We start from the raw sequence: 72,089 nt of genomic DNA, 5'->3' as shown, positions 1-72,089 counted from the left end.
TTGTTTACCTTGTCGCCACTGTAATAATTCACAGGAGGCAGGAGTCCCGTCACCACACCAATATTTATTGCCAATAACTAGATACAAGAGCAGCTCCAAACAGTGCTGCTAGCATTTCAGTCAACTTAAGACTGCTCACAAAGCCTACATAGGTGCTTATATAGGCCCCCTCAATGAGCTATCATTGAGGGAGCTCATACTCCAATTGGCCAACCAATAATGCTAATTGGAGGTCATTACACGCAGTGTCCAAAAGCAGCAGCTGCTGATGCGCAGTGTCCTGGCACATATCCCCTCTGACATCATTTTGGGATGCTCTTTGGCAGTACACCTTTAGGGGTGGGTGATTGATTCGCTGCAATACCTGTCGGAGAGATAGCTTACATTAGCCTATAGTAGGCTTGCATATATCAACTAAGGCATTAAACTTCGTTAAAGCATTTGAAGCAATCAATGAGGCTCCTAAGGATGAACATGAGTCAGCGAGACTCGTAAACAACTCAGCTTAAAATACATAGAACATAGAACATAGAACATAGAACAGTACAGCACAGAACAGGCCCTTCGGCCCTCGATGTTGTGCCGAGCCATGATCACCCCACTCAATCCCACGTATCCACCCTATACCTGTAACCCAACAACCCCCCCCCCTTTAACCTTACATTTCTAGGACACTACGGGCAATTTAGCATGGCCAATCCACCTAACACGCACATCTTTGGACTGTGGGAGGAAACCGGAGCACCCGGAGGAAACCCACGCACACACGGGGAGGACGTGCAGACTCCACACAGACAGTGACCCAGCCGGGAATCGAACCTGGGACCCTGGAGCTGTGAAGCATTTATGCTAACCACCATGCTACCGTGCTGCCCCTAATAGCACCAGTGTTGAGGTATTGATCTGCCCACATGCAAAATCCAAATGTATTTAGCTATGAATCAGCTGGGATAGCAGGCATGCTAACATTAGTGCCCTTGAATGAGTCAATAGCACCAGTATTTGTTATTTTAAAAAATAAATTTAGCGTACCCAATTCATTTTTTTCAATTAAGGGACAATATAGCGTGGCCAATCCACCTACCCTGTATATCTTTGGGTTGTGGGAGCGAAACCCACGCAAACACGGGGTGAATGTGCAAACTCCAGATGGGCAGTGACCCAGAGCCGGGATCAAACATGGGACCCTCGGTGCCGTGAGGCAGCAGCGCTAACCACTGCGCCACCGTGCTGCCCCTAATAGCACCAGTGTTGAGGTATTGATCTGCCCACATGCTTAGGAAGTCAGAGTCCCAATTGCCAAAGTAAATCTTCTTCACCCACCTCAAGGAAGGATCTCGAACAAGAGGAGTAAAAAGGAAACACTTCAAAGACACCTTTTTGGCTTATCTCAAGAAATGGAACATAGACATCAATGCCGAGGAGACCTTTGCTCAGAAAACACCTACTTGGAGGAACCTCTTGATTGAAGGGACACAATTGTTCGAGAACACCTGACGGCAAGAGGAGGCCCCAAAAGGAGCCCGAGAAAGGAATACCCATGACTTAGCGTCCAAGGATTGATCCCACCTTTTGGAAACTCCTGCCAAGTGAGTGATTGAAGATGCGGCACTAGGATTGGGCTCATCAGAACGCACGGACCCACAGAACCTATGGCCAATAACACGAGTATCTTAGGTGGACAATCATACTCGTTAGCAAGTGATCACCCCATTCTATCCATTATAGTTATTTTAATGGAATTAACATCCTCATGGCAAACCAATGTTTTAAAAAAATTATTTCATCTTCTGTGACTTCAAAATCATTCATACAGTAAAGTATCCTTTTAATGGAATTAAGTCTCATGACAAACCACAGTTTAAAAATATATATCTTCCTTTCATTTTATTTGCATTTTAAGCATATTTATAAACACTAAACAATAATATGAAACATTAACCTATCTAGAAAATGTCTCCCGATGTATCCTGCCTCTGCTAGAATGTAAATAAAAGGTGTAAAATCTCACCTAAAATCCGGGTAAGTGGTCCAAGTTAGCTCTGTAGCTGGATTTTTCATTCAACAGCTCCAGCGCAGAGCAGGGCTTCAAGTTGTCAAAGAGAAAACAGCCGGGAGTTTGAACGCCATGCACTTCCAGCGTGCATGCCTGTACGCCCATACTTCTGGGTCGTCACGGTGCGCATGTGCGGCGTACCAGTGGAAGATACAATTCTTCATCACTTTTGTAATTTACTCGTCTGCTGTCTTCCACCTAATATAATCTTTTTTTTTTCTAAATTTAAATTACCCAATTATTTTTTCCAATAAAGGGGCAATTTAGAGTGGCCAATCCACCTACTCTGCACATTTTTGGGTTGTGGGGGCGAAACCCACGCAGACACGGGGAGAATGTGCAAACTCCACACGGACAGTGACCCAGAGCCAGGATCGAACCTGAGACCTCAGTGCCGTGAGGCGGTTGTGCTAACCACTAGGCCACCGTGCTGCCCCCACCTAATATAATCTGATGTTAATGACATAAACCTTGGTGTAAAGGAAACAATTTCAAAATTTGTGGATGATACGAAACTTGGTCGCACTGTAAACAGTGAAGAGGAGAGAGTAGAACTTTAAAAAGGACTTAGATAAGTTGGTGGGATGGATGGATAGGGAGCGGATAAAGTTCAATGTGAATAAAAGTGAGTTGATACATTTTGGCAGGTAGAATATGGAAAGACAACATAAAATAAAGGGTACAATTCAAAAGGGGGTTCAGGAGCCGAGGGACCTGGCTATCTCTGTGCAATAAGTAATTAGAGGTGGCAGGACAGGTTGAGAGAGTGGTTCAGAAAGTACCCTTGGCTTTATTCTGAATTCTCCCTCTGTGTACCTGAACAGGCGTCAGAGTGTGTCGACTAGGGGCTTTTCACAGTAACTGAATTGCAGTGTTAATATAAGCCTACTTGTGACAATAAAGATTACTATTTTTTTTTTAAATTTGGAGTACCCAATTCATTTTTTCCAATTAAGGGGCAATTTAGCGTGGCCAATCCACCTAGCCTGCACATTTTTGGGTTGTGGGGGCGAAACCCACGCAAACACGGGGAGAATGTGCAAACTCCACACAGACAGTGACCCAGAGCCGGGATCGAACCTGGGACTTCAGCGCCGTGAGGCAGCAGGGCTAACCCACTGCGCCATCATGCTGCCCCCAAAGATTATAATTATTAATAGAGGCAGAGAGGAGAAGGGCAAGGTTACTTTGAACTTGCAAACACAAGTTAAACCTCAACTGAGAGAAAGCATACAGCTCTGGACACGGGATTTTAAAAAGAATGGGAATGTGTTGGAAAGAGTGCAGATGAGGTTTATGAGAATGGTTCTAGGGATGAGAAAGTTCAGTTATGAAGCCTCATTTTGGGGGCCTCACGGTAGCATGGTGGTTAGCATCAATGCTTCACAGCTCCAGTGGTCCCATGTTCGATTCCCGGCTGGGTCACTGTCTGTGTGGAGTCTGCACGTCCTCCCCGTGTGTGCGTGGGTTTCCTCCGGGTGCTCCGGTTTCCTCCCACAGTCCAAAGATGTGCGGGTTAGGTGGATTGGCCATGCTAAATTGCCCATAGTGTAAGGTTAATGGGGGGATTGTTGGGTTACGGGTATACGGGTTACGTGGGTTTAAGTAGGGTGATCATTGCTCGGCACAACATCGAGGGCCGAAGGGCCTGTTCTGTGCTGTACTGTTCTATGTTCTATGTTCTAAGGTAGATTGGAGAAGTTGGGACTCTTTTCCTTGGAGAAAGAAGGCTGAAGAAGATTTGATAACGGTATCCAACATCTTGAGAAGCCTGGACAGAGTAGACAGGGGGAAACTGTTCGAGATGCTGCCTGACCCATTGAGTGTTTCCAATGTTTCGCTTTTAGCTCAGATTTCCAGCATCTGCAGTATATAACTATATTTAATATCCATTAATTTGTTGGTAAACATTTGTTGGAGCTGGAAGAATATAATTGTGCAATTTGCTACTATGTTTGGATTGGCAAGTTCTGACATCCTCCATCTATGAAAGGTAATGAACACACACCATTTCAGATGGTCTTTATGTAACACATCTTGGCTGATGGTTGAAGAGGTCAATCCTTCGGAGACAGGTTCTGCTGCAAGTGCCATATATGAAGCTATCAAATTTTATTGTGGTTGCCATTATTGGTGTTGGTATCTGTTGCCCAAGCCACTGTAACCACTGGTCATCACGGTGTTGCACGCCGACCCATAGGAGGTTGTCATTTTCCACTGTTATCAGCTAATGACTGCCAGGTGTGATAATTGATGGTTAGAGCCTTCATGTCTCACCTGCTAGCTTGCTTGAAGTGGAGCTTTGGGGCTCCTGTTGGTCCTCTAGAATTGGCTACCTCACCATTCAGAAAGTCTGTGGATATGTGACTAAAATCCATCTTGCAGTCGTGCCTGAGCCAATGAAACCACCTCTGGTTGATGAGTTTTAACAAATCTGGGAGTTTACAATGAATCTTTTAAAAGCTGTTGTATATAATGAAAAGACTATTGTTAACATTTAAAAGAAAGATTGTGTTACAGACAACTGATCTTAGCTTTATTGTTTAATGTGCCTGCTACACTTCTGGGTGTTGCTGTTTAAATTTCACATCATTGTCAACATCAGAGTGCTTCCAGAAAAAAGGCATTGTACTGTACTGAAGCTCGTTTCTTCTCTAAATGTCACATTGCCTGAAGGAGTCCTGCATGGCTTGAAGCGTGTGTGACTCACTAGGTACATTTTAGCTAGCCTACTAAACAGTTTTTGTTACTGATACAGATACAAAACCATTCTGAAAGAGCAATTTTAAAAATAACATGGATATACTAATAAAAGTGTACAATGGGGATCTCTGAATAGATTCCAGACAGATACTAGTGTGAATATTTTTGTTTGAACAGAACATCAAACATTGGATGGAATGTCTGTTTAATCATATACTGAAGTAAACCTTTGGAAAAAAATAGAGCTGACTAGACTTGTCTTCCACATATCTTATATTAGCTCAGAATTGATCATATTTTAATTATATAGGCTTGATTGCTCTAATTAATCTCCATATATAAATTCTACCTTTCAATTTCCTTGCTGATATATCTATTCCAAATTTCTTGCACAAACTGATGTGATTCCCAAACATTTGGGAACAAGAAGGATTTATGTGAGACAGCAAATATTCTTTGAAAGACTGTTTCTGATACAATGGATACAATCCATACAGTGCAGAAGGAGGCCATTCAGCCTATCCAGTCCACACCAACCTTCTGAAAGAGCACCCTACTAGGGCCCACTACCCCGCCCTATTCCCATAAACCGACCTAATCTGCACATCTTTGGACACCCAGGGGCAATACAGCATGGCCAATCCACCTAACCTTCACATCTTTGGACCGTGGGAGGAAAACAGAGCACCTGGATGAAATCCTTGCAAACACAGGGAGAACATGCAAACTCCACAATGACAAGTCACCCACGGTTGTAATTGAACATGGGTGTCTGGCACTTTGAGGCAGCAGAGTTTTTTCAAAATAAATTTAGAGTAGCCAATTATTGTTTTCCAATTAAGGGGCAATTTAACATGGCCAATGTACAAACCCTGCGCATCTTTGGGTTGTGGGGGGCAGCACGATGGCACAGTGGTTAGCATTGCTGCCTACGGCGCTGAGGACCCGGGTTCGAATCCCGGCTCTGGGTCACTGTCCGTGAGGAGTTTGCACATTCTCCCCGTGTCTGCGTGGGTTTCACCCCCCCACAACCCAAAAGATGTGCAGGATGGGTGATTGACTACGCTAAATTGCCCCTTAATTGGAAAAAATAATTGGGTACTCTAAATTTAAAAAAAAAGAAAAAAAATCTTTGGGTTGTGGGGGTGAGACCCATGCAGACACAGAGAGAATGTGCAAAATCCACACGGGCAGTGATCCGGGGCCGGGATCGAACCCGCATCCTTGGCGTCGTGAAGCAGCGGAGTTAATCACAGTGCCACCGTGCCAGTTTTCTTTTTTTTTAAGCTTTTCTTTCGCCCTCATTTTTGTAATGTTAAAAATGAAAGAACTTGCATTTTCTTTGTGCCCTGCAAATCCTCCAGATATTCCAACATGTTTGGAATGGAATTTTGGCCTTTATAACTAAAGGCATGGAGTATAAAAACAGGGAAGTGTTGCTGCAACTATGTAAGGCATTAGTGAGACCGTACCTGCACTATATACAGTTTTGGTCCCCTTATTTGAGGAGGGAAGAAGTTAAATTAGAAGCAGTTCAGAGGAGGTTCACACGGTTGATCCCAGGATGAGGGGTTTGTCTTATAAAGAAAGATTGAGCAGGTTAACCCTATGCTCTCTCGAATTTAGAAGAATGAGAGGAGATAATTGAGGTGTGTAAGATGTTTAAAAAATTTTTTTAAATAAGCTTAGAGTACCCAATTCTTTCTTTTCCAATTGAGGGGAAATTTAGCATCTCCAATCCACCTACCCAGCACATCTTTTTGGGTTGTGGAGGTGAGACCCACGCAGACATGGGGACAATTTGCAAACTCCACACGGTCAGTGACCCAGGGCCAGAATCGAACCCGGGTACTCGGCGCCATGAGGCAGCAATGCTAACCACTGCATCACCATGCAGTCCTCAGTCTGTAAGATGATAAAAGTTATCGACAAAGTAAATGCAGAGCGGATGATTTCTCTTGTAGGGCAATCTGGAACAAGATGTCATCATTTTAGGATAAGAGGTAGCAGATTTGAAACAGAGATGAGAACAAATTACTTCTTTCAAAGGGATGTGAATCTGTGGAATTCACTACTCCAGTGTGCCATGAATGCCAGACCTTGTGTAAATTTAAGGAGGAGATGGACCAATTTCTGATTAATAATGGGTTGAAGGGTTATGGAGAACGGGCAGGAAAGTGAAGTTGAGGCCAAGATGAGAGAAGCGATGATATCATTAAATGGCAGAGCGGGATTGAGGAACTGAATTGCTTACTCCTGCTCCTAGTTCTTATGTTCACAGGTAACAGACTGTGGGCTGGATTCTCCGATTTTGCGGCTATGTCCGGAGGAAGCGTCTGGTCTTACATAAGAACTAGGAGCAGGAGTAGGCCATCTGGCCCCTCGAGCCTGCTCCGCCATTCAATGAGATCATGGCTGATCTTTTGTGGACTCAGCTCCACTTTCCGGCCCGAACACCATAACCCTTAATCCCTTTATTCTTCAAAAAACTATCTATCTTTACCTTAAAAACATGTAATGAAGGAGCCTCAACTGCTTCACTGGGCAAGGAATTCCATAGATTCACAATCCTTTGGGTGAAGAAGTTCCTCCTAAACTCAGTCCTAAATCTACTTCCCCTTATTTTGAGGCTATGTCCCCTAGTTCTGCTTTCACCCGCCAGTGGAAACAACCTGCTCGCATCTATCCTATTTATTCCCTTCATAATTTTAAATGTTTCTATAAGATCCCCCCTCATCCTTCTAAATTCCAACGAGTACAGTCCCAGTCTACTCAACCTCTCCTCATAATCCAACCCCTTCAGCTCTGGGATTAACCTAGTGAATCTCCTCTGCACACCCTCCAGTGCCAGTATGTCTTTTCTCAAGTAAGGAGACCAAAACTGAACACAATACTCCAGGTGTGGCCTCACTAACACCTTATACAATTGCAGCATAACCTCCCTAGTCTTAAACTCCATCCCTCTAGCAATGAAGGACAAAATTCCATTTGTCTTCTTAATCACCTGTTGCACCTGTAAACCAACCTTCTGTGACTCATGCACTAGCACACTGGCGCTGGAGGGTGTGCAGAGGAGATGCACAGCGGCGACCTGCGGCGGCCGCGCCACACAACATGGTGCCAGCCGCACACCGTCCTGGCCTGCCAGATAGTGTCCCCCTGTAACTCCCCTCCCCACCCCGAACCACCCCTTACCAATCCCGCAGCCCCCGCCAAAGCCCCCCCCAGACTGTGGTGGCGCTGGACACAGTCAGCAGCCGCCAGCGAGGTCCCCCGAAAACTGAGATGACACGCAACCAACGCCGAGGACACGCGACCAATGCCATCGGGAAGTCGGCCAATCAGGAGCGGAGCATCGGGGGAGGGCCTCAGATGACACCCAAACGATTATGCCATTTTTGAGGGGTGGAGCCTCCAGATTTCGGCATAAAAACGGATTCTCCAGCCAATCGCTGAATGCGATTTCGGCGTTGCCGATCGGAGAATCCCGCCTATTGTTTTTTAAAAATTCCAATTAAGGGGCAACTTAGCGTGGCCAATCCACCTACTCTGCACATCTTTGGGTTGTGGGGGTGAGACCCACGCAGACATGAAGAGAGTGTGCAAATTCCACACGGACAGTGACGCCGGGCCAGGGGTCCTCGTCACCATGAGGTGGCAGTGCTAACCAATGCGCCACCCCCAACAGACTATGTTTTAAAGTGTTGGTCAGCGTTGTCATATGAGCAAACACGGCAGCCTATTTGTACTCGGCAAGGCTCCACAAATACTCAAGTGATAAACAACCAGATAATCTGCCCTTCTTTGCTGGTATTAGTTGAGCCTAGGACAGCAGAGGAACCTTGCTGACATCAGAGGGTTATTAACATCGATCTGAAAAGGTAGGCAGGGCATCTTTTGAAAAACAAATACTTTCAACAGGGCAGCACCTCCTCAGCCCTGCTCCAAAATGTCAGCCTAGTACAAGTGTCTGATGTGTGTCTATCTTACCAGCATTGAGCCCAGGCGGACACTTATCATTTACATGTTATACATCTGCTTTCTCACCACAATGCAAAATCAATAAAACTCTGAACGAAATTGTCACTTTTGCTGAGATCAAATAGTATTTCAGCATTTTTTACATCTGCCAAAAGCTGATTATTTGTTAAGCCGTTTTCTTCAGTATTAACCTAGAAGAATTCCATTTGCCAAAAATTATGGGAAATCTCTGAAGGTGATCACGATAAGCATATTATTATGCATTGTATTGTATAATTTCCAGAGACTTAGAGGACAACATTGAAGCTCTCAAGCTGCAAAGACATTTAATCTCCTGTGCTTTAATGATGTCATCAGAATACTGAGATTGAGTGGCAGCTTTGAAACTCACTCCCAGATAACTATTATTATACAAAAGAATTATCACCGTGACCAGTGAGATACCAAGTCTCAAGGGGCCTTGTGAAATGTAATACTCTCCCTTAGCAATGGTGTGCATCAGACCACTGCAGTGAACTGTGCTAGGTAAAACTTTTCATTGGTGCAATCAAGCACCAATAATACATTTATCAAAAAGAATAGCAATAAAAAACCTCAAGAGCAGCACAATATTAAATAATGCATTTCATTCTATGAATGTGATTAAAATAATGCTTCCATGATTACTGATCCTACTGTTGCAACAGACTTCTAACAGTCATGTCAGGTGGTCTGTTGTGAAAAAACATCATATCGCTTGAGTAGCCATGAGAAGCTTTTACATTGCAGTGACTGGAGAGAAACATCAGCAGTTTCTTTGCATTTAATGTTTTTTTTCCAACTTTTTTTTTGAATAAGTGCTACAGTCTCTTGCTATCTTCTCGAAATGCTCTGTGTGGAATTGTCATTTAAATCCCACTGCAGAATGTTACACATGAACAGAAGCCGCTAACTGATGATTCACTTGAGTGGATTATTTTACATTTGAATTTGAATTAATTATTGCTTTCATTCTCTGAGAAGTGACAAGTTATGCTTCCTTCCATAAAGAGAAAAATCCCAAACCAACTTGAGGAGAGTGATTTCGATGAAACAGACGCTGCAAACAAAAGCGATAAAAAGATAGTAAGGTGGCAGTGGCAAGCTTCAGGCTCATTGCTAACGAGAGGCTGTGCTGAATCTGGAGCCAGCCACTGTGAGGTTAGATCGAGTATCAGGCTCCACTACTCCCAGCAGCAGTGTCTCATTTGAAATTCATGAAGATCGAGTAATGCTTTTGTTTCCTATCAGTGGGATGAGCTCTAACACACTCTTACTGAAGACTAGCTAACATCGCGTAATTGTTTTCGCCCTGAATAATACATACTGAGCTGCCTGTTCTTGTTGATATTACAGATCTTGGTGTACAGCAGCTGAATGATAAAAAGAGATCTGGCACAGATGGGCTGATTAGAAATTTTGTCATCCAAATTTCAGCAAATGTATTTAGCTTTGACCAACAACCAGAATGTGCATATTACTGAACCACCTCACCCTCTCATTACAGCCCTGCTTGACATACATACTCAGGCAGATGTGTACAAAGGCAGCAAATCATTTGGGTTTTCTCAGAATGGAAACTTTAAAAATACAATTCCAATTTATTTTAAATTGTGAATGATGGGCTTCACATGTGATTTGAGCAATGCTTTAATGTTCAGCTTTATTGTAAGATCACAGAAAGATGAAAATATTTAACAAGCAATTAATTTCTGATGCACAGATAATGTGTTGCCAATATTGATCCAATTGATTTTGCTCTTTAAGTGCCCCTGTGCACTTAATAAGATACAGGCTAATACTAACGTGCTTTCCTCGTAGGTAAATCAATATTTTTGGCTTCTCTAGCTCAGCTGGAAATGTAATATTAATAGAAAACAATCAGCCAGATATTCGATGTACTGGTGTCTTATATTTTTACATGATGTAGTTACATGGCTATGACGGGGTCAAATATAAATGGTTAGATGAGCATGAATCAGACATTGGCAGGTCTCTTGTGGGTGCTATACTTGAATTATTCAAATCTGTCAATGGATATAAAAAGAAGTAGAGACATTTTCTGTGTCAAGATGAAATCAAAGGAAAGAATGTCAAAGGAGGAATTCAATGATTCTGACACCTAGGCGTCAGGTTTATTAGTTTATGCTTTTGTGATGGCAAGAAGGACAGGAAAGGAATGAAAGGATAATAAAAAAAGATAGGTTAGATGGGAAAAAATATTAAATCCATGAAATACTGGTCACATTTATTGCACTGGCTGTGCAAATTCCTATTCATTTTAACATTATACCGTATAAAGATGGAAGCAGGAAAAAGAATAAACATCAATATATAAAGAAACAAGCAAAAGGAAAAGTGGCAATAGAAACTGAGAGATGAAGACTGTTCAGCAATAGGTTATCATCATCAGAATCCGCATTGTATTTGAATCATTTCCAATTATAATGCGCTAATAAGTTGCAGTCATGTTCCTGGACAAATATTGATACGTGTTACTTGCAATGGGGATATGAAAGATATTCTGATATGTCTGAGTTCATGCCAAGTTTTGCATTTACAGATTACGCAAAGTGCATAAACCGTTCGTGTATGGGTGGATTATTATAGTTAAGCAACTACTTTCTTTCGTGGAAATCCTTTTCAATCACCAAGGGATTTTTACATTAAAGATTTCAGCAGACGAAAAGCATTTTAGTTAAACATGATGTCTCGCTCTGACTTGTTAGTGTTTCTGTGTAGCCTCCCAAAGAATTGCCATGTTCAAAATGTGTACCAGACTGAAAAGCAATTATATGTAGCTTGTATCTTACTATACATGAGAAGCAGTGCCATATCACACTATGAGACCACAGCCTTTAAGTTGCTCAGTGCAAAAATGATGCAAATGCACTTACAGTAAATGTTATTTATGAAGGAGAACACAATGGATAATTTCTCTATCATGCTTATTTTAACTACCGGTTATGAAACTTCCATTGATATAGACAGCCATCCACTTTTCCTCTGACCTCCCAATCACCTATACTGCAACTCACAGTCAAATTATATCAAAAAATCTGAATCCTTATTATCCTTTCCTCAATTCTGCTCAATCTTTTCCTTTTGAATTCCATTATAATTGTGATCCGTGGCTACTCCACTCCTTCTCCATCTTCTTGTCAGCATTAACCTTGCCAATTCCGGTCTCTACAATCTCTTTGGTGCCACTCTGATCTTTCTGCTTTCTGCCTGTTCCAACTGTCATTATCTCCTCAGGTGACTGTTCCCAACCTTTGTCAATTGGGTCATTTTCCCAGTCTCATACCCCCTTTCGTACCTTGCTTGACAGCGATATTCTTCCATATATTTTGTCTTTCTGCCAACCAGCTTCTACAAGTGGTGAATTAAAACAAATGCCAGCAGGAGTCCCTTATGTCAGCTTTATCCATTAACTGTCTCCGAACACGCTGTTTTACAATGCAAGTAATGGTGTAATAGGCAATTCACAATGTATTTACAAAAATAAGAACAATATTGCAGAAAAATATATTTTAGATGTGGCATGTTTCTAAGCAGGCTATCAACAACAACAATGCATTCTCAGTACCACAAAATGAAACATATTATTGTGTCAGCTTTGTTCATCTGAGATAACAAGAGCCATTTCTGCCAAGTAAGTACTGCAGCTGAAATCTGACAGACCTACCATGTGCCTCTGTTTCCTTTGAGGTTAAGGCAGCCCAAATCTCTTAACCTTTTGCCATGAAGATGTAAAGCTCACACCTTAAACACAGCACTCGATCTACGCAGTTCCAAATGTATTTTCTGCTATGGGCATTGCTGCAATTTTCTCAGTCATTGATCATGATATTTCACAGCAGCAAAAATAAAAATAACATTACAGAATGTGAAATTGCATGTAATGAATGCTACTGTGTGCAGTGTTGCAGAACAATTGTACAGTTCAGCCCAACAGTACCCACGGAATGAATAAAAATATCTCCCTGAGTGGTAGTGTGCTGTTCTTTCTCTTGTGAGAAAGATGATCATAACTCATTACCACCTACTGCTCTCATAAAAGAATAGCAGCATGTGATATTCTAATAAACTGGAGATGTATTTTCCTGTAGCCATAGTGTGCGTGGTATCTACCTTACGAGCAGTGCTAGCTGACAGCACCTAGCCACACGGCCAGCTCTCTACAGTTTTTAAATCAGGTGGACCAACATGAACGTCCTCTCCCAGGCCAATATCCCCAGTATAGAGGCACTGGTCATGCTCAACCAGCTGCGATGTGTTGGCTACATTGCCCTCATGTCTAGCACAAGACTCCCAAAACAAGTGCTCTACTCTGAGCTCCACAATGGCAAGCAATCACTGGCAGGGCGGAGGAAATGCTACAGGGAAACTCTGAAAACCTCCCTAAATAAATGAAACATCCCCATCAACTGGTGGGAATTGCTTGCCTCAGAACCCACAAACTGGGAAAAAAGCATCCGCAAAGTCAGCAATCACCTCGCGCATCATAGGGTGGAGCACAGAGGCCAAATAAAATAGCAGAAGGAGAGAGCAGAATCCTGAGGGTCCCACCAACCCACCTCATCAAACAGTATCTGCCAAACCTGTGGCAGAGTCTGCAGATCCAGGATTGGACTTTTCAGCCGCCACAGAACCCACCTGCCTAGAGTGGAAGCAAGTCACCCTCAACGCTGAGGGACTATCCAAGAAGAAGAAGGAGAAGATACAGCCAGCTCTCTACTGTTTTCAGTCAGATAGAGTAAAGCTGTGTACATGTATACATGTGCAACATGATGTGGAGATGCCGGCGTTGGACTGGGGTGAGCACAGTAAGAAGCCTTACAACACCAGGTTAAAGTCCAACAGGTTTGATTCAAACACGAGCTTTCGGAGCACTGCTCCTTCAGGAGCAGTGCTCCGAAAGCTCGTGTTTGAATCAAACCTGTTGGACTTTAACCTGGTGTTGTAAGGCTTCTTACTGTGCAACATGTGTGAGAACTCTTTTAACAATTATTGGAATAGCAGTAAATATTGTAGTATTACTGTAAGGGTTAATGTTACTGGGGAAACAATACCACCCGTATTATGATGTAGAGAGTCACATGGGGTAGTAGACTGAGTCTGGTGGAAGCCAGCATGGAGATAGCACCTCATCAGTATTGTATCCTGTATATGTGTACAGTTATGTGTTAATAATAAACAGTTATTGTTCAACCAGACAAACCTCTAGGCCACTTAATGAGAAAACAGACAACATTACAACATGTTGGCAACAGGTTAGGGACCCCAAAATCCTAAGAATGAAGAATTATATAAACTGCAGTCTGACCTGAAAGAAATGCATCTACCTTGTAGATGTTGATTACACAGCTTAAGAAGTTTTGAGGCTGAAGAGCAGAACAAATATGTACTCTGAAGCCTAAACGGACTCCACCAGAGCGTGTGGACCAAAAGTGGAGTAAAAGGACCGAGCCAGATTACAAAAGGGTGAGTAAACTCCAAAAAAGACTGAAATGAGTGTGGTGCTCTTTGTGTTGCTTATTTCAGGATGGTTGGCGTAGTGTTCACAAAGACCATAGAATAGCTTTTACTTAAACAAAGCTATGATTTTATTTACACTACTAAATTGGGATTTGACACTTAGTCCCTAAGAATACACAACTGATCAATAACATCTAACTACATTTATCAGATGCTAATCTCACTACTGGTATAAACTACAATTTAACCTACTCACACTATCTGCTCTTATGACCTTCACTAGCTGCCTCCTGCATACACTCCTACCCCAAGGTCTAGCATCACTGCCTTATATAGTTTTATCTGCAGCTCCCTCTAGTGGCTACTCTCGATACTACATTAATCCTTGCAATGCTAATAGTTATAATAATACAACAATAAACATAGAACATAGAACAGTACAGCACAGAACAGGCCCTTCGGCCCTCAATGTTGTGCCGAGCCATGATCACCCTACTCAAACCCACGTATCCACCCTATACCCGTAACCCAACAACCCCTCCTTAACCTTACTTTTATTAGGACACTACGGGCAATTTATCATGGCCAATCCACCTAACCCGCACATCTTTGGACTGTGGGAGGAAACCGGAGCACCCGGAGGAAACCCACGCACACAGGGGGAGGACGTGCAGACTCCACACAGACAGTGACCCAGCCGGGAATCGAACCTGGGACCCTGGAGCTGTGAAGCATTTATGCTAACCACCATGCTACCCTGCTGCCCCCTAGCTTTACCCAATAAGCTTTTAACTTTGGCGCTTTACTCAGGTAGCAGTGGGAGATTATTGTTTTAACAAGTGCAGCTTGAAGAATGCTACAGCCTAGACCCAAAGTCGGCGCCATAACACTTGGCATATGCCCTTGCACAAAAACACTTTTCAAAGGGAAGGAAAATCACTAAACTTTAAGATGGCTCTGTAACTGTGATGGGAGCATGCCAAATCCTGACAAGTGTGGAAAGAGAAAAAAAGTGCCACGTAAAAAATTGACCATGGATAATAAATCAAAACTGCGAGACCAATGAATGCAAATGGAAGAGCCTGACCAGGCACAAAATTGGGCTTTTTGGAGACGAAGACTTTAAGATATATTGCATCGGACTGCAATGTGAAAACAGAGGCTGAATAAGAGATTACATGATTATAATTCTCCTTCTTCTACCAAAGGAGAACAGTCCCAATCTCTCCAACCATTCCACATGACTTTTTTTTTAAATTAAGGGAAAATTTTAGCATGGCCAAACCACCTACCCTGCACATCTTTGGGTTGTGGGGGTGAGACCCACACAGTCACAGGGAGAATGTTCAAACTCCACACGGACAGTGACCCGAGTCCAGGATTGAACCAGGGTCCTCGGCACCATGACGCAGCAGCGCGAGCCACTGCACCACCGTGCTGCTCTACCCATCCACATAATTGACGTTTCTCATCCCTTTTCTGCACTGTCTCCAATGCGTTCACATCCTTCCTATAATGAGACACCCAGAACCATACAAAATATTCCAAATGATGTTTCATAGAGTCTTGTACAAATTCTGCATAACCTCCTTGATTTGTACCCTACGTACCTATTAATAAATCCCAGAATACTATTGGCGCGATTCTCCGATGCCGCGCCACATCAGGAAAGCCGCCGTGAACTCGGTCGAGTTCAACGACAGTGCGAAACGGCCCCGATAGCGACCTATTCTGGCCCTGGAAATGGGCTAGCATTGGGGCCGCGCGGAACACGGGGGGGGGGGGGGGGGAGTGATGTCGGAAGCGCGCAACGCCCGAATGACGCTGCTCCGTGTCGTAAAAGGGCACAATCTACGGAAACAAAGGAGGGGGGGAAATGTCTGAGCCACGGAGGGCCGCCCCGAGGTTCTGTGATAAGGACCTAGAGACCCTCCTCGATGAGGTGGAGCAGCGCAGGGGCATCCTCTGCCCAAGACGAGGGCATCGCCACCCTTCCAGCGTTGTGCGACGGGCTGGCGTGAGGTGGGCACGGCAGTCAGTGCTGTGGGGCAGACCCCTCGGTCCGGGGAGCAGTGCCGCAAGAAGCTCCACGACCTCACCATGGCTGCCAGGGTAAGTGCCACGAGGGTGCCCCCGGTTCACAACCATTCCCCCCCCCCCCATGTCCCTCATCACTCACCCCCCCCCCCCCCCCCCCCCCGAGCACGAGGGGGAGGGGGAAGGGTAGGGGGGGCGAGAGTGAGTGGAGGGTGGTTAACAAAGTTGCCACATTCCCACATGAGTGCTGCGACCCCCTGGAGAGATGCCATGGCGTAGCTGCAACTTACCCCCCAACCTGTGCCAATATCTGAACGCCCTGATACCTGCCGAATTGTGATGCTCTATCTATGCCCCCCCCAACAGGACAAGACTGCTCACAACAGCCGGGAGCGCTACAGAACCGGAGGGGGTTCACCCATCATACACCCCCTGACAGTGTTCGAGCAGAGGGCACAGGATCTTGCTGGGGGATCTGCCACCCGGGAGGTCGCGCAATGCGAGGTTGGAGGTGCAGAACCAAGTGAGACAACCCTGCATGACAACCCCCCCTCCCAGCCCATCCTCTGTCCCCTCACACTCTACCCACTGGATTCCCCATCCTCTGTCCCCTCACATTCTACCCACTGGACCCCCCATCCTCTGTCCCCTCACACTCTGCCTACTGGACCCCCCCCCATCCTCTGTCCCCTCACACTCTACCCACTGGACCATCCTACGCCCGGCCGAGCGTGTCTAACTAACCTTGTATCATTCTGTTCCCTAGAGCCTGCTGACGAACGTCCAGGGCCATCTGGTGCCACACACAGGCGACCATCCACGACGACCACCGCACCCAGGGCTGCACGCCAGAGGGTGGCAGGAGGTCAGCCAGGAGTGCCATCCTCCAAATCCGGGACTCTCGAGCGGGACGTACAGAGGACGGACCGTGACGACTTTCATGGCTGTGCATTGCCCGAAGGTCGGGCTGTGAGACAGGAGAGGGCGGGGTCAGTGGACCCAGATGCACAGAGGACGGCGACGCAGTCAACGGACTCACGTGACGCTGAACCAGACATGGGCCGTGTGCTGGGACATGAATGGGACCAGAACCCTCCTGAATTTCTGACGGGCGAGGACCTAGAGCTTGCGGCACAGCTGTCTCCCACACCATCCACCATCCCAGAGACACTTACCTCGGTTGGGCAATTAAGTGATGAGTCTCCTGGGTCACAGTCTGGTGTGCACCACACAGCTGAGCCAGTACAGCAGGTGAAGGTCGGAGCAGCCGAGGGGCTGGATGGTCGGAGGGCAGCCCAGGCCCAGCATCCAGCTGGCGGCCAGATGTTTCCTGGGTTCCTGGATTTACTCGACCCACCTGGACAGCCGATGCATTGTGAAACCCAGGAACACAATGACGGGATGAGGGCCGTCTTCCAGCAGCTGCAGACGCAGTTAGAGGAATCAAACCGCGTCCAGGAGCAGGGAGTGGTGCCGCTCATGGCAGCCACCCAGCCCGACACGGCACGGGTGGCGTCCACGGTCGAGGCAATGGGTGAAACGGTTTCGGCCATGGGTCAGGTTCTGCAAGGCGTTGGGCTTCACGTGCACGCGTCATCCACGGCCCTGGAGAGGGCTGCCCTCTCACAGGCAGCAATGCGCCAAAGCCAACATGACATTGCCGGCGCGCTACGGGCCCTGGCCCAGTCTCACCAGGTCATGGCCCAGTCTCAGCAGTCAGTCGCGGAGAGCATCGACCGCCTGACGCACGTGCTGGATGGCATCGGCACTCACAGGTTGAGGTCGCACAGCCCCTGGCGGGAATGTCTCACTCCCTGGACTCCGTTTCTGCGAACGTTCAGACCCTGGCCGATACTGTTGCAGGCCTCCAGGACTGGCAGCGCCAGGTGTCGGTGGGGCAATGAGGCACCTCCCTGCTCGCACCTCCGTCCCACAGTGAGGGCCGGGGGCCACCGGGCTCCCAGAGGGAGGAGGAGGTTCCGGGGCCCGTCCCATTAACTCCATCGCGGGACGTCCCGGAATTCTCAGCCTCCCCCTGTCCCATCCCTGGTGCATTGGGTGGGCAGCGGGCAGAGCAGGGTGGCACCACGTCATCCGAAATGCCCGAGGAGCAGCCTGGCCCATCAAGGCCGGGTCGCCCCAGGAAACGAGTGCCGACGGGGAGACATATCATGGGGCATGATTCTCAGCAGTCCGCCTCCACTCCTCCTGTACCATCTGGGGATTCACTTAGACGTTGTGGTAGGGCCCGTAAGGCAATGAAGAGGGACACATAGTAAGTTGGCACGTGTGAAGGGCACAGTTTAGTTGTAGGGGCTAGGGCATCTGTACTTAATATTTACCATTAAACTCACTGTTGCACCTAACTTGTAAGACTGTGTGATCTTTCCGTTGCCATGGGGATCATGATGCTGACCGAGTGTCGCTGGGGTTGACGAACTCAGTGAGCACCGAAATGGATGGTTTAGCTATTGCCATGAGTCAGACTTTGTCTAACGATTCTGAGCTCACAACTCATCGCAGAGCGGGCTGTCATCATTCAACATGGCACTGATCACACCCGCTGACACAGCCATCAGTGTCGTGCCATACCGTTGTGCCGCAGTGGTAAGGGTGATCTCGAAGTGGAGCAGTGTACAAGGAGCGGGGGTGCGGGGGGGCAGTTGTGTGCTGACCGTCTGCATGACTGGCGATGCAGGTGGTAGTGGTAATGTTCAACGATGCCGTCGCACATGACGCGCAAATCTTGCTGCCACCAACGCGTCGTGTGCCCTCTGTCCTCGCCGGTGCCGTCGTGCAGCCTCCTGGACATTACCAGCACCCGGGTCATGTGTGTGTGCTGCGCCCGACGCACCACCAACCTCCTCCACCTCCTCCTCCTCCTCCACCTCCTCCTCCTCCTCCTCCACCTCCTCCACCTCCTCCACCGCCTCTACCTCCTCCTCCTCCTCCGTGTTGGCACCACTGCCAGTGGCTTCTTCCTCCACCAGGGCATCTCCCCTCTGCATTGCGATGTTGTGCAGCGCACAGCAGACCACAACAATGCGAGCGACCCTCTCAGGCTGGTACTGCAGGGCCCCGCCGGAGCGGTCCAGGCACCTGAATCGCATTTTCAGAAGACCAAAGCAGCTCTCCACCACACCCCTGGTTGCTGCATGGGCCTCATTGTAAAGGGTCTCCGCGTTGGTCTGAGGCCTCCGTATGGACATCATCAGCCAAGACCTCAGTGGATAACCCCTGTCGCCCAGCAACCAGCCCCTCAGCCGGGGGGGCCATCCCTCAAACATAGCACGGATGAACGACTGCGCACGAACGTACCCATCATGCATATTCCCAGGGAACCTTGCGCACATGTGCATGATCTTCATGTGGGGATCGCATACCACCTGGATGTTCATGGAATATGTCCCCCTCCTGTTAATGAACACTTCCCTGTTGCCTGTAGGTGGGTACATGGGGACGTGAACACAATCAATCACTCCCTGGACCATCGGTATCCCGGCCACGTTGGCAAATCCACGGGCTCGTGCTTCCTGACTTGCTCGGTCCTCGGGAAAGGTGATGTAGCGGTCCGCGATGGCAAACAGGGCGTCGGTCACATCCCGGATGCACCTGTGCACCGATGACTGCGATATCCCGGATAGGTCCCCGCTCGGAGACTGGAAGGAGCTGGTTGCATAAATGTTAAGTGCCACCGTCACCTTGACGGCAACTGGGATCGCGTGTCCTCCTCCCGTTCCACGTGGGGCGAGGTGCGACACGAGTTGGCAGATATGTGCGACCGTCTCTCTGCTGAACCGGAGTCTCCTCCTGCAGGTGATGTCCAGCAGTGTCTCGAAAGAGATCCGGGCACGGTACACCCTCGGCCTCGATCGCCGCCTCGTGCCCTGGCTCCACCATCAGTGTCTCCTCCTCCTCCCCCCATGCTGCTCGACATCAGTGCCCGCATCCTGTGCCTTCCTCAGCGTTTGGGGGTCAATGTTCCCCTCGGCATCCCCCTGAACATGCCGGCCATGAGGGGCAGCGGCCTGTATGGCGACGACGGGCCACTCCGCCATTCCCTCTGCTGCTGCAGCTGCCCCTACATCCACTGTGGGATGTGGCTGTGGACGCTGCTGGATGTCCAACTGCAGTGCAACGGCCCCAACCACTGCGCTGAACATCGCCGTTCGGTTCGAATACATTATGGTCACCTACAGAACGGTGGTGGGGGGCAGAGAAACAACATGTTAGATGGAGGTTAGTCGACACCTCGGCAGCCGCCTGCCACGGGATACCCGTGTGTCCCAATGGCCTGGTCGCGCTGCTGACACGCGGCCAGCCTAACCCCTGGTCACTTTCTGCGTCCAACGGGCAGTTAACAACACGTCCTCCTCATCGGTGCGTCAGTGGCCTGTGGCCATCAGCCACAGGGCAACCAGCAGCCGTGTCCTCATCACCATCCTGCCATGGCAGGGCGGCTGAGATGGTGCATCTGGGGGTGGACGTCCCACTCCACTCACTCCCTCTCTTCCCACCCCCTCCCACTACTCCCTCTCCCCCCTCCCACTACTCCCTCTCTCCCCCCCCACTACTCCCTCTCCCACCCTCCCACTACTCCCTCTCTCCCCCCCGCCCACTACTCCCTCTCTCCCTCCCTCCCACTACTCCCTCTCTCCCCCCCACTACTCCCTCTCTCCCCCTCCCACTACTCCCTCTCTCCCCCTCACTAGTCCCTCTCTCCCCCCCCCTCCCACTACGTGATCTCTCCCCCCCACTACTCCCTCTCTCCCCCCTCCCACTACTCCCTCTCTCCCCCCCTCCCACTACTCCCTCTCTCCCTCCCTCCCACTACTCGCTATCTCCCTCCCTCCCACTACTCGCTGTCTTCCACCCTCCCACTACTCCCTCTCTCCCCCCTCGCCCACTACTCCCTCTCCCCCTCCCACTACTCCCTCTCCCACTCTCCCACTACTCCCCCCACTCCCACTACGTGATCTCTCCCCCCCACTACTCCCTCTCCCACCCTCCCACTACGCCCTCTCCCCCTCCCACTACCACCTCGCCCCCCCACTACTCCCTCTCTCCCCCCCACTAGTCCCTCTCCACCCCACTCCCACTACGTGCTCTCTCCCCCCCCACTACTCCCTCTCCCACCCTCCCACTACTCCCTTGCCCCCCACTACTCCCTCTCCCCCTCCCACTACCCCCTCTCCCCCTCCCACTACTCCCTCTCTCCCCCCCACTAGTCCCTCTCCCCCCCCACTCCCACTACGTGCTCTCTCCCCCCTCCCACTACTCCCTCTCCCACCCTCCCACTACTCCCTTGCCCCCCCCACTATTCTCTCTCCCACCCTCCCACTACTCCCTTGCCCCCCCACTACTCCCTCTCCCCCCTCCCACTACCCCCTCTCCCCCCTCCCACTACTTCCTCTCTCCCCCCCACTAGTCCCTCTCCCCCCCCACTCCCACTACGTGCTCTCCCTCCCTCCCACTACTCCCTCTCCCTCCCTCCCACTACTCTCCCCCCTCCCACTATTTCCTCTCTCCCTCCCACTACTCCCTCTCCCCCCCTCCCACTACTCCCTCTTACTCCCTCTCTTTCCCCCCTCCCCCCCATTGGCCGCTGTATTCTCGTGGATGCCTTCCCCAGTTTTCGAAGACTCCGGGATGGTCCGCTCACCTCCTCACTGCTCGTCAGCCAGCACGACTGGCTGCCGACTTTCAAAAGCAGGTGTGGACGGCGACGGCGTGAACTGGGGTCACGCCGTCGGGACTTCAGCCCATCCGGGCCGGAGAATAGCGGGGGTTCCGGAGAGTCGCCATTTTGGTGCATCGGGCGATTCGCCGGGTTTTGGCATGTGGAACACAACAGAACAGATTTGGCCGTTTGGGAGAATAGCGGGAGCACATTGGATCAGCGTTGTGTGAAACACTGGCGCGGCCCACTATTCTCCCAACCGGCGTGACATCAGAGAATCGTGCCCTATGGGTGGGAGTGGGACTTGGGAAACGCGATTGGGCAGAGAATAGGTTCTGACGCCAAAATCGCAGTGGGCACCTATTTGATGCCAAATCACAATTCTCCGTCACCTCGACAGCGGCGTCAATGCTGTCCGGAACATACAGTAGACAATGTTGCATATCATTAGTGGGCCTTCCCGGTATTCTCCGGGGCCTTCACAATTCTCCACCTCCGATGGGTCAAGTTGGCTGCACGGTACCACAGTGGTTAGCACTGTTGCTTCACAGCTCCAGGGTCCCAGATTCAATTCCCGGTTTGGGTCACTGTTTGTGTGGAGTCTGCATGTTCTCCCCGTGACTGCATGGGTTTCCTCTGGGTGCTCCAGTTTCCTCCCATTATCCCTGAAAGGCTTGCTGTTAGGTAATTTGGACATTCTGAATTCTCCCTCAGTGTACCCGAATAGGTGCTGGCCTGTGCTGATTAGAGGATTTTCAGAATAACTTCATTGCAGTGCTAATGTAAACCTACTTATAATAATAATAATCTCATCACAAGTAGGCTTACATTAACTCTGAAATGAAGTTACTGTGAAAAGCCCCTACTCACCACATTGCATGTCATCCAATCCCGGTGCCTTGTCAACTTGCAGTACCAGCACCTTAGTCAACACTTCTTCGTTGTCAATCTTGACCTCTTCTAGGGCAGAGTTTTCTTGTCTGTTGCCACGGCTTGTGTAGTATCTACCTCCTTGTTAAAGACAGATTCAAAGTATTTATTTAATACCTCAACCATGTCCCCAGCCACCATTTGTAGATTCCCTTTAGCTCCCTAATAAGGCCTAATTTTTTAAAATATAAATTTAGAGTATATAATTCTTTTTTTCCAATCAAGGAGCAATTTAGCATGGCCAATCCACCTACCCTACACATCTTTTTGGGTTATGAGGGTGAGACCCATGCAGAAACAGGGGTAATGTGCAAACTCCACACGGACAGTGACCCGGGGTCACAATTGAACCCAGGTCTTCGGCGCCATGAGGCAGCAGTGCTGCCCCCTAATAAGCCCTATTCCTCCTTTTTCCACCCTTTTATTACTTAATGCTGAGAGAAGACTTTGGGATTCCCTTTATGTTCGCTGCCAGTCTTTTCTCATAATCCTCCTTTGATTCTTTAATGAACATTTTCACCTCCCCTCTGGACCTTGGTTGTCAGCTGTACAATTTTTTTTTCATCCCCCTTTCTTCATGGCCAATCCACCTAACCTGTACATCTTTGGACTGCTGGAGGAAACCAGAGCACTTGGAGGAACCCCACGCAGACGAGCCGAGAAAACTTTCACACAGACAGTCACGCAAGGCCGGTATGGAATCCAGGTCCCTGGCGCTGTTGAGCAGCGCTGCTGAGAACTGTGCCGCCCCCTCAACTGTAATTTCTACCTGACACCTGCCATAAGCACAGTTTTTCTTCTTTATCTTAATTTCTATCTCCTTTTTTATCCAGGGAGCTCTGGATTTATTTGCATTACCTTTTCCTTTTCGGGGATATACTTTGACTGTGTCCAGACCATTTTTGTTTTGAAGCTATAGTTTTTCCCGCTAACCTTTCGTTACTGTCTAACTTGATTAGCTGCATTCTTGCACCATTGAATTTGGGCCCCTTCCAGTTAATTATTTTCATCTGAACTGCCTCTTCTATCATCATCCTACATCTCACAATATAATGATTACTGTCTCCGACTGACACTTGATTACAGCAAGATGGCGTCGGAGCGAGGCGACTCTCTGCGAGCTCTCCCTAACAGATCTTCTTTTTATTTATCTTAAAAGATTCTAATCTTTTAAAATTTAATTCTAAGACTAACATTATTACTAACCTCTCTCTTTTCTATGTATTTTCTTTTATGTATTTTCTTTTATTTCCTTTTCTTTTCATGTACTTAATGATCTGTTGAGCTGCTCGCAAAAAAATACTTTTCACTGTACCTCGGTACACGTGACAATAAACAAATCTAATCCAATCCAAATAGACTTGGTCCACCACATTTCTAAGAACCAGGTCTAACAGTGCACTCTTTCAACAACTTTGAATATGTCATGGAATTCTTTGACACCTACTTTAACCGAAGAAGCAATAACATTTTGGGGGGCACAAGATTTAACAAGAGTCCAAAACTTCAGGGAACACGTAAACTCATTCATAAATGAGTTATATACATTGGTTGTAGGTTTAGACTATGGAGACCTTAAATCAGAACCCAAAAGAGGCTGAATAGTAGTGGAAGTAGCCGATGATATTCTTTGGCTCAATCTAAAGAAGGCCTAACTTTGGAAAAAGCCATCCAAATCCTAAGACAGTTGGAAGTCTACCAGCAAAACCAATCCATTTTTCATGGCAAAGTTGAACTGTACAATGGGGCACTCCCATAGTCCAGTTTATAAAACAGCAAAAGGGCAAAGAGACTCCAGGGCAAGAAAAGCAATATGCAAGCAAAACACAAGATGGTGGAAGACCATGTCAGCACTGGGGCACCAAAAGTCCTCACAGTGTCCAGCAATCATTGTGCAGGGCTTTCACTGCAACCACTTTGGAAAGATGTTCAAAACTTCGAGACATGCTTGGAATCCCAATCGGGTCCTTGAGATAGATGAGCCTCACCAAGAAGAAATTCTGATGTGGAAATGCCGACATTGGACTGGAGTGGGCACAGTAAGAAGTCTTACAACCCCAGGTTAAAGTCCAACAGGTTTGTTTCGAATCACTAGCTTTTGGAGCACAGCAACTTCATCAGGTGAGTGAAAAGGTGGATTCCACAAACACTTATATAGAAAAAGTCAATGATGCAAGATGATACTTTGAATGAGTCTTTGCAGGTAATTAGGTCTTTACAGGTCCAGATGGAGTGGCAGGAGAGAGAGATAATCTCAGATTAAAGAGGTGTGAATTGTCTCAAGGCTGGACCATTGTTAGGATTTTGCAAGCTCAGGCTAGATGGTGGGGCGTGAATGCAATGAGACATGAATCCAAGGTCCCGGTTGAGGCCATACTTATGCATGCAGAACTTGGCTATCAGTTTCTGCTCGGCAATTCTGCATTGTCGGAGTCCTGAAGGCTGCCTTGGAGAATGCTTACCTGAAGATCAGAGGCTGAATGCCCTTGACTGCTGAAGCGTTCCTGACTTGAAGTGAACATTCCTGCCTGGCGATTGTCACACGATGTCCGTTCATCCATTGTCGCAGTGTCTGCATGGTCTTGCCAATATATCACACCTCGGGACATCCTTTCCTGCAGCGTATGAGATAGACAACGTTGGCCGAGTCGCACGGCTATGCACCACATACCTGGTGGGTGGTGTTCTCACGTGTATTGGTGGTACCCATGTGGATGATCTGGCACGTCTTTCAGAGGTTGCCATGGCATGGTTGTGTGGTGTCGTGGTCGCTGTTCTCCTGAAGAAGTTCAACAATGTTTCTTGGGAGAAATTAAACATGTTGGAACATTGACATATCTGTAAATGGTCATTCACAAATTTCAAAGTAGACACAGGAGCCAGTGTGATGGTCTTGTCAGATAATGAACAATGTCTGAAGCCACCTACAACACAGTTATGTGGACTAGGAGGCATCAAGCTTCAGGTCAAAGGTACATTGCAAGCAATGCTCCAACATAAAATTAAACATAAGAGACATTATATGTGCTCCACAACCAAGAATTTTCTCTCCTGAGCAGGATATCAATGAGATCAACCAGCAAGGATCTGGTCCCAATTTTAAAAATGATATTCTAGAATATTTCCCTGGGCTGAGGTGACAAAAGACTGCATACAGCATAACACAGAGAAACGATGCAAAAACATTCTTGCTTAGACCATGGAAAATACTGTACCCACTTATGGAGCAAGTACAGCAATTGGAGGGAGGATAAATATGAGGGTCATTTCCCTTCACTCATTGGACAGGATGGTCCCAATTCTGAAGCTATACAGGCCCATTGACATCTGTGGCAACCTGACATACAAGACAGTGGTAAGTGAAAACCACCCAATGCCCTTGCTGGACGACAGCTTGACCAAACTCTCCAAGAACACAGTGTTCTTGAAACTTGATGTCAAAGTGGTTTCTCGCACGTTCCATTAGATGCCTCATCAACAAACTTAGGAGTACTTCCATTCCAAGAGCAACTAAATGGATGCCGTCAACTAGTATATTACTTTTCTAGGGGCCTGTTAGTCACAACGATACCGTGTTGTTCAATTTTTGAATATGAAGCCCTCGCAGTAACTTGGGCTTGTTCAAAGTTCTCTGACTATATTGTTGGGGTGTATTGTTACAACAATAAACATTTCATCCAATTGCATAATCCCTTAGGGGCTGGTTTTGCTCAATGAGCTAAACAGCTGTCTTGTAATACAAAACAAGACAGCAGTGCGGGTTCAATTCCTATACCAGACTCCCCAAACAGGTGCCAGAATGTCGTGACTAGGGGCTTTTCACAATAACTTTATTGAAGTCAACTTGTGACAATAAGCGATTATTATTATATTATTAAATTCATTGTCCTACTTCAAAGATTTCAGAACAAACTTGAATCTGGCAAGCAAATTATGAAATGGCAGGCACCATAGTATGATAATGAATAGTTGAGAAAACAGTCATGCAGCAACCAATACAGTAATGGGGACCCCAGGTTTTATGTCAACAGGCAGTGTGAAATAGCAAGTCATCTTTTTTGACACTCCAGACAGTTTTTTCAAAGAATTCAAAGGCAGGAATTGTAATGGTCTTGGACAGCTGCTTTTGGCAGTTCACCTTGACACTTCTGACAGTCCCGGCCCCGGGTCACTGTCCGTGTGGAGTTTGCACGTTCTCCCCGTGTCTGCATGGGTCTCACCCCCACAACCCAAAGATGCGCAGGGTAGGTGGATTGGACATGTTAAATTGCCTCTTAATTGGAAAACAAATATTCAACTCAACACTTCTGACATTTATTTATGACGGTTCAATTGTGCTTCACAGTTCCAATTAGTTAATACACATTTTATGGGGCAGCACGGTGGCCTAGTGGTTAGCACAACCGCCTCACGGCGCTGAGGTCCCAGGTTTGATCCCGGCTCTGGGTCACTGTCCGTGTGGAGTTTGCACATTCTCCCCGTGTCTGCGTGGGTTTCGCCCCCACAACCCAAAAATGTGCAGAGTAGGTGGATTGGCCACGCTAAATTGCCCCTTAATTGGAAAAAATAATTGGGTAATCTAAATTTATAAAAAAAAAACAATACACATTTTATGCACATTCATCCATCCTTTTAGAAATTCAAAAGGACACCTTACCTCCCCAAAGGTAAGCTGGAACCGTATCCAAATGGGTACTTTATCTCTCCAAAAATGTACCCTGGCTATCAAATAAAATCCACAAAGTTTAGACCTGCAAATACCATGTTCAATCCATGCACATCAAGTTTCAGACACCTCTCAAACCACCAAGATCAAACGTGAGGAACAGCAGCTGCTAGTCTCTATGGGCAGCTGCCTCCGTGAAATATACATGCACGAATTGAAACCCAGGCCCATCCCAACTCGCCGTGAAAATGGGAGGTGCTGTGTTTAGGGACAGGACTGCTGGATTCGGGCCTCTTCTTCAGCCATTTTTGCTGTGATGGAGAGGCTCTCTGTGCTGAAAATCCAGGCCGCACAGTCTAACGACTCTTAGCACACAGGCTGCTGGCATTGTCTCCCAGTGTAAACGCCTTGCACTTTCTTCCCAAATAAAATAATGTTGAGCCCCTTTAACATCTAACAATCAAACCGTCTGGGCCTTTTTGTACAGGTCACAGACTCTCCATTTTTCTCCGTTTATAAACACAGTCCCAAAACATAATCATATCACAAACCTTATAATAGTAACAAAAGCCAGTATGCATTCAAAACATTCTATCCTGCAGTCATGATGAATCAAAAACTATCCGAAGACAACTTTATTGTACATCTGCAGCACAACAATAGAAGAGCTAGATTTTGATAAAGTTCAGTGTCCGAAAAAGGCAAACACACCCATAGTGCTGATAACTCAGCAGGACCGTTTGTTTGCAGATCGATTGTTGATGTTTGTGATAGTTTTCCAACCCTTTTTGCTAAATTTGCCCACAATTATCATTTAGCACAACTGCACAGACTTTCCACATGTTGAATTTATTGGCCTATTTGCCCATTCTCCAAACTCACTTGATTTTTAGTGGTCTGGGGTTGGTAGAGCAATAGAGTTGATTCTCTAGAAATAATCCCCAGTGGGTAACAATAGGTGTACATTTTAAAAATAAATTTTGAGTACCCAATTATTTTTTTCAAATTAAGGGTGCAATTTAGAGTGGCCAATCCACCTACCTTACACTTCTTTTTTTTATTGAAGATCTTTTTATTGGTACCCTACACGTCGTTGAGTTATGGGGGTGAGACCCACGCAGACATGGGGACAATGTGCAAACCTCTCACTGACAGTGAGCCAGGGCTGGGATCGAACCCGGGTCTTCAGCGCAGTGAGGCAGCAGTGCTAACCACTGCACCACCGTCCCGCCCTACAATACTTTTATGTTCATAGAACCTGGATTGTAATGAGGGAAATAAGGCTGCCATTTTCACTGATCCAACCTTCATATGACAGAGACAAGGTTAAGAGCTGACTAGACACTTGGATGTCCTGCCAAGCACAGACCACATCATGAAGAGGTAATGGGTGGGATTTTCTGCCCTCTGCAGTGTATTTTTCAGCGCCTAATGTTGGCTGACAGCAGGATCTTCCGGCCTCACCATTTTGTGTGCTCTGCACCCTCCGCAGCAGAGGCTCCGCGACCAGAAGATCCCGCTAGCGGGATTGAAAGGAAAATTTTGGATAGTAACTTAAGATTTTTTGAAATCATAAGCTGTGCGCTAGTTGCCATTTCCTCCCAAACCACAAGGTTCAGGGGCTTGCTGCAGGACTTTTCAACTCCACAGAACTATTTAGCATGGTGTTCAAGTAAACATTTGCTGGGTAAAGTTTCCCCCAAATTCCCTACCGGACTAATTAATGACTACCTTAAATTCATGGCCCCTAGTTCTAGCTTCCCCTGCTTGTGAAATCCAGTACTTTACTTCTATCCTATCAACTCTTTCATATTCATAATCTCCATCAGGTCACTTCTGTGAGGATGCTGGGAGCAGGATGGACATGTGGGGTGGAGTATTTGTAGCATAAAAGGAATAAGAGAGCTTTGAGGAATGTTGCCCATTGTAGCATCAATTAGATATAAATAGGGTCGGGGGAGTGAGGTGAAGGACGGAGGCCAGGAATCACTTCTCAGTCATCTCAGAACTCATCAAACTGAATGGAGGCTCCTCATAATCCTCAACCTCAAGCGACAGAAGAAGGAAGAGGCTGAGTGTGAATAAGAGGTCACCAAACAAATAACAAGCTTTTTCTTGTCTCAGAGAGTGAGAATGGAGCCCCTTCAGATACTGGAGCAGGAATTCAGTTTTGTGTCAATCATCACTCAGTCTCATCCTCCTCGGGTTGATAGATTAGACCACATAATTCTCAATTCAGTACAATGATGGAAGGCTGCATTGTTGTTAGGAGTTATCATTTGGCTGTGTCATTAAACTAAGGCTCCAACTGATCTCTAATGTGGACATAAAAGATCCCATGACACTATTTTGAAGGGGTGAGGAGGTGGGGGTGGGATGAGTTATCCCTGGCGTTCAGGGCAACATTTAACCCATAACCCAGTCAGACAAATTATCTGATCTTTATCACATTGCTATTGTATTGAATACGGCACAAACAGCATTCCAGATGGGGTCAATCCCAGGACGTGAGACAAGGACCTCAAATGTGCAACAGTCTTAGGAAATCCAGGATGATTGCTCACCGTCATCTGAGGTTTGGCCACGTTCTGCAGTGGGGCACAGTATAAACCAGGAAATACTGGGAGTTTGTAAGAAAGGTATGGCAGCAATCATGGGTGATTCTAATATGGGAATGTGGAAAAGTACAGACCAGTTAATCTATCATCTGTTTTGGGAAATTGTTAGAATCAATCATTGAGGAAGTAATATCATGACATTTGGAAAGTCAAAACACTATCCACCAGAGTCAGCATGGTTTATGAAGGGCAAATCACGTTTGATTAATTTGCGAGAGTTCTTCGAATATTTAACAAGCAAAGTGGAACATGTGGATCCTGTAGATGTAGTATGTCTGGATTTCCGGAAGGCATTTGCTAAGGTGCCGCACAGAAGGTTAATTCACAAGGTTAGATCACATGGGATTCGGGGTAACTTATTAGCTTGAATAGAAGACTGGCTGACGGACAGGAGGCAGAGAGTCAGGATAAATGGGTCTTTTTCTGGATGGCAAGATGTAACTAGTGGGGTGCCACAGGGTTCGGTCCTTGCGACCCAGTTATTTGCAATCTATATAAATGGGCGCATGGTAGCACAGTGGTTAGCACCATGACTTCATAATGCCAGGGACCCGGATTTGATTCCCGGCTTGGGTCACTGTCTGTGCAGCGTCTGCATGTTCTCCCCATGTCTGCGTGGGTTTCCTCCCACAAGTCCCAAAAGACATGCTTGTTAGGTGAATTGGATATTCTGAATTCTCCCTCAGTGTACCCAAACAGACGCAGGAGTGTGGCGACTCGGGGATTTTCACAGTAACTTAATTGCAGTGTTAATGTAAGTCTACCTGTGACATTAATAAAGATTATTATTATTAAAATGACTTGGATACAGGGATAGAAGGTTCTCTAGCCAAATTTGTAGACAACACAAAAATAGATGGGTAAATTACAATGAGGACATAAGAACCTTACAAATGGATATAGATAGGTTAGGAGAGGGGGCAAAAATGTGGCAGATCAGGTTTAATGTGGAGAACTGTGAGGACATGCATTTTGGTCGGAAAAATGGGAAGGCGGTGATGCACGATCAACCACTACTGAAGCGAGATTCTAGTCCAATTGAAGGCTTTAATGAACAAGTAGTTACCCCAGCAGCTCCAGTACAGAATGACTGCTGTGCGTGGAACACAGACTCTTGTGCTCCGCCTTCTGGGCGGAACCAGCAGGCAGGTTCTACCACTCATACTACAGTATAAGGTACATGCCATCAAGGTACCGCAATACCCCTAATATAGCCTACCACAGCAGTTTATTATCTAAATGGGGAGAGACTTTGGGGTGTTCCTTTGCAGAGGGATCTGTGGGTCTGGGAAAACTAGCATGCAGGTACAGTACGGTAGCACAAGTTGATAGCACTGTGGCTTCACAGTCCATGGTCCCAGGTTCGACTCCCTACTGGGTAACTGTCTGTGTAGAGTCTGCACGTTCTCCCTGTGTCTGCGTGGGTTTCCTCCGGGTGCTCCGGTTTCCTCCCACAGTCCAAAGACTTGCAGGTTAGGTGGATTGGCCATGATAAATTGCCCTTAGTGACCAAAAAGGTAAGGACGGATTATTGGGTTATGGAGATAGGGTGGAAGTGAGGGTTTAAATAGGTCGGTGCAGACTCAATGGGCCGAATGGCCTCTTTCTGCACTGTATGTTCTATGTTCTATGAAAATGAATGGAATGTTGGCATTGAAAGCTAAAGGAATAAAGTATAAAGGTAAGGAAGTGTTGTTGCAACAATACAAGACATTGGTGAGAGTATTGTGCACAATTTCTGTCCCCTTATTTGAGGAAAGATGTAGCATCATTGGAGGCAGTTCAGAGGAGATTCACCAGATTGATTTCTGAGATGAGGGGTTTGTCATATGAAGAGAGATTGAACAGTTTAGGCCTATATTCTGGTGAGTTTAGAAGAATGAGGGGAGATTAAATTGAGGTATACAAGATGATAAAAGGTATGGATAAAGTAGACTTAGAGCAGATGCATCCTCTTGTGGGGCATTCTAGAAAGAGAGGTCATAGTCTTAGGATAAGAGGCAGCAAATTTTATATGAAGTTGAGGAGAAACTACTCCACCCAAGGGTTGTGAATCTGTGGATGCTGTGAGTAAATTTAAGGAGGTGTTCGACAGAATTTTAATTGGTTATTGGGTTGGAGGGTTACAGAGAATGGGCAGGATCATGGATGAGATCAGCGATGATCGAATGGCGGAACAGACTCGATGGGCCAAGTGGCCTAATTCTGCTCCTATATCTCACGATGAAATTTCAACTGCAAATCTAAGTGAAAAATTGAAATGAAACTATTTTAATCTTGATAATCACGTAAACCCATTGTAGCAACGTAAATTCACCTGTATTACTTTGACAAAGTGTGGGTTCTTAAAGAATAAAATATAAAAATATCAACAATATTCGATCAAAGTACTGGAAAACTGCCAATGCACAAGGATCTGGATTGTTTCCATATCATAAGAAGTGAAAGGTAAGAAAAGCTAGGAACATTCATTTTATACCACTATTTGCTTATTGTTTCTTTGACCTTGGAGTTCATGGGCTTTACTTATCAATGGCACCTTTGTTTGCTGGAATTGTTCCATTCCTTAGTTTATTGCTTCTGCATTATGCTCCTTGAGTGTAAGGCTTGATTCAACACCACTCCAGTTTGGGTAAATTAAATCTCATTCACCCATGTTTAAAATTTGTGAATGGAGACTTGAGCAGATAGGCCCGGATTTTGTGATTCTAATGACAGCAAACTGTTGGTGTACACCACCATTACAACTGTGAAACTGACAGCAACTTCTGGTGTCTGCAGTTAACTGCAGAAATACAGTGATTGCTATCAATGATTTCCTGCTCTTCAATATAGGGCATACTGTTGACGTCTGCACAGATGGACTTTATAGAAATCAGTTGAATTCATTTAAACTTTCACTTTTAAGCCCTGTTGAATAAGGTGTAAATGGATTATAATGGGGTACATTTTTCTGACCAAAATGCATGCCCTCACAGTTCTCCAGTTCTCCTCTCTCGCCCTGAAAAATTAATTGTAAATTTATAGAATGTCAAATTCCTCTATTATGATTTTAAAATTCCATAGATTTTCAAAATAATATTTTTTAAAGCTTGCTTATGATATTTCACATTCTGCCATAATCCCATGCACATGACTCAATCTTTATTGTTCTGTCTGCCTCAAAATAGAGCTACCCTCAGAAGGGTAAAAATGCTTTAAAATATTTCAGTAGCAGTCCCCAGGAAACAGAAGGGAAAGTCTTTTGGAGGAATAGTGGGATGTGAAGCCTCTGACTCTCTGCCTCACGCTGCCCCTCCCCCACTTCCCCACCTTCCACAGAAAGGCCTTCTCCATTGAGATGGCAGCCTCCCCATGTGCTCAGTGCGGCTTCTCCATTACAAGCAAATCGCTGGGGAGCCTGAAATATTGCTCCTAATTGGGACCATCATTATGTAAATTGGCTGCTCACCTTTATGATCCCCCACATTTAGCCTGCCCTTAGTCACTTAACCAGCAGCAGAGTTGTAGTCAAAGCCATCCAGGTGTGGCACTCAATTATTTTCTTGGCTGTCCCCACCACCTCCAACTGTGTTTATATGGAGTAATGTAAATTCTACTCAATGCCAGGGCCAACCATTGAACAATGGCCCAGATAAATCTCACTTTTCAACTCTTGGTTACACCTCTTCAAGCTCATATCCAAGTATTTTTAACTGTGATTAGGAATTCCCTCCCGACCACCTTTTCAGACAAGACATTTCACTGTTCCAAAGAAAACAAACCCAATTTATCTAATCTTTCCATGTGCTTCAATTCTCAACTCGCTGGCAACATTCTTGTAAATCTCCTAGTGCTCTCTTCAATGCAATCTAATACTCAAACAGTGCATGTGGCCTAACTTCTGGTTTATATAATTCCAGCATGAACTCACTGCTCTTATATTCACTGCCTTTCTTAATGAAGGGAAGTATCTCATATGCCTTCTTAACCACCCTATCTACTTATCCTGCTACCTTAGGGAATCTATGGATATGTAATTTCAAGATTCCTCTATTCCTCACTACATCTCAGTACCCTACCAGTTATTAAGTATTCCCTTGCCTTGTTTGCCTTCTCCAAATGGCTTCTCCAGCAGGGGCATGGGAACCTGGATTGTAGTTTTGGGGTACGGGAGATTGAGAGTATAGAGGTCAGGAGCACAGATTTGACTTCGCAGGAGGGTGCCAGTGTTCAGGTAGGTGGTTTGAAGTGTGTCTACTTCAATGCCAGGAGTATACGAAATAAGGTAAGGGAACTGGCAGCATGGGTTGGTACCTGGGACTTCGATGTTGTGGCCATTTCAGAGACATGGATAGAGCAGGGACAGGAATGGTTGTTGCAGGTTCCGGGGTTTAGGTGTTTTAGTAAGCTCAGAGAAGGGGGCAAAAGAGGGGGAGGTGTGGCGCTGCTAGTCAAGGACAGTATTACGGTGGCGGAAAGGGTGCTAGATGGGGACTCTTCTTCCGAGGTAGTATGGGCTGAGGTTAGAAACAGGAAAGGAGAGGTCACCCTGTTGGGAGTTTTCTATAGGCCACCTAATAGTTCTAGGGATGTAGAGGAAAGGATGGCGAAGATGATTCTGGAAAAGAGCCAAAGTAACAGGGTAGTTTTTATGGAAGACTTTAACTTTCCAAATATTGACTGGAAAAGATATAGTTCGAGTACATTAGATGGGTCGTTCTTTGTACAATGTGTGCAGGAGGGTTTCCTGACACAATATGTTGACAGGCCAACAAGAGGCGAGGCCACATTGGATTTGGTTTTGGGTAATGAACCAGGCCAGGTGTTAGATCTGGAGGTAGGTGAGCACTTTGGAAACAGTGACCACAATTCGGTGACCTTTACATTAGTGATGGAAAGGGATACGTATACCCCGCAGGGCAAGAGTAATAGCTGGGGGAAGGGCAATTATGATGCCATTAGACATGACTTAGGATGTGTAGGTTGGAGAAGTAGGCTGCAAGGGTTGGGCACACTGGATATGTGGAGCTTGTTCAAGGAACAGCTATTGCATGTTCTTGATAAGTACGTACCAGTCAGGCAGGGAGGAAGGGGTCGAGCGAGGGAACCGTGGTTTACCAAAGAAGTGGACTCTCTTGTTAAGAGGAAGAAGGAGGCCTATGTGAAGATGAGGCGTGAGGTTTCAGTTGGGGCGCTTGATAGTTACAAGGAAGCGAGGAAGGATCTAAAGAGAGAGCTAAGACGAGCAAGGAGGGGACATGAGAAGTCTTTGGCAGGTAGGATCAAGGAAAACCCAAAAGCTTTCTATAGGTATGTCAGGAATAAAAGAATGACTAGGGTAAGAGTAGGGCCAGTCAAGGACAGTGGTGGGAAGTTGTGTGTGGAGGCTGAGTAGATAAGCGAGATACTAAATGAATACTTTTCGTCAGTATTCACTCAGGAAAAAGATAATGTTGTGGAGGAGAATGCTGAGACCCAGGCTATTAGAATAGATGGCATTGAGGTGCGTAGGGAAGAAGTGTTGGCAATTCTGGACAAGGTGAAAATAGATAAGTCCCCGGGGCCTGATGGGATTTATCCTAGGATTCTCTGGGAAGCCAGGGAAGAGATTGCTGAGCCTTTGGCTTTGATTTTTATGTCATCATTGGCTACAGGAATAGTGCCAGAGGACTGGAGGGTAGCAAATGTGGTCCCTTTGTTCAAGAAGGGGAGTAGAGATAACCCCGGTAACTATAGGCCGGTGAGCCTCACGTCTGTTGTGGGTAAAGTCTTGGAGAGGATTATAAGAGATACGATTTATAATCATCTAGATAGGAATAATATGATTAGGGATAGTCAGCATGGTTTTGTGAAGGGTAGGTCATGCCTCACAAACCTTATTGAGTTCTTTGAGAAGGTGACTGAACAGGTAGACAAGGGTAGAGCAGTTGATGTGGTGTATATGGATTTCAGTAAAGTGTTTGATAAGGTTCCCCACGGTCGGCTATTGCAGAAAATACGGAGGCTGGGGATTGAGGGTGATTTAGAGATGTGGATCAGAAATTGGCTAGTTGAAAGAAGACAGAGGGTGGTGGTTGATGGCAAATGTTCAGAATGGAGTTCAGTTACGAGTGGCGTACCACAAGGATCTGTTCTGGGGCCGTTGCTGTTTGTCATTTTTATAAATGACCTAGAGGAGGGCACAGAAGGTTGGGTGAGTAAATTTGCAGACGACACTAAAGTCGGTGCAGTTGTAGACAGTGTGGAAGGATGTTGCAGGTTACAGAGGGACATAGATAAGCTGCAGAGCTGGGCTGAGAGGTGGCAAATGGAGTTTAATGTAGAGAAGTGTGAGGTGATTCACTTTGGAAAGAATAACAGGAATGCGGAATATTTGGCTAATGGTAAAATTCTTGGTAGTGTGGATGAGCAGAGGGATCTCGGTGTCCATGTACATAGATCCCTGAAAGTTGCCACCCAGGTTGATAGGGTTGTGAAGAAGGCCTATGGTGTGTTGGCCTTTATTGGTAGAGGGATTGAGTTCCGGAGCCATGAGGTCATGTTGCAGCTGTACAAAACTCTGGTACGGCCGCATTTGGAGTATTGCATACAGTTCTGGTCGCCTCATTATAGGAAGGACGTGGAAGCTTTGGAACGGGTGCAGAGGAGATTTACCAGGATGTTGCCTGGTATGGAGGGAAAATCTTATGAGGAAAGGCTAATGGACTTGAGGTTGTTTTCGTTAGAGAGAAGAAGGTTAAGAGGTGACTTAATAGAGGCATACAAAATGATCAGAGGGTTAGATAGGGTGGACAGTAAGAGCCTTCTCCTGCGGATGGAGGTGGCTAACATGAGGGGACATAGCCATAAATTGAGGGGTAATAGATATAGAACAGAGGTCAGAGGTAGGTTTTTTACGCAAAGAGTGGTGAGGCCGTGGAATGCCCTACCTGCAACAGTAGTGAACTCGCCAACATTGAGGGCATTTAAAAGTTTATTGGATAAGCATATGGATGATAATGGCATAGTGTAGGTTAGATGGCCTTTAGTTTTTGACTTCCCATGTTGGTGCAACATCATGGGCCGAAGGGCCTGTACTGCGCTGTATCGTTCTATGTTCTATGTTCTAAATGCATCACCTGACATCAAATCAATTTGTCATTTTTCTATCCATTTGTATTCCATTGATACCTTTCTGCAGTCTACAACTTCTTTCCTCACTCTCAACCACACAACCAACTTTTGTATCATCTGTAAACTTCTGAAAAATGTATCCCATGTTTCAGTCTGAATCATTGCCACGTGCCACAGAAAGCAAGGGATCCATTACTGAGCCAGACAGAACACATCCTCCCAGTCACAAAACTCTAAATGAGCCGTTTGCTTCAATTTTGTAACCAATTTGTCACTTTCTCTTCGATTCCAGGGGCTGGTACTTTCTAACCAGTGTCCAGGTGGGACCTTGTCAAAAGCCTTGCTAAATTCCATATACATCAAACCATGCCAACATCATACATCCTCCTTATAGCTTTCTCAAAAAATTCAATCAAGCTAGTCAGTCTTGACCTTCCCTGAACCAATCTTTGACTAACCTATGCCTCTCTAAATGATGATGTCTTTCAGAATGATTTCATAATTTGTTGGCCACTGAGCTCGGTTGACTGGCTTCCAGCTACTTAGCTATCTCTTCATCACTATTCAAACAACTGTAAAACATCTAGTCCTCCTGCGCTACACCTGTAAACAGGATGGTTTGGAAAATGATTTCTTCCTGTTAGCAGCCTGGACATATTTCATCCAGGCACTGTAATTGATCTATTTTCAAAGATTTTAACCCCCTAAATATTTCCTCACTCACTTTGTTTACCTCAGTCAATAATTCACAGTCTTCCTCAACTGCAATGCCTGCATTGTCACCCTCGTTATGAAGACAGATGCAAATTATTCATTAAGAACCATGCCCATACCTTCTGCCTCTACACATAAATTACATTTCAGTCTCTGCTCTTTATTTTTTTACAAAGCATCTTTGGGGTTTTTTAATTTTACTTGCTGATATATTTCCATTTCCTCCCTTTTGATTTTCTCACTTATTGAATGGGATGAGGGCATCACTGCCATGAATTTGTCTGGCAACAGCAGTAAAATGAATTTAACAAAACATAATAGGATGTGACCTGCCCAGCAACAGGTAGAAATTTTCCTAAGAGGCAGCAGTAGCCAGTATTCAAAAGGCTGGATGAGAGGAGTCTCTCCCAGTCACGAGATTATTATTGTTTAAATTTAGAGTACCCAATTCTTTTTTGGAATGCAAAGGATTTCCATGGAATCCCGTTATTGGGCTGCTATCTTGACCCAATAGTGAATTCCTGCAGCTGGCTGTACCCTGCACCACAAATCAGCCCCCACTCTCCCCCAGCATTGTAAAGCAGACCCCCACCTCCAGAATTTCTGGGTGCCCCCTCTTCCCAAGTGCGGGGGTGACCTGAGCCCCCCTCCCCCTCCCAAGGACACCCCTAAATCGGGAAACCACCCACAGATACCCCCTAAAAGGTGGAGGCTCTCCAAAAGGACCCCATAAACAGGGAGTACCCCTCAAAGGGACCCATTAACTAAAGGGACTCCCCAGAGATCCCCTTAACTAAAATACTCCTCCAGAGACCCCCCTAATTAAACGGGACCCCACCAGTGACCCCCAAACTAAAGGTACCCTCCCTCAGAAACCCCCTTAGTATAGGGACCGCCCACAGACCCACCCCTAAGAAAAAAGATCCCTGTCTGGCAGGCAGGGAGCAGTCCAGTCAGAGTGTAAGACCTCACACCCAACCTTTCATTTTCTGAGAATGTACTTGTTCTGAACACTCATTATCTCTTCTCTGAATAAATCCCACTGTTGGACACTGATTATCTTCAAGTAGCAGCTTCCCAGTCCACTTTTGTCAAATCATGCCAACTTGGTAAAATCAGCCATTCCCCAATTTAAAACTTTCACTCTTATTTGATCTTTGTCATTTTCTGTAATTATGCTAAATCTAACTACAGAGTGATCACTATGACTAAAATGTTTCCCTTGATACCCTTTCCACCTGCCCAACTTTATTCTCTAAAATTGTGTTCAGAATGGTCTCATCTTGTTCAGTTTGCTATGTATTGGCAATAAAGTTCTGTGGAATGCATTTTTAGAATTCTGAGTCTACATGCTTTACGCCAGTGGTTCCCGACTGATGGTCTGCAAGGTTACTGCAGGTGGTCTGCATGTCTGTTGGAGAAACAAAAAGGTCTGTTAAAAAATGTCTATGGAGAAAAAAAATGTCCGTGAGAAAAAATAACGAGTGCCTCATATGTAGCATACTAATCCTTGTTCAACTATTTTTGCAATTAGACCAAAGATGTGCAGGTTAGATGGACTGACCATGCTAAATTGCCCCTTAGTGTCCAAATGGTTAGGTGGCGTTACTGGGTTACGGGATAGGGTGGCTGCCTGGGCCATGGTGGGCCTAGTTGGGGTGCCCTTTCGGAGCCTTTCGGTGCAGACTCAATGAGCCGAATGGTATCCACCTGCACTGAAGGAATTCTATGATTTTCAGTCTATATATTAATTCCTGCAATTAAATAGCGTGGCCAGAGGTGTAATTTCAATGAAAAACACAGCACTGCAACACGGGGCCCTGGACAATGGGGTTGGGGGCATCCGGAGAAAAGTGGCTATTGTGGTGGCAACACCATGGTAACACCAATTAGAGCCTTGGTAGCTGAGCCTATCAGCCGACAATACTGAACAATATTGGGCTCGGATAGGTGGACTCCCCTGAGCGGGAAAACGGTTGGCCAGACTTTGAGAGGTGGTCGGTACTTAGAGCAATTTAAACACGGATCTCCTGAATTGGTATGAAGTTTCTGAACTATCGTTGAGTAAATGTGCAAAGCAAGAGTCAGGCTTCTGGCATTCAGTCTGGTGGGCATTCAGAGGCAAAAGTGAGGTCGCTCACCTAACATCGGGGTGCAAGCCTGTGAAGCCTTCGCCAAGACAAGGAGGAGGTGCAGGCCAATGGCCGTTAAAGGGAGCAGCAGGGCGCCTCTCGACCTCCAGGCCAGGGCTGGGGTTGATAGGCAAGCAACTAAAATGAGGCAACCAGGCCAGATAGTGAGCAGCAGTCAGGCAGCCAGCCAAGAACACATCCAGCCATCGAGGGCTGAGGTCTGGTCACCCGATCGAGAGCCAAGAAGTGAGCAGAGCAGCAGTCAGGAGGTGCAAAGTGTCATAATATACACACAAGTATATGATGGTGCATAGACAGACACACTGAATGACCAATCAAAACACAGAACAGAGCAGCCAATTACCAGACAGGACACGGCCACTATAAAGCCAGAGGGCACTAGTTTTCCCGCTCTCTTGGGATGAAGCCTCTGAGACAGCCAGAGCCCGTGATCAGCAACACGAACATCTACCATGTGCTAGCAGGATAGTCTGGTCAGGTTAGCCTCAGGTCTCCAGTCAACTTAACATAGTGTTAACCCACAGTGCAAGTATGTTTAACAGCTCATAGTTCAATAAGTTGTACTTCTACAAGTGTTGGTAACCTGTCTCTCTCACTGCTATGGTAAACGCAGTCGTCGCAGACCCAGCATACCCAACACATCACGAAGAAGGCCAGCCAAGCATCGGGAAATCAGGGAGCAGAAGCCAGTGGGAGTGGGGCAACTTGACCAGAGCTAGAGGCCAGCAGCAGGGCTGAAATGAGAGGGCTGGACTGGCAGCAACCGGACCGGGCAGTGAGGATGAAAGAATGCAAAGGCCAGGCCAGATAACCATTAGTAGCAGGCAAGCATCCAGTCAGGACCACACACGGTCATAGAGGGTCGACGCCCGGCCACCCAAGCGAGAGCCAAGGGGTGAGCAAAGCCACAGTTGTGAGGTGTGAAGAAGGCCAGACAAACGCCAATGGCCTGCCTCAGGGAATTGGGAAGCAGTGACCAGCAGGCGCAGGGCAAATCAAGCCAGGGCCAGAAGCCAGCAAGGCTGAGAGTGGGAAGGCTGGGCAGTAATCAACATCTTTCTTCTTGACCTCGAGAGAGCAGAACAGCCTGATGGAGCTGACTTGTGACAGTTGGATTTCTCTCAGGACAACTTGACATTTGGCTTAAAGTTGCCTCGGAATACCCAGAACTGTCCCACAAGGCAGTGAAGCTTCTGATGCCTTTTCCTACAACCTATCATTGTGAAACTAGAATTTCAGGGCTTGTCACATTGAAGACCAAATATTGGAATAATTTAAACATTGAACCATATTTCCTTTTTTAAAAAAAACATATTTATTAAGCTATTTGAAAATTTTTATAATAATGTTTTTATTAAATTTAGAGTAGCCAAATCATTTTTTTCCAATTAAGGGGCAATTTAGCGTGGCCAATCCACCTACCCTGAACATCTTTGGGTTGTGGGGGCGAAACCCACGCAAACACGGGGAGAATGTGCAAACTCCACACGGACAGTGACCCAGAGCCGGGATCGAACCTGGGACCTCGGCGCCGTGAGGCACAGGGCTAACCCACTGCACCACCGTGCTGCCCCAAATTTTTATAATAATAATGACATAAACATGGTACAATAAATATTTCCACCCCCATCCCAATCTTCACACACCCCAACCATAAAACATCAATCCGGCCCTCTCTCCCGCCCCACCCCCTTGGAATACTGCATCTGCTGGCATTTTAATTTTCCCTGAGAAAGTCAACAAACGTCTGCCACCTCCGGGAGAACCCAACCATTGCCCTTCTTAAGGTGAACTTTATTTTCTCGACACTGAGAAACCCAGCCATGTCACTAACCAGGGCCGGGATTCTCCCCTACCTGGCGGGGCGGGGGGTCCCAGCGTACCGGAGTGGCCTGCGCCGGAGTGGTTGGCGCCCCGCCGACCGGCGTGAACGGTCTTTGACGCCCCGCCAGCCGGCGCGATCGGCTGGACAAAAGGCCTTCGCTGGCCGGCCTGAGTCCACGCATGCGCTGGAGCGTCAGTGGCCGCTGACGTTGTTGCTCGTTCTGGGTGAGTGTGCTTAACACTCAATTTGGCTCTGTTTCGTTACTTAGCTCTGGAGTCGCCAGGTATCGTTAAGATACCGCCACAAGTTTCAAGGTCAAGTTCAAAGCAATAAAACCATACACCAATTAGTAAGTTCAAACAAATGAGTTTATTATAATACAATTATAAACTACTCATGCCCACGCTAAGATGATTAAACTATTCCTACCACTAAATAAACCAATACTTATCTTAAAGGGAACTGCTGGATCAGGGGACAAGGCCTCTTGCTCTGCACTGGGTCTGCAGACTTCAGGTTGGTACAGGTTAAAAGGGGTCAGGAGTGTCTATTTCTGGTAGCGATCATTGTGAGACACTTACTTGCTGGCGGCTGCTGTCCCAAACCTCTACTCTCTCTCGGTCAAGGTCTTCTTTGGTAAAAGGCTGGTCAAGAGGGCTGGTCAAGAGAGGAGGGCTGGTAAAGAAGAACGAACTGAGTTTGGGACCTGTCTTTTATAGGTCCTAGGGCTTCGCGCCCTTTTGGGCGGACCCTCTATCTGCTGGGGATCGATTGGGTCTCTTCCCAATCGATTTGTTTGAATCCCCCCAATACTGAGGCTGTCCCTCGGCTACTGGGCGGGCCTTCAGGTGCTTTGTCTTCGAACCCCGCTGGTGCCGGGGTGTCTGGTACCCTATACAATGTTGCAATCACTTCCCTATTTGTGTCCATTGTCCCTGGGATCGTTCCATTACTATGTTAACTGTCCCGGAGATTGCCTCATTAGTATGCGGAATGTTCGTTTCGATGCTGTCTGCTTTCTTAGCAGACAGAATACACATTGGTTTGTTGCAGCCTGCTTGTGCTGCAAACTCTGTCCATTTTACCCTGCAAGCTTTGCGTTCCTCCATTTTGTATTGAGGAAATGGCCAACTTCGGTGGCTACAACGTCACCCCGGCGCATGCACGATGGAGGGGGTCTCTTCCGCCTCCGCCATGGTGGAGGCCGTGGCGGAAGAAAAAGAGTACCCACACGGCACAGGCCCACCCGCCGATCGGTGGGCCCCGATCATGCGCCAGGCCACCGTGGGGGCACCCCCCGGGATCAGATCGCCCCACACCACCCCCAGGACCCCGGGGCCCGCTCCCGCCGCCTGCTCCCGCCGGCACCAGAGGGCTCTGATTCCCGCCGGCGGGAACGGCCTGACAGTGGCGGGACTTCGGCCCATTGCGGGCCGGAGAATCACCACAGGGGGTCGATTCCCGGGTGGCGGAGAATTCCGGCGGGGGCGGGATTTACGCCAGCCCCGGGCGATTCTCCGATCCTGCGGGGGGTCTCTACACTCGGGAGCTTCGAGTCCCTCCACATTAACAAGATCCGTCTCTGGGCTACCAGGGAGGCAAAGGCCAAGACGTTGGCCTCTTTCGCCCCTGAACTCCCAGCTCTTCCGACACTCCAAAGATCGCTACCTCCGGAATCGGCACCACCCATGTTTTTAGTACCGTGGACATTGCCTCAGCAAAACCCTGCCAAAACCCTCTGAGCTTCGGGCATGCCCAAAACATGTGGACATGATTTGCTGGGCTTCCCACGCACCTCGCACACCTATCCTCTACCCTGAAAACCTTGCTCATCCGGGCCACTGTCATGTGTGCCCGGTGGACTACCTTAAATTGTACCAGGATAAGACTGACACATGATGAGGATGTATTAACCCTGCTTAGGGCATCCGCCCATAGACCCTCCTCTATCTCTCCTTCGAGCTTGTCCCCCCACTTGCCCTTAAGCTCCTCCACCGGAGTTTCCTCCCCCTCCGATAGCTCCTGGTAAATATCTGAAACCTTCCCCTCTCCCATGTAGGTACTGGAGACTACTCTATCCTGCAGCCCCCGTTGCAGGAGCAGCGGAATGGCCGGAACCTGCTTTCTCAGGAAGTCTCGCACCTACAAATACCTAAAACCATTCCCTGCTGGCAATTTAAATTCCAAGCTGAGAAAACTCCCGTCTATAAATAGATCCCCCATCCTTCCAATTCCTGCCCTTTGCCATCTCCGGAACCCACCACCCAGCCTTAACGGTACAAACCGATGATTATTATAAATTGGGGTCCAAACCGATGCCCCCTCCATTCTCTTATATCTCCTCCATTGCCCCCAGATTCTCAGAGCCACCACCATCACTGGACTTGTGGAGTATCGAGCCGGCGAGAACGGAAGAGGTGCCGTTATCAGTGCTCCCAAACTTGTATGTTTGCATGACGCCACCTCCATCCGCTCCCACACTGACCCCTCCCCCACTACCCATTCCCTGATCATGGCTATAATTGCAGAAGTTCGGCAGCGCAAACCCACCCTCCCCCCCGACTGCGCTCCAGCAACACTTTCTTCACTCAAGGGGTTTTACCCACCCACACAAAGCCCAAAATAACCTTATTCACCTGCTTGAAAAAGGCCTTTGGGATGAAGATGGGGAGGCACTGAAAGACAAACAGAAATCTGGGGAGGACCGTCATTTTCACGGTCTGTACCCTCCCTGCCAGTGATAGCGGGAGCATGTCCCATCTCTTAAAGTCCCCTTCCATTTGTTCCACCAGCCTGGATAGGTTTAACTTGTGCAGTGCCTCACATTCCCGGGCCACCTGGATTCCCAGATACCGAAAGCTCTTCCCTACCATTCTTAGCGGCAGCTCTCCCAGAATCGTCTCCTGTCCTCTTGCCTGGATCGCGAACATCTTGCCCCATGTTCAATTTATACCCCGAAAAATTGCCAAATTCCCCCAGGATTTGCATTATTTCCCCCACCCCTCCAACGGGTCTGAAATATACAAGAGCAGTTCATCTGTGTAAAGCGAGACCTGGTGCTCCAACTCCCCCCGCTCCCCCTCCCCGAACTAGCCCTTTCCATCTCCTGGAGGCTTTTAATGCCATAGCCAATGGCTCTATGGCCAGAGCAAACAGTAACGGGGGAGAGGGGGCACCCTTGGCTCATCCTTCAGTATAGTTTAAAATACCCCGACCTCAGCCGGTTCGTACGCACACTCACTACTGGTGTCTGATAGAGCAACTGCACCCAGTCAATAAAGCCCTCACCAAACCCAAACCTTCCCAGTGCCTCCCATAGGTAATTCCATTCCACCCGATCAAAAGCCATCTCCGCATCCATCGCTACCACCACCTCCACCTCCTCTCCTTCCGAGGGCATCATAATAACATTCAAAAGCCTTCGAACATTGGCCTTGAATTGCCTGTTCTTTACAAATCCCATCTGGTCTTTCCCTATCACCCCTGGGACAAGGTCCTCTATCCTTGTGGCCAGTATCGTAGCCAGCAATTTGGCATCCACATTCAGTAGAGAAATTGGCCTGTATGATCCGCATTGTTCCGGATCCTTCTCCCGTTTCAGGATCTATGAAATCGAGGCCTGCAACATTGTTAGGGGGAGGACTCCCTTCTCTCTTGCTTCATTAAATGTCCTCATCAGTAGTGGGCTCAAAATCTCTGAAAACATCTTACAGAATTCCACCGAGTAGCCGTCAGGCCCCGGGGCCTTGCCCGACTGCATGCCCTCCAGCCCCTCGCTTATTTCCTCAATCTCAATTGGGGCTCCCAGCCCTTCCTCCAGATCCTCATCTACCCTCGGAAACCTCAACAGATCTAAAAACTGCCTCATCCCTTCCACCCCAGCCGGGGGTTCTGACTCATATAATTTACTATACAAGTCATTAAACACCTCATTCACCCCCACTGGGTCCAGGACAGTATTCCCACCTCTACTCTTTACTTTTCCTATCTCCCTGGCTGCCCCCCTTTTCCTGAGCTGGTGCGCTAGCATTCTGCTAGCCTTTTCCCCGTACTCATAAATCGCCCACCTTGCCTTCCTCAACTGTTTCACCGCTTTCCCGGTGGTCAACAGCCCAAACTCCATCTGTACCCTCTGCCGCTCCCTCAGTAGCCCCGCGTCTGGGGCCTCCGAGTATCTCCTGTCCACCTGGAGTATCCCCTCCACTAATCTATCCCTCTCAGCCCGTTCCGCCTATTCTCTGTGGTCCCGTATCGAGATTAATTCCCATCTGACCACTGCCTTCAAAGCTTCCCAGACCATTGCTGCAGAGAGCTCTCCCGTATCATTTGTTTCCATGTAGATGAACTTGTTAACCCACCCACAGAACGCTTTGTCCGCTAGCAACCCCACATCCAGTCTCCACAGCGGGCGTTGTCCTCTCTCCACACTAACCCGTAGATCCACCCAATGTGGGGCATGATCTGACATTGCGATTGCCGGATATTCAGTATCCACCAACCCCGGTATTAGCGCCCTGCTCAGAACAAAAAAGTCAATGCGAGAGTATACCTTGTGGACATGTGAGAAAAAAGAAAACTCCTTCGTCCTTGGGCATGCATACCTCCATGGGTCTACTCCCCCCATCGGTTCCATAAACCCCTTCAATTGCTTTGCCGCAGCCGGCCTCCTCCCTGTCCTGGATTTTGATCGGTCCAATTCCGGATCAATGACTGTGTTAAAATCTCCTCCCATAATCAGGTTATGTGACTAAGTGATGTGACCATCAATTCACTCGGAACACGATTGGAAGTAAATTGTGGTTTTAATAGTCTTACAACTGAGCCTGCCTGCGACCAGAAGACCTGAGGGCAGGCTCACACGGCTGCAGCACTTTATACTTCTGGTAGTGGGAGGGGCCATGGGCAGAGCCATGGGCGGAGCCGAGGGTGGAGCCCTGTACAAGCTCCTCATCTCCCCCTATGGGCAGAGCTGCGCAACGGCTCACAGACAGAGCCCACAAGGACACTATACCATACAATACAATACAGTGTGAATTACATTCACCACACTAAGGGCGAGATTCTCCCAAAACGGGAGAAATCGTAAAGCTGCCGTAAAACCCGGGCGGGTTTGACGCCAGCGCGCCCCTTCCCGACCGGGGACCGATTCTGGTCCCCGGTCGGGGCTAGCAGCCCGACGCCGTAGGCTCCGGCAAGACGGGCTTAACGAAAATCGTTAAGCCCGCTTGCCGGAGTTAGCGCCGGCTGACGCGTCATATGACGTCAGCCGCGCATGCGCAGTTTGGAAGACTCCAACCCGCGCATGCGCGGGTGACGTCATCGCGTTTTTGCGCGAAACCCGCGCATGCGCGGGCCGGGTTGCCCCTCAGCCGCCCCGCGAATGGATACTGCGGGGCGGCGGAAGGACAAGTAGTGCGCGGGCATTGGGCCCGCTGCCCGCGATCGGTGCCCACCGATCGCGGGCCCATGGCACCCTTGGCACGGCCGTGGTACTGCCGTGCCAATCGGTGCCATGGTTATAAAAAGCGAGTTTGTGACGCCGTTTTTACGAACGGCAAGACCAGGTGTGTTTGCCGTTCGTAAAAACGGCGGAAAGGGCTGGGACTTCGGCCCATCTAACAGCTGAGAATCGCTGCCGGCCGTAAAAAAACGGCGGCAGCGATTCGGGTCGGGACTTCGGCGGGGGGGTGGGAGAATAGCGGGAGGGCGGCAAAAATGTCGGGAAGGCCCTCCCGCTATTCTCCCACCCGTCGTGGGGGGCGGAGAATTTCGCCCTAAGTCTGGGATCTTACCTAACACCCGCCTCATAAATTCCACATCGCCCCAATTCGGAGTATATATGTTCACGAGTACCACCCGCACCCCTTGCAGCTTCCTACTCACCATTATGTACCTACCCCCCTTGACTGACATGATTCTCCCTGCCTCGAATGCCACTCGTTTGCTGATTAAGATCACTACCCCTGGTCTTTGAGTCAGTCCCTGAGTGGAACACTTGGCTAACCCGCCCCTTTCTCAATCTTGTCTGGTCTGTAACCTTTAGGTGTGTCTCTTGTAGCATTGCCATGTCCGCCTTCAGCCCCTCAAATACGCAAACACGCAAGTTTTGAACCACATTTCCGATTGAGACTTTCATCCCTGGAACCTGACTTCCAGCATTTGATGTCAGCTAAACAACACCAGCCTTCTCATTACGGAGTAAACATTATCTTTTTCCACTGGTTGGCCTATTTCAGGTAAATGTGCTGCGACAAGTGCAATGTATTTGTGAGTGTGCATCAGAAATTATTAGAAATAGCTGTGTTTTTAATACTGCTGTTGATATTTTATATGAGTGTAACTCCCATCTGCAATGTTCTCTGAATGCATGGATGGCGAGCTTTGTAGTTGAAGTGAACAGAGGACATACAGCTTTGTAAATGAAAAAAACTGGTTATTAATTAACTAAAACACTAAAGGGTTTCTATGATGTCTGCTAAGATTACAGTTGGATACGACGGCTAAATACAAACAACTATGATTAACTATTATTAATTACTGTTGATCCAGGAGCTGCTCGATCTGTGACTGTCATCTGTGCTTGCCATCCAGCTTGTGTTTCTCTCTGAGCTGTCAAGGAGAATACACCCCCATGTGGGTGTCTTCCAGTGACCTTCTCCTCGATGAAGAATGAATCTTCCTCGCCACCTGTTGCACTGGTGTCCTCATCTTGCCTACTCCAGACAGCATTTTGCAATGTAGAAGCATTGTTTCATTTACGTAGTTGATGATCCTCGGCGCGGATGTTTGCTCCATGGACTGGCATTGCTGGGCAAATGGCTGCACTTTGAGCATCTGGCACACGTTTTGCCATATGCAGGGCACTTACACGGGCGGTGCGTTCTACCGCAATTCGGACACAAAGCGGCATGTTCCGACGGTCTTCTAAAATGACTGCCCCCCATGCTGATCATGTTGGTTGTTTTGCTGCAACACAGCAAAGATGGCATCGATCTCACTTTCTCATTTCGCTCCAATTCCCTGTATTTCAATTTCCATTAGTTGTTGCAAAGCAACTTCATTGACCTTGCATATCCGCATTGCATCAAATAAAGTTAAATCTCATTGACGCAGCAATCGTTCGCGTAACCTGGCGCTTTTAAGTCCATAAGCAAGTTGTTCCTTGATTAAAGAATCCTGCAGTTCTGTAAAATTGCAGGTTTGCGCTTTAAGACGCAAGTCTGTTACAATATAATCGAATGCTTCGCCCAATTTTTGTAACAGCATATGAAAGACATATTGCTAAACGGTACATTTTTCTTTGGATGCAGAAGTAATCGAAGCGTTCAATTATTTTATCGTAGCTTTTCCTGTTGTCCTCCGAGGCAAACTGGAAAGTGTTATATAAGTTAATTGCCTGGGGACCTGCTACAGCCATCATTAGGGCTATATGAGGCTTCCTGAAGACCCTGGGCCTCTATCTAAAAGATAAATTATGGTTTAAAAGCACACCAGTTGGCGTCTACATTACCAGTTGTGAGGAGTGGGCCGGGAGTGCTTCCATCTTGCTTCAGCTGGTTGTCTCGAGTTTCGCAGCCGATTTCTTGCTTGTCGCGCCTCTGATTGTCCTTTTTGATTTTTTTCTTGGCGTATCTAGTTTTTCCTAACTTCACCCATTTGACATTCACTCCATGGTACCATATAATGTTCTCTGCATGCACGGATGGCTAGGTTTTTGTACTTGAAGTGATCAGAGAACATATGGCTTTGTAAATGAACAAAACTGTTTATTAATTAACTAAAACACTAAAGGGTTTCTATGATGTCTGCTAAGATTACAGTTGAATATGATGTCACCTGTGGTCAGATGCTGGAATGCTAATCTATACATACAGGCACTAATGTTTACGTATGGTTTGATTCTTATATTATGTATGTACATGATAGTTCACATATCACACCGCCAGCCATAGGCTATGTAAAAAAATAATGTTTAAAATGGCTTGTGTTACATGGTGGTCCACAAAAGCTTTTGATGATGATCTGTGATCCCCATAAAGGAAAATGTTGGGAAGCACGGCTTTACACTACTTGGAGACTGAATGAACTGCCTATTTGGAATTGCAATTGAAAACCTTACAAGTGGACAAGTTATACCAAGAGACACATTTTACTCAGACATCTCTAATACCAATTACAATTTTAACATGTTTTTCTATATTATTACTTTGTTAAAATATATACAACTTTAAATGAATAAGGTGCATTGCATAAGGCATAATTTTATACATTTTGTCTACAATGTTTCAACTAATTCTTACCTGTTATAGTCAAAATCAAGCAAAATTTATTAAAATATTCAAACATGTATAAGGAAAATATAACTTACCATATTTAATGGAATATTTTATAAATGTATACTATTCAGTAAGCAAAAGATAATGTTATTAGGCTGAAGGTCTACTGCCAGGGAATTGGTTCAAGGTTGATTGTTGTGCATATGTCGACCGACATGTTCCTTTCAGTTTGGTAGACAGCTTTAGATAACTGGCATTTTGAGACTTCTGAGTGCAGCGGACAATGAGGGCTGAAGGAATCCAATAATGTCTCATTAAGCAGTCAATAGCAGCACAACCAATTATGAAGCATGATGTATTCTACATCTTCTGGATAATGATTGAACATTAACTCTCGTTGGCAAGATTAGTAACAGTCTGATGAAGAGGCTCACATTAACTGATTGAATGGAGTATTTTAAACTTTACAATACTGTACTTGAGTCAGTTGAATTTCTTCAGTAATTCTCTGGGAATAAAAGTCCAGGATTTATGGTCAGTGATGAAGCCACGGCACTCACCATAGACCATAAAGAAAGTTGCTGATGGACATTTAGCTCTGTGTGACATGGATTTCCCATTCCCAACATTCATTTGAAGCTGGCATCAAGTTAAGGGAATCTCCAGTATCCAGCAATAGTCATGTCATCAAGCAGGGTAAACAGCCAATCACATTGAACTATTTTCACAGATAGCAAATTGGTCAGTAAAATGCATTTATTATCCTTCACTTTCAATCAATTCTACAAAGTGAAAGACATGGGATTAATATTGAAGGTAAAATATCAAACAAATTGTAAAAAATTATTTTTGTTACCATAATGGAGAAATTTGGCATTTCATAAAATTAGTTTATCAGGGCTGGTTTAATTTCTGAGATAACTATGAACATAACTGCTTTAAAAATCCCAGGGTGAGATTCTCTGGCATCCCCGCGGGGCTGTTTCTCAGTGGCAGGAGACGGCTCACCGTTGGCAGGCTGCGAGGTTCTCTGGTCCCCCCGCTGTCAACGGGATTTTCCATTGAATCCACCCCACACTGCTGGGAAATCCGAGGGAGTGCACCATCAGTGGGACCAGAAGATTCTGCTGACGTGAACAGCCAGAAGATCTCAGCCTCTGTCACATCTCAATAAGTGGTTTTACAGTGAACATTGAATGTTCTGCCATTAATACTACGACAAAATCCAGGTCATTGGCTTTGCTTCGGAATACCAGTTTACTGATAGATTAAGTGCTTGCATTGCACGATATTTTACATTTCATTCTGGTGTTTGGTTTAGCTCAGCATGAATGAGTAATGACCAGAAAAACAATTGACAGTGTATAATTATGTCTATACTATTACATCTGAACTTTATTTTGATTTATATGATAACAGAATGATTTGAATCATCTTCTTGCTCATTCTGCATGAATGAAATGAAATGGTGAAATCAATAAAGAATGTCTCAATATTGCACCCTGCAAATCTGACACACAGGTGTTTGGCAATCTGAAATTGTAGTTGTGGGAGAAAATATGGAAGGGTTAGTGGGTAAGTCCTAGGGAGCCAAGAGCTTTCTAACATTCCGCTGCTTTTGGTTTATTTTCACAGACTGTGCAGCGAGCAACTTTCTCACTGTTTATGACCTTTGATGTATAGCTGTGGTAGTGAGGGGTGTAGGGGGTGGGTGGCGATTGGGAGGTGAGGCTGGGGGTAGTCGGGGAGGTATGGTGATGCAGTCTTCCTGGTATCTTTACATATTAATAATGCTACTGGTCTATCTCGATTAATGATCAGGTTTTTAATGTTAAAAAAGAATTAGTCTGGCTTAGTTGGTAAATCACTGCACAATATAGTGATCAGCTACACAATTAAAGAAAATGAAATGAAAATTGCTTATTGTCACGAGGCTTCAATGAAGTTACTGTGAAAAGCCCCTAGTCGCCACATTCCGGCACCTGTCCGGGGATTGAACTGTGCTGCTGGCCTGCTTGGTCTGCTTTAAAAGCCAGTGATTTAGCCCAGTGAGCTAAACCAGCCCCAACATAGATAACACCTACATTGAAACCCTGGCAAGTACCGAGTTGAGCGATTTCAGCCTTAGTGTTCCCGACATGCAGTGTAAATCCAATTTCCACACTGATTATTCAAATTCAGATGGTCTCATTAATATTTATTTACTGGTGTAATCTGATGCATTGTGCAACTGAATCAAATAGAACAATTAGCATTCTGATTGACTTAAATTATGTTCGGCGTGGGCACCAGCGATGAGAAAGAAATTAGATGGTTTAATTGTGTGGTTAGATCATTCTTAATGAATTTGGGAAATAAGTTGAAAAGGTAATTCTGCGATCCAATGATTTGCTGCAATATTAGTAGTGAAACCTTTTACAATGGAAATGTGTGAATATTGAGATTGGACAATAATGGCTGGATCCTGAGAAGCGCATAGTCATTGTAACATGTATCAATACATGTAAAAACATGTATGTTCTGGGGGCATGCAGGATTAGAGTGGAAACAAGCATAGCTGAGATTGTTGAGCATTTGTCATTACCATTCTGGAGATGTCCACATCAATAATGACAGAGATGCAAACCTTGTGAGCTTATATGTGCATGCATTCATGGATGAAATAGAGATGTACAGAGAAACAGATCTCGCTATATATTCAAAACCAATATCATTATTGTTATATTAACTTTGCAATAACAACATTATTAAACAACATATTTTTTATTATGAAACACTCATGGATCATAAACATTTAATGATCCTGGGAGCGTAATCAAACTTTTGAAAGGATGTTGGTTTGACTAGATTTAAATTTTTGCCACTCCAATAATAGTTACAACGTCCATTTGGGGGAGGCGGTAGTACAGTACTTGACTAATTGCTTGCCTAGTAATCCAAAGACCCAGGTTAATGCTCTGGGATCTGAGTTTGCATCTCAACACAGCAGATGGTGGAATTTAAAAAGGCAATAAAATATCTGGAATTAAAAGTGTAACTATGGCCATAAAACAATTGTCGATTGTCATAAAAACTCATCTGGTTCACTAATGTCCTTTAGGTAAGGACATCTACCATCCTTACCTGGTCTGGCCTACATACGACTCCAGACCCACCGCAATGTGGTTGACTCTTAAATATCCACTGATTAAATTACCACTCAGTTGTAAGCAACTGTTGCACATGAAACAAAAAGAAATGAAACTGGACAGATCACCCGGCATCAACCTTGACACCAGAAATGACAACTGCAAATCTAGTCCTGTTGATCCTGCAAAGTGTTCCTTACTAATATCTGGGGGCTTGTGCCAAAATTGGAACAGCTGTCTCACAAACAAGCCAAGAAACAGCCTGATGTGGTCATACTCTGGAATGATACCTGACAGATAATGCAGCAAGGAACCAACAAAGAGGGAAAAACATACTTACCTCACCCTCACCAACCTGCCAGCCCCAGATGCATTTGACCATGACAGCATCGGTAAGAGTGACCATCGCACAGTCCTTGTGGAGTCAAAATCCCATCTTCATATTGAGGACACCCTTCATCGTGTTGTATGGCACTACCACCATGCCAAATGGGATAGACTTTGAACAGATCTAGCAGCTCAAAACTGGGCATCCATGAGCCTCTGTGAGCTATCAGCAGAAGCAGAATTATACACAACCACAATCTGTAACCTCATTGTCTGGCATAACCCTCGCTCTACCATTACCACCAAGCCTGGTTCAATGAACAGTGCAGGTGGTCATGCTACGAACAACATCAGGCATTCTAAAAAATGAGGTGTCAATCTGATAAAGCAACAAAACAGGGCCAAATGAGCATTTGTCATTATGGAACATTATGGAGCATTTTATTATGAAACACTCATGGATCAATGTCATTTGTGGCCTATGCTGTATGCCAAACAGCATAAGCCACAAGCGATCGCACAACCAATGGATCAGATCTAAGCTCTAAGTCCTGCCACATCCAGTTGCTAATGTTAGTGGACAATTACACAACTCACTGAGGAAGAGGCTCCACAAATATTCCCATCCTCAATGATGGAGGGGCCCAGCATATCAGTATGAAAGATAAGCCTGAAGCATCCTCAACAATCTTCAACCAGAAGTGCCAAGGAAATGATCCATCTCCACCTCCTCTGGAGGGACGCAGCATCACAGGTGTCAGTCTTTAGCCAATTTGATTCACTCCACATGATACAAAGAAATGGCTGAAGGTACTGGATACTGCAAAGGCTACGGGCCCTGACAATATTCCAGCAATAGTTGAAAACTTGCCATGTCCCTAGCAAAGCTGTTCCAGTACAGCCACACACTGGCATCTACCTGGCAATGTGGAAAACTGCCCAGGTGAAGTTGCAGCATGGGTTGGTACCTGGGACTTTGATGTTGTGGCTATTTCGGAGACATGGCTAGAGCAGGGACAGGAATGGTTGTTGCAGGTTCCGGGGTTTAGATATTTCAGTAAGCTCAGGGAAGGATAGGAGTGAAAGTAACAGGGTAGTTGTTATGGGGATTTTAACTTTCCAAATATTGACTGGAAACGCTACAGATCGAGTACTTTAGATGGGTCCATTTTTGTCCAATGTGTGCAGGAGGGTTTCCTGACACAGTATGTAGATAGGCCAACAAGAGGCGAGGCCACATTGGATTTGGTACTGGGTAATGAACCAGGACAGGTGCTAGATTTGGAGGTAAGTGAGCACTTTGGTGATAGTGACCACAAATCAGTTACGTTTACTTTAGCGGTGGAAAGGGATAGGTATATACCGCAGGGCAAGAATTATAGCTGGGGGAAAGGCAATTATGATGCAATGAGTCAAGACTTAAGATGCATAGGATGGGGAAGGAAACTGCAGGGGATGGGCACAATTGAAATATGGAGCTCGTTTAAGGAACAGCTACTGCATGTCCTTGATAAATATGTACCTGTCAGGCAGGGAGGAAGTGGTCGAGCAAGGGAACCGCGGTTTACTAAAGTAGTTGAGTCACTTGTAAAGAGGAAGAAGGAGGCCTATGTAAAGATGAGACGTGAAGGTTCAGTTAGGGCGCTCGAGAGTTACAAGTTAGCTAGGAAGGACCTAAAGAGAGAGCTAAGAAGAGCCAGGAGGGGACTTGAGAAGTCTTTGGCAGGTAGGATCAAGGATAACCCTAAAGCTTTCTATAGGTGTGTCGGGAATAAAAGAATGACTAGGGTAAGAGTAGGGCCAGTCAAGGATAGTAGTGGGAGTATGTGCGTGGAGTTCGAGGAGATAGGTGAGGTGCTAAATGAATATTTTTCGTCAGTATTCACGCAGGAAAAAGACAATGTGGTCGAGGAGAATACTGAGATACAGGCTACTAGACTAGTAGGGCTTGAGGTTCGTAAGGAGGAGGTGTTAGCAATTCTGGAAAGTGTGAAAATCGATACGTCCCCTGGGCCGGATGGGATTTATCCTAGGATTCTCTGGGAAGCTAGGGAGGAGATTGCTGAGCCTTTGGCTTTGATCTTTATGTCGTCATTGTCTACAGGAATAGTGCCAGAAGACTGGAGGATAGCAAATGTTGTCCCCTTGTTCAAGAAGGGGAGTAGAAACAACCCCGGTAACTATAGACCAGTTAGCCTTACTTCTGTTGTGGGCAAAGTCTTGGAAAGGTTTATAAGAGATAGGATTTATAATCATCTAGAAAGGAATAATTTGATTAGGGATAGTCAACACGGTTTTGTGAAGGGTAGGTCGTGCCTCACAAACCTTATTGAGGTATTTGAGAAGGTGACCAAACAGGTGGATGAGGGTAAAGCAGTTGATGTGGTGTATATGGATTTCAGTAAAGCGTTTGATAAGGTTCCCCATGGTAGGCTATTGCAGAAAATACGGAGGCATGGGATTCAGGGTGATTTAGCAGTTTGGATCAGAAATTGGCTCGCTGTAAGAAGACAGAGGGTGGTCGTTGATGGGAAATGTTCAGCCTGGAGTTCAGTTACTAGTGGTGTACCACAAGGATCTGTTTTGGGGCCACTGCTGTTTGTCATTTTTATAAATGACCTGGAGGAGAGCGTAGAAGGATGGGTGAGTAAATCTGCAGATGACACTAAAGTCGGTGGAGTTGTGGACAGTGCAGAAGGATGTTACAAGTTACAGAGGGACATAGATAAGCTGCAGAGCTGGGCTGAGAGGTGGCAAATGGAGTTTAATGCAGAAAAGTGTGAGGTGATTCATTTTGGAAGGAGTAACAGGAAGACAGAGTACTGGGCTAATGGTAAGATTCTTGGTAGTGTGGATGAGCAGAGATCTCGATGTCCATGTACATAGATCCCTGAAAGTTGCCACCCAGGTTGATAGGGTTGTTAAGAAGGCATACAGTGTGTTAGCTTTTATTGGCAGAGGGATTGAGTTTCGGAGCCATGAGGTCATGTTGCAGCTGTACAAAACTCTGGTGCGGCCGCATTTGGAGCATTGCGTGGAGTTCTGGTCGCCGCATTATAGGAAGGATGTGGAAGCATTGGAAAGGGTGCCAGGGCCGGCTCAAGGTACCGGCAACTCGGGCACTCGCCCGGGCGCCATGTGCTAGGGGGCGCCATCAATGAGTGCGTGACCGGCGTCAGAGACCTGCCGACAGAGAGACCGGCCCGCCGATCGGTGAGCCCCGATCATATACCAGGTCACTCCGGCCCCCCCCGACCCGACCCGACCCGACCCCCCCCCCCCCGACCCGACCCGACCCGACCCCCCCCGACTCGACCCGACCCCGACCCGACCCCCCCGACCCCGACCAGACCCCCCGCCCGACCCGACCCCCCCGCCCCCGACCCAACCCCCCGCCCCTGCCACAACCACCCCCGCCCCCGACCCGACCCCCCCGCCCCCGACCCGACCCCCCCGCCCCCGACCCAACCCCCCCACCCCCGACCCGACCCCCCCGCCCCCGACCCAACCCCCCGCCCCTGCCACAACCACCCCCGCCCCCGACCCGACCCCCCCGCCTCCGACCCGACCCCCCCCTCCCCCGACCCGACACCCCCCGCCCCCGACCCGACCCCCCCGCACCCGCCCCAACCACCCCCGCCCCCCGCCCCCGACCCGACCCCCCCGCCCCCGACACGCCCCCCCCCGCCCCCGACCCGACCCCCCCGACCCGACCCGACCCCCCCCGACCCAACCCCCCCCGACCCGACCCGACCCCCCCGACCCCCCCGACCCCCCCAACCCGACTCCCCGACCCGACCCCCCCCGACCCGACCCCCCCGACCCCCCCCGACCCCCCCCGACCCGACCCCCCCCCCGAACCCCCCCGACCCCCCCCGACCCAACCCCCCCCGACCCGACGCCCCCCCGACCCGACCCCCCCGACCCGACCCCCCCCAACCCGCCCCGCCCCCGACCCCCCCCCGAAGGACGCTGGTTTGAAGTGTGTCTACTTCAACGCCAGGAGCATCCGGAATAAGGTGGGTGAGCTTGTAGCATGGGTTGGTACCTGGGATCTCGATGTTGTGGCGATTTCGGAGACATGGGTAGAGCATGGACAGGAATGGTTGTTGCAGGTTCCAGGATTTAGATGTTTCTGTAAGAACAGAGAAGATGGTAAAAGAGGGGGGGGTGTGGCATTGTTAATCAAGGAAAGTATTACGGCGGTAGAAAGGACGCTTGAGGACTCGTCTACTGAGGCAGTATGGGCCGAGGTTAGGAACAGTAGAGGAGGTCACCCTGTTGGGAGTTGTCTATAGACCTCCGAATAGTCCCAGAGATGTCGAGGAAAGGATTGCAAAGATGATTCTTGACAGGAGCGAGAGTAACAGGGTAGTTGTTATGGGGGACTTTAACTTTCCAAATATTGACTGGAAATACTATAGTTCGAGAACTATAGATGGGTCAGTTTTTGTGCAGTGTGTGCAGGAGGGTTTTCTGACACAGTATGTAGACAGACCAACAAGGGGCGAGGCCACATTGGATTTGGTACTGGGTAATGAACCCGGCCAGGTGTTAGATTTAGATGTAGGTGAGCACTTTGGTGATAGTGATCACAACTCGGTTATGTTTACTTTAGCAATGGGCAGGGATAGGTATATACCGCAAGGCAAGAATTATAGCTGGGGGAAAGGCAATTATGATGCTATTCGGCAAGATTTAGGAGGTATAGGATGGGGAAGGAAACTGCAGGGGATGGGTACAATCGAAATGTGGAGCTTTTTCAAGGAACAGCTACTGCGTGTCCTTGATAAGTATGTACCTGTCAGGCAGGGAGGAAGTTGTCGAGCAAGGGAGCCGTGGTTTACTAAGGAAGTTGAAGCACTTGTCAAGAGGAAGAAGAAGGCTTATGTTAGGATGAGACATGAAGGCTCAGTTAGGGCACTTGAGAGTTACAAGTTAGCCAGGAAGGACCTAAAGGGAGAGTTAAGAAGAGCGAGGAGAGGACACGAAAAGTCGTTGGCGGATAGGATCAAGGAAAACCCTAAGGCTTTCTATAGGTATATCAGGAACAAAAGAATGACTCGAGTAAGATTAGGGCCAATCAAGGATAGTAGTGGTAAGTTGTGTGTGGAATCAGAGGAGATAGGGGAAGCATTAAATGGATATTTTTCGTCAGTGTTTACACTGGAGAAAGACAATGTTGTCGAGGAGAACACTCAGGTTCAGTCGACCAGGCTAGATGGAATTGAGGTTCAAAAGGAGGAGGTGTTAGCAATTTTAGAAAATGTCAAAATAGATAAGTCCCCTGGGCCAGATGGGATTTATCCTAGGATTCTCTGGGAAGCCAGGGAGGAGATTGCAGAGCCTTTGTCCTTGATCTTTATGTCGTCTTTGTCGACAGGAATAGTGCCGGAAGACTGGAGGATAGCAAATGTTGTCCCCTTGTTCAAGAAGGGGAGTAGAGACAACCCTGGTAATTATAGACCTGTGAGCCTTACTTCGGTTGTGGGTAAAATGTTGGAAAAGGTTATAAGAGATAGGGTTTATAATCATCTTGAAAAGAACAAGTTGATTAGCGATACTCAACACGGTTTTGTGAAGGGTAGGTCATGTCTCACAAACCTTATTGAGTTTTTTGAGAAGGTGACCAAACAGGTGGATCAGGGTAAAGCTGTTGATGTGGTGTATATGGATTTCAGTAAGGCGTTTGATAAGGTTCCCCACGGTAGGCTATTGCAGAAAATAAGGAAGTATGGAATTGAAGGTGATTTAGCGGTTTGGATCAGTAATTGGCTAGCTGAAAGAAGACAGAGGGTGGTGGTTGATGGCAAATGTTCATCCTGGAGTTCAGTTACTAGTGGTGTACCGCAAGGATCTGTTTTGGGGCCACTGCTGTTTGTCATTTTTATAAATGACCTGGAAGAGGGTGTAGAAGGATGGGTTAGTAAATTTGCAGATGACACGAAGGTCGGTGGAGTTGTGGATAGTGCTGAAGGATGTTATAGGATACAGAGGGACATAGATAAGCTGCAGAGCTGGGCTGAGAGGTGGCAGATGGAGTTTAATGCGGAAAAGTGTGAGGTGGTTCACTTTGGAAGGAGTAACAGGAATGCAGAGTACTGGGCTAATGGCAAGATTCTTGGTAGTGTAGATGAGCAGAGAGATCTCGGCATCCAGGTACATAAATCCTTGAAAGTTGCCACCCAGGTTAATAGGGCTGTTAAGAAGGCATATGGTGTGCTAGCCTTTATAAGCAGGGGGATTGAGTTTCGGAACCACAGGGTCATGCTGCAGCTGTACATAACTCTGGTGCGGCCACACCTGGAGCACTGCGTGCAGTTCTGGTCACCACATTATAGGAAGGATGTGGAAGCTTTGGAAAGGGTTCAGAGGAGATTTACTAGGATGTTGCCTGGTATGGAGGGAAGGTCTTACGAGGAAAGGCTCAGGGAATTGAGGTTGTTTTCGTTAGAGAGGAGAAGGCTGAGAGGTGACTTAATAGAGACATATAAGATAGTCAGAGGGTTAGATAGGGTGGACAGTGAGAGTCTTTTTCCTCGGATGGTGATGACCAACACGAGGGGACATAGCTTTAAATTGAGGGGTGAGAGATATAGGACAGATGTCAGAGGCAGTTTCTTTACTCAGAGAGTAGTAGGGTTGTGGAACGCCCTGCCTGCAACAGTAGTAGACTCGCCAACTTTAAGGGCATTTAAGTGGTCACTGGATAGACATATGGATGAAAATGGAATAGTGTAGGTCAGATAGGCTTCAGATGGTTTCACAGGTCGGCGCAACATCGAGGGCCGAAGGGCCCGTACTGCGCTGTAGTGTTCTATGTTCTAAGTTCTATGAAGGGCGCCGAAGTTCAGCTTGCCCGGGGCGCCAGCAACCCTAGGGCCGGCGCTGAAGGGTGCAGAGGAGATTTACCAGGATTTTGCCTGGTATGGAGGGAAGATCTTATGATGAAAGGCTGAGGGACTTAAGGCTGTTTTCGTTAGAGTGAAGAAGGTTAAGAGGTGAGTTAATTGAGGCATACAAGATGATCAGAGGATTAGATAGGGTGGATAGTGAGAGACTCTTTCCTCAGATGGTGATGGCTAGCACGAGGGGGCATAGCTTTAAATTGAGGGGAAATAGGACAGATGTCAGAGATAGGTTCTTTGCTCAGAGAGTAGTAAGGACGTGGAATAACCTGCCTGCAACAGTAGTGGACTCGCCAACATTAAGGGCATTTAAATGGTAATTGGATAAACATATGGATGATAAGGGAATAGTGTAGATGGGCTTTAGAGTGGTTTAGCACGTCGGCGCAACATCAAGGACCGAAGGGCTTGCACTGCGCTGTAATGTTCTATGTTCTATGGGTATGGCCCTGTACACAAGAAAGAGGACAAATCTAGCCCGGTCAATTATTGCCCCATCAGTCTATTCTCAATCATCAGCAAAGTGATGGAAGGGGTCAACACAGTGTTATTAAGTGGCACTTGCTCAGCAATAACATACTCATGAATGCTCAGTTTGGGTTCCGCCAGGATCATCCAGCTCCTGACCTCATTACAGCCTTGGATCAAACATGGACAAAAGGGCTGAATTCCAGAGGTGAGGTGAAAGTGACTGCCCTTGACATCAAGACATTTAAACGAGTATGGCATCAAGGAAACCCTCCACTGGTTAGAGTCATTGCTCCTCAAAGGAAAATGTTTGTTGTGATTTGACGTCAATCATCTGAGCTTCAGGACATCACTGCAGGAGTGCCTCAGGGCAGTGTCCTAGGCCCAACATCTTCAGCTGCTTCATCAATGACCTCCCTTCCATCATAAGGTCAGAAGTGGGGATGTTCGCTAATGACTGCACAATGTTCAGTATCATTTGCAACTCCTAGATAATGAAGCAGTCCATTTTCAATTGCAGCAAGACCTGGACAATGTCCGGGCTTGGAATAACAAGTGGCAAATTACATTTGTGCCACGCAGTCCCAGGCAATGACCATCTCCAACAAGAGAGGATTTAATATCACAACTTGACATTCAAGGACATTGCCATCGCTGAATCCTCCTCTATCAACATCCAGGGGGTTACCATTGACCGGAAACTGAACTGGTCTAGCCATATTAATACTGTGGTACCAGTGCAAGTCAAATACTAGTTCGGACTCAGAGTGGGTAGTCACCCCTTGGGGTGGAGCTCCCTTAGGCAGGAGACATGTAGGGACCTAGCTGCAGCCAGGCAACTGCTGTAGGCTGCTGAACAATTCTTATTCATAAAACCTTTTTGTTTTCACTGATGGAGTCTCTGAAAGTGCATCATTACATTTGACACCAAGGATGTGACAATAATGACACTGACTCTGGCCCACCTGAGTGTATCCTTTTTAATTGAAGCCTGAAAACAAATTACTCACCAGAATGCCTCTCTTTGGACAAATAAGAGTCAGGGGTGGTGTTGGTTCAAAGGGGTGGTGGCGGGTCGGGGGTGGAAGCGGGTTGGAGCGTTGTGTCCCTTCAGGGGGTGGCGCCGGGTCAGAGGGTGGTGTCGGGTTGGGGAGGTGGTATCGGTTTGTGGGGGTGATGTTGATTTGAGGGTACATAGAACATAGAACATAGAACAGTACAGCACAGAACAGGCCCTTCGGCCCTCAATGTTGTGCCGAGCCATGATCACCCCACTCAAACCCACGTATCCACCCTATACCCGTAACCCAACAACCCCCCCCCCCCTTAACCTTACTTTAATTAGGACACTACGGGCAATTTAGCATGGCCAATCCACCTAACCCGCACATCTTTGGACTGTGGGAGGAAACCGGAGCACCCGGAGGAAACCCACGCACACAGGGGGAGGATGTGCAGACTCCACACAGACAGTGACCCAGCCGGGAATCAAACCTGGTAGTGATGGGTTGGGGGTGGTGTCGGGCTGGGGGTTGGTGTTGGTTTGGGGGTGGTGGTGTCGGGTCGGGAGGGTGGCGTTGGGCTGGGGGTTGGTGTCGGGTTGGGGGTTGGTGTCGGGCTGGGGGTTGGTGTAGGGCTGGGGGTTGGTGTAGAGCTGGGGGTTGGTGTCGGGCTGGGGGTTGGTGTCGGGCTGGGGGTTGGTGTTGGGTTGGGGGTGGTGGTGTCGGGTCGGGAGGGTGGCGTTGGGCTGGGGGTTGGTGTCGGGTTGGGGGTTGGTGTCGGGCTGGAGGTTGGTGTTGGGCTGGAGGTTGGTGTTGGGCTGGAGGTTGGTGTTGGGCTGGAGGTTGGTGTGGGGCTGGGGGTTGGTGTGGGGCTGGGGGGTGGTGTCGGGCTGGGGGTTGGTGTTGGGCTGGGGGTTGGTGTTGGGCTGGGGGTTGGTGATGGGCTGGGGGTTGGTGTCGGGCTGGAGGTTGGTGTTGGGCTGGGTGTTGGTGTCGGGCTGGAGGTTGGTGTCGGGCTGGGGGTTGGTGTAGGGCTGGGGGTTGGTGTCGGGTTGGGGGTTGGTGTCGGGCTGGGGGTTGGTGTCGGGCTGGGGGTTGGTGTCGGGCTGGGTGTTGGTGTCGGGCTGGGGGTTGGTGCCGGGCTGGGTGTTGGTGTCGGGTCGGGGGTTGGTGTCGGGTTGGGGGTTGGTGTCGGGCTGGGGGTTGGTGTCGGGCTGGGTGTTGGTGTCGGGTTGCGGGGTGGTGTTGGGTTGGGGGGTGGTGTTGGGTTGGGGGGTAGTGTCGGGTTGGGGGGTGGTGTCGGGTCGGGGGGTGGTGTCGGGTTGGGGGGTGGTGTCGGGTTGGGGGGTGGTGGTGTCGGGTCGGGGGGGTGGTGTTGGGTTGGGGGGTGGTGTCGGGTTGGGGGGTGGTGTTGGGTTGGGGGTGGTGGTGTCGGGTCGGGGGTGGTGTTGGGTTGGGGGGTGGTGTCGGGTCGGGGGGTGGTGTTGGGTTGGGGGGTGGTGTCGGGTCGGGGGGTGGTGTTGGGGTTGGGGGGTGGTGTCGGGTCGGGGGGTGGTGTTGGGTTGGGGGTGGTGTCGGGTTGGGGTTGGTGTCGGGTCGGGGGGTGGTGTTGGGTTGGGGGTGGTGTCGGGTTGGGGTTGGTGTTGGGTTGGGGGGTGGTGTCGGGTCGGGGGGTGGTGTTGGGTTGGGGGGTGGTGTCGGGTCGGGGGGTGGTGTTGGGTTGGGGGGTGGTGTCGGGTCGGGGGGTGGTGTTGGGTTGGGGGTGGTGTCGGGTTGGGGTTGGTGTCGGGTTGAGGGGTGGTGTCGTGTCGGGGGTGGTGTTGGGTTGGGGGGTGGTGTCAGGTCGGGGGGTGGTGTTGGGTTGGGGGGTGGTGTCAGGGTCGGGGGGTGGTGTCGGTTGAGGGGTGGTGTCGTGTCGGGGGTGGTGTCAGGTCGGGGGGTGGTGTCGGGTCCAGGGGTTGTGTCGGGTCGGGGGGTGGTGTTGGGTTGGGGGGGTGGTGTCGTGTCGGGCAGTGGTGTTGGGTTGGGGGGTGGTGGTGTCGGGTCGGGGGGGTGGTGTTGGGGCAGGGGGGTGGTGTCGGGTTGGGGGGGCGGTGTCGGGTTGTGGGGTGGTGTCGGGTTGGGGGTGGTAGTGTTGGGTCGGGGGGTGGTGTCGGGTTGGGGTTGGTGTCGGGTTGGGGGGGTGGTGTCGGGTTGGGGTTGGTGTCGGGTTAGGGGGCGGTGTCGGGTTGTGGGGTGGTGTCGGGTTGGGGGTGGTAGTGTTGGGTCGGGGGGTGGTGTCGGGTTGGGGTTGGTGTCGGGTTGGGGGGGGGGGTCGGGTTGGGGGTGGTGTCGGGGTGGGGGGGTGGTGTCGGGTTGGGGGGGTGGTGTCGGGTTGGGGTTGGTGTCGGGTTGGGGGGTGGTGTCGTGTCGGGCAGTGGTGTTGGGTTGGGGGTGGTGGTGTTGGGTCGGGGGGGTGGTGTCGGGGCAGGGGGGTGGTGTCGGGTTGGGGGGTGGTGTCGGGTTGTGGGGTGGTGTCGGGTTGGGGTTGGTGTCGGGTTGGGGGGTGGTGTCGGGTCGGGGGGTGGTGTCGGGTCGGGGGGTGGTGTCGGGTTGGGGGGGTGGTGTTGGGTTAGGGGTGGTGGTGTTGGGTTGGGGGGTGGTGTCGGGCTGGGGGTTGGTGTCGGGCTGGGGGTTGGTGTCGGGCTGGGTGTTGGTGTCGGGCTGGGGGTTGGTGCCGGGCTGGGTGTTGGTGTCGGGTCGGGGGTTGGTGTCGGGTTGGGGGTTGGTGTCGGGCTGGGGGTTGGTGTCGGGTTGGGGTTGGTGTCGGGCTGGGGGTTGGTGTCGGGCTGGGGGTTGGTGTCGGGCTGGGTGTTGGTGTCGGGCTGGGGGTTGGTGCCGGGCTGGGTGTTGGTGTCGGGTCGGGGGTTGGTGTCGGGTTGGGGGTTGGTGTCGGGCTGGGGGTTGGTGTCGGGCTGGGTGTTGGTGTCGGGTTGCGGGGTGGTGTTGGGTTGGGGGGTGGTGTTGGGTTGGGGGGTGGTGTCGGGTTGGGGGGTGGTGTCGGGTCGGGGGGTGGTGTCGGGTTGGGGGGTGGTGTCGGGTTGGGGGGTGGTGGTGTCGGGTCGGGGGGGTGGTGTTGGGTTGGGGGGTGGTGTCGGGTTGGGGGGTGGTGTTGGGTTGGGGGTGGTGGTGTCGGGTCGGGGGTGGTGTTGGGTTGGGGGGTGGTGTCGGGTCGGGGGGTGGTGTTGGGTTGGGGGGTGGTGTCGGGTCGGGGGGTGGTGTTGGGTTGGGGGGTGGTGTCGGGTCGGGGGGTGGTGTTGGGTTGGGGGTGGTGTCGGGTTGGGGTTGGTGTCGGGTCGGGGGGTGGTGTTGGGTTGGGGGTGGTGTCGGGTTGGGGTTGGTGTTGGGTTGGGGGGTGGTGTGGGTCGGGGGGTGGTGTTGGGTTGGGGGGTGGTGTCGGGTCGGGGGGTGGTGTTGGGTTGGGGGGTGGTGTCGGGTCGGGGGGTGGTGTTGGGTTGGGGGTGGTGTCGGGTTGGGGTTGGTGTCGGGTTGAGGGGTGGTGTCGTGTCGGGGGTGGTGTTGGGTTGGGGGGTGGTGTCAGGTCGGGGGGTGGTGTTGGGTTGGGGGGTGGTGTCAGGTCGGGGGGTGGTGTCGGGTTGAGGGGTGGTGTCGTGTCGGGGGTGGTGTCAGGTCGGGGGGTGGTGTCGGGTCCAGGGGTTGTGTCGGGTCGGGGGGTGGTGTTGGGTTGGGGGGTGGTGTCGTGTCGGGCAGTGGTGTTGGGTTGGGGGTGGTGGTGTCGGGTCGGGGGGGTGGTGTTGGGGCAGGGGGGTGGTGTCGGGTTGGGGGGCGGTGTCGGGTTGTGGGGTGGTGTCGGGTTGGGGGTGGTAGTGTTGGGTCGGGGGGTGGTGTCGGGTTGGGGTTGGTGTCGGGTTGGGGGGGTGGTGTCGGGTTGGGGTTGGTGTCGGGTTAGGGGGCGGTGTCGGGTTGTGGGGTGGTGTCGGGTTGGGGGTGGTAGTGTTGGGTCGGGGGGTGGTGTCGGGTTGGGGTTGGTGTCGGGTTGGGGGGAGGAGTCGGGTCGGGGGGTGGTGTCGGGTCGGGGGGTGGTGTCGGGTTGGGGGGGTGGTGTCGGGTTGGGGTTGGTGTCGGGTTGGGGGGTGGTGTCGTGTCGGGCAGTGGTGTTGGGTTGGGGGTGGTGGTGTTGGGTCGGGGGGGTGGTGTCGGGGCAGGGGGGTGGTGTCGGGTTGGGGGGTGGTGTCGGGTTGTGGGGTGGTGTCGGGTTGGGGTTGGTGTCGGGTTGGGGGGTGGTGTCGGGTCGGGGGGTGGTGTCGGGTCGGGGGGTGGTGTCGGGTTGGGGGGGTGGTGTTGGGTTAGGGGTGGTGGTGTTGGGTTGGGGGGTGGTGTCGCGTCGGGGGGTGGTGTTGCGTTGGGGGTGGTGTTGGTTCACACGGGCAGTGTCAGCTCTGGGGGCGGGGGAGGGAGTTAATGTTGTCAGTTCGGCGTGTGGTTGTGTCTGGTGGCGGGAGGGCGCTAATTCCGTCGGGTCGGGGTACTGGTGTCGGGTCAGGGGTGAGTGGCGGTGTTGTGTCGGGGATGGTGATGATGTCGGGTCGAAGCAGTTATGGTGTCGTGTCGGGGTTTGGATGGTGGTGTCAGGTTGGGGGAATATCGGGTACGTCTCTGATGGTGGGGGGAGTGTGGGTTCGGTGGGGGTGTGAGGTCAGAGCCGGTACTGTGGGGATGTCATGTTGAGTTGGGTCGGGATGGGCCGGGGAGTGGGTGTTGGGTTCATCTTGGATTGGAGGGGGTGCCATGTTGGGGGGATGGGTAGTTGGCCGTGAGGTTGTTGGGTTGTGGTGCGTGTTGGGGTGGTGACTTAGAGTCCGGCCCACAGGTTGGGGAGGGCTGGTGTAGTCCTGTGCAGTTGTGGTTGGGGTATGCCATTTTGAAGGGGAGGGGGTCAGCGGGGTGGGGCGGGTGTTTAATCAGGCTGTCAGCATCCCAGAGGATGGGTTGTGTCCCGCGAGTAGATCAATCTTTTTTAAAATCTTTCCAATTAAGGGGCAATTTAGCATGGCCAATCCATCTACCCCGCACATCTTTGGGTTGTGGGGGTGAGACCCATGCAGACACGGGGAGAATGTGCAAACTCCATGCAGAATGTGACCCGTGGCCAGGATTGAACCATGGTCCTCAGCACCCTGGGGTAGCAACGCTAACCACTACGCCAACCTGCCGTCCTTATGAGTAGATCAATCTAAGAGGTTAAAATAGTTACACTGAAGTTAGAAGTGGATTTTTTCCTTCTCTTTCGGAGTAACTATTGGTGTAACATTGGCAGAAGCATCCAAAGTTAGCAATTTAAATCGCTTTGTCGAATGGTTCCCTGCGCAGCACAAATGTTCCGGGGAGATGAGGGCTACAGGGCTAGTGAGGTCTTGCTTCAACGGTATAGCCCCTGGAGTACTGTGTGATTTGGTCCCCTTACCTCAGAAAGGATATTATTGCCTTGGGGGAAATACAATGAAATACAACCAGACTTGTTCCAGGGATGGCGGAACTGTCTTATGAAGAGAGTTTGGGCAAACTGAGCCTGTATTCTCTGGAGTTTTGATGAATGAGAGGTGATCTCAGTGAAACCTACAAAATGCTTAATCGAGTAGACAGGGTAGATGCTGGTATGAGGTTTTCCTTTTATGGGGGAGTCCAGAACCAAGGGGCACAATTTCAAAATAAAGGGGATAACACTTAGAACAGAGATGAGGAGGAATTTCTTTACACAAGAGTTGTGAATCTTTGGAATTTTCTATCCCAGAGGGCTATGGAAGCTCCGTCATTGAGTATGTTTAAGGCAGAATTAACAGATTTCTGATTAACAATAATGCTAAGGATTATGGGGATAGTGGATGTAAACGGTGTTGAAGTATCAGATCAGCCATGATCTTATTAAATGGTGGAGCAGGCTGGTTGGGCTGACTGGCCTCCTCCTGTACCTATTTTCCTTAAAGGAAACATTTTTGCTTTTGCAGGCAGGTATTAAAGGGAGAGGTCAATCAAAATGATTTAATTGGGTAACGTTCAGTGGCAGGATTCTCTGTCGGCCGACACGAGAATCGGAAAAGAATTGTTTTTGGTTGGGAAATTGTGGCAGGCAGAGGGTTCATGCCAAATCACAATTCTTCAGTGCTTCGACAGCAGCATCAATGCAATCCACTGTGAATAAACAGTAGACACTGTTTGCAAATCATTAACTGGCCCTGACCCGGTATTCTCTGGGGCTTCTGTGATTCTCCGTCTGCACTTGGGGGAATACCCGACAGCGAGTTTCACTTCTGCTTTTAAAAATCGAGAAACAGGCACAGTGGCTGATGAGGAAGTGAGAGGAGGAAGGACATGGAGAGGCACATGACCAGGGATGTGCCGTGGGACCAGGGTAATTCCCCACGGGGCTGGGCCAGTGTCTAGGCATGGACCGCCATTGCCGCGGCCTGCAAGGCAGCCATCTTGCTGCGCACCTCACTGACCACCCACCTTGGCCCCTCGTTCTTTAGAGCAGTGTTCTTCAAAGTCGGGGGCGGGTAGGTCGCGGGCGGGTGTCGGGAGGGTCGCGGAGCCGTTGTCCGCGGCGCACCCGATCGCGCAAATCCACACACAGCAGCCGGCTTTTCATAATGCCGGCCACAAGCAGCCGCAACCATGTTAAAAAATAATTTTCCCGCAATGATCGGCGCGCATGCGGAACTGCAGTGCGGCCACTATTATTTTAAATGGTTGCAGCTTTTTGTTTTCCAAGTTCTGTTGTGGTTTTTATTCATTTATTTTATTCGTTTAATTTTAATTTTTTTCATTTATTTTATTCATTTTATTTTTTTTTACAAGTTTAGGGGGGGGTTTATTTGATAAAATTTTACAAGAAAAATATTCAGAACTTTAGACAGATGGAGACTCCATACTTTCAGACACTAGAAGGCTTCACCTTCATCCAACCGGTTCCATTGGAGGAGCGTGTATGAGGCCAAAAGGGACCCAAAACCATTTCCTCCATTTTTGTCAGCAGCAAACAAAGTGTAGCCACCTGGGGTGGCCACTGCCCAACACAAAATGGAAGATTGCAAGGAATGCAGGGAAAATGGACATGTTGTAAAGCAAACAGCTTGCCAAGCGATTGTATATTGGGACGACTGCAGAAACCAGTTTTGACTGCTGCAGAAACCAGACAGCACTGTGAAAAGAAACCAGTTAGCATACTAATGAGGCGATACCGGGCGATCCCCAGATACAATGGAAACAAGTTAAACACAGATCGATACATTGAATGGAAGGCCAGACCTTTCGGAGCCAGAGAAGCCCAAAACAATAAGTCCCAAGAACCGCCCCAGTGACCGAGGAACAGCCCCATGATTGGGGGGTTCAAACATATCAATTGGGAAGAGACCCAATCGATTCCAAGCAGGTAAGGGAGTCCGCCCAAAGGGGTGCGGATCCCCTGGGACCTATAAAAGAAAGGTCCCACACATGGTTCAGTCTCCTGTCTCCTGTTCCAGCCTTCGGACAGCAGCCACCAACAAGTAAGTGCCTCCCAACGATCGCTACCAGAGATAGGCACTCCTGACCCCTTTTTAATTGATACCAACCTGAAGCCTGCAGACCAGAGCAGAGCAAGAGGCCTTGTTCCCTGGCCCAGCAGTTCCTTCGCAATAAGTATTAGTTATTTAGCGGTAGGAGTAAGTTTAATCCTTTTAGCGTGTGCATGGGTAGTTATTATAATTGTATTATAATAAACTCAGTTGTTTGGACTTACTAATTGGTTTACGGTTTCATTGCTTTGAACTTCACCTTGAAGCTTGTGGTGGTGTCTTAACGACACCTGGCGACTCCAGAGCTTAGAAAAGAAACAGAGACAAATTGAGTGTTCAGCACACTCACACAGAAGTCACAACAAAGGTAAGAGAAAATGGTGGGTCGCGCAGGTCGGCCGGCGTGGGTCGCGAAGGTCGGCCGGGTTGGGTCCTGAAGGTTGGCCGGTTGGTAAAAATGGGACCCCGGAAAAAAGGTTTGAAGAACACTGCTTTAGAGTGACACCGGCCGTATGGATGCCCCCACCCCACCATCCCCGTACCCCACCCTTCACCCTCTGCCACACCATCCCTGCGCCCCATCCTCCACCATACCACCTCCGCACCCCCACCTGCTGCCACCCGCCAGCGGCGCATCATGTGGCCCGCCCAAGGGAAATGCCCACAGTAGCCCCTACATGGAAGGTGCCGGATGGGCCGTGGAGTGTACCGCTGGCAGCAGGGATGGGTGCTAAGGCCAGAGGTCCCATGGTGCCAGGCACCAAGGGGGCCACACGTGCGGGGATTGGTGAGGGGGGTGGACATGCGGGTCAGGGTCCAAAGTGCCATATGGGGCCACCATTTAGTCCGTTGAACCTGGTTGGGCCACCACGCTAACATGTTGATCTTTCACCCCCTGCAGACAATGGATATTGGAATACAACCAGAAATGCTGGCCTTCCTCCTTGTCGCCGCAGTCCTGGGGGATGCACTGCAGCTGTACAAATTGCACCTGCTCGCGGGGGAGGAAGCTGCATCAGCGAAGAGGAACAAGAGGTAGCCGCTGAGGATGGAGAGCCGGCTGCCCAACAGGCCAAGGATGAGGAGGTGCAAAGAAGGCGCCTTGCATGAGGCCTCGTATGTACTGGCAGCGTCTGTCATTCGAGAACCTGCCAGACCGGGCATGCCGTTGAAGACTCCAGCTGAGCATGGGGACTGTGCTACATATCCGCCAGATAATGGCGCACTTGGCACCGTGGAGCAATGGGGGAGGAAACCAACTCCTGGTGGCCGTCAAGGTGATGGTCCCCCTGAAGCTTTACGCCACGGGCTCCTTCCAGGTGCCGAGTGGGGATCTGTCCTGAATCTCACAGCGCTCGGTACACAGGAACATCCGTGCTGTCAGGGAGACCCAATGTGCCTAATCGGCACAATATATCCATTCCAATGTGGACCGAACCCACCAGGATACCCAGTTAGTGGGGTTCGCCACCATTGCAGAGATGCCCTGGGTCCAGGGGGCGATCGACGGGATGCGTGTTGCCCTACAAGCACCTGCAGATGACAGGGCACTCTACACGTACTAAAAGGGGTTCCACTCGATTAACATGCAGCTGATATGTGACGATCAGATGCGCATCATGCACGTCTGCACCCGATATCCGGGCAGTGTGCACGATGCCTTCATTCTGGCACACTCGACAATTCCCGGTCTCTTCGAGGTGCAGCCCTGGCTGGGGACTTGGCTCCTGGGTGACAGGAGTTATCCATTGCTTTGGTGGCTGATGACGCTTGTCCAGACGCTACAAACTTAAACAGTCTGCGAGGATAATCCGTATCGTGGATTTGCACCTCCTCACCCTTGGCCTATTGGGCGGCCGTCTCTCCATCCTCAGCGGCTACCTCTTGTTCCTCTGTGGTGGCTTGCTGTGTTCTCCACACCATCGCACAGCAGAGGCAAGATGTGCTGGAGGAGAAGGATAAACGCAAGGGCTAGTCTGAAAAGGAGGATGCGAGGAAGGCCAAGATGGGCAGGACATGGAGCCCAGGCAGGCACAGGAGGCTGCACAATGTGTGCGCATGGGACGCTCTGATTGCCTCCAGATTCACCAACTGGCTGGGGAGGTAACTGGCCAGGGACACGGACACCGCATACCACCTGCACAATGGACCCCTCTCTCCGTCCACACCCCTCCCTCCCCGACATCCTCCCCAACTGCAACCTCCTCCGTGATACATACCTGCTACGCTAAGGGGCGTGGGCCCTGTGTTGGCAGTAACATTGCGTCTGGTCCATGGGATGGAGGATGATGGCAACCCGCTCTGCGGTGAGCTCCAGTATTCCATATCATTTGACATTCCTGCCCATGGTAACACTTTCCACTTGGGTGATCCCTGCATGTGAGCTGGCCATTCCTTCACATGGTCCATTTGAATACCCTGGGGTAGCGGAGGTGAGGACGGAGGGAGTGGGGGGTGGGGGGTGGGGAGGG

Source organism: Scyliorhinus canicula, chromosome 8, assembly GCF_902713615.1.
Source record: "Scyliorhinus canicula chromosome 8, sScyCan1.1, whole genome shotgun sequence".
In the NCBI taxonomy this organism is placed as follows: domain Eukaryota; kingdom Metazoa; phylum Chordata; class Chondrichthyes; order Carcharhiniformes; family Scyliorhinidae; genus Scyliorhinus; species Scyliorhinus canicula.
The sequence above is the reverse complement of the archived record's forward strand: the minus strand, read 5'-3'. Positions refer to the sequence as shown.